The sequence below is a fragment of the Neolamprologus multifasciatus genome, unplaced genomic scaffold (genome assembly GCF_963576455.1).
Source record: "Neolamprologus multifasciatus unplaced genomic scaffold, fNeoMul1.2 chr03_unloc_1, whole genome shotgun sequence".
NCBI classification, from domain to species: domain Eukaryota; kingdom Metazoa; phylum Chordata; class Actinopteri; order Cichliformes; family Cichlidae; genus Neolamprologus; species Neolamprologus multifasciatus.
In genome coordinates this window covers 1-52,500 of record NW_028181971.1, presented here as the reverse complement: position 1 = coordinate 52,500, position 52,500 = coordinate 1, and the positions used below count along the sequence as shown (strand labels likewise).

The 52,500-nt window shown below is 41.8% G+C and overlaps 2 protein-coding genes and 1 long non-coding RNA gene across 8 annotated transcripts in view; all 3 read left to right on the top strand.

Annotated features, from left to right (window-relative positions):
• Positions 1 to 4,626, top strand: part of LOC146490498 (protein NLRC3-like) — a 50,608-nt gene extending 45,982 nt beyond the window's left edge. For all 6 annotated transcript variants that reach the window (XM_085153139.1, XM_085153145.1, XM_085153142.1 and 3 more), the window contains one exon: positions 1 to 4,626. This exon is cut by the window's left edge and continues 3,475 nt beyond it. The gene's annotated coding sequence lies outside the window, so the exon portion shown is untranslated.
• Positions 4,627 to 27,676: 23,050 nt separating this feature from the next.
• On the top strand, positions 27,677 to 30,134 carry LOC146490497 (uncharacterized). The gene is made up of 3 exons (XR_014872722.1): positions 27,677 to 27,702; positions 27,787 to 28,181; positions 29,593 to 30,134. It is a non-coding gene; the product is annotated as an uncharacterized LOC146490497 (long non-coding RNA).
• Positions 30,135 to 30,400: 266 nt separating this feature from the next.
• Positions 30,401 to 49,861, top strand: LOC146490496 (protein NLRC3-like). Its single transcript, XM_085153138.1, has 6 exons — positions 30,401 to 30,563; positions 30,692 to 32,492; positions 35,120 to 35,293; positions 36,064 to 36,231; positions 45,732 to 45,778; positions 45,927 to 49,861. The coding sequence occupies exons 1-6, from the start codon at positions 30,527 to 30,529 to the stop codon at positions 46,460 to 46,462; spliced, it is 2,763 nt and encodes a 920-aa protein (XP_085009264.1). The 5' UTR covers positions 30,401 to 30,526; the 3' UTR covers positions 46,463 to 49,861.
• The last annotated feature ends 2,639 nt before the right edge of the window (positions 49,862 to 52,500 follow it).

The following is a 52,500-nucleotide window of genomic DNA, read 5'->3' as shown; positions in this document are numbered from 1 at the left end:
GCAGACATGGAATGAAACACGGGAGCAGAAAAGGAAGATGAGACATGGACATAACTTAAGCAGCATACACAGAGGACATGACAGACTCACACAAGAAATGGGAAAGATGCATCAACATGGATTATAGGTCTAACTAAACTTAGAACTTAACCAAGATAAACTCCATACTAAATGTAAAAACTAGACCTTAAACATTTCTCAAACATAGCAAAAGGAATCAAAAATACAAACGGAACTCAAAATGCTGGGTCAACAACCCAGTCTGTTGGAGGGCTAACACATTACTCTGAGACAGGATATTTTTCATTTTAGAGATATTTTTAGATATTTTAGAGATATTGTCCTACATATTTTCTTAGTATGCACATTGGAATGAGAAACTTGGATCCTTTAGATCACAAGTCCAGACGTCTGTTTAAAGGGTAATCAACCAATACAACAGGTGGTTCCTGTTTTATTACAGCGACCCAGAGTCTCAATTTTAACTTGGTTAGAAAGTGGGGAGTTCAAACTATATACTTTTTAAATTGTGTTGATAGGTCACATAAAACCAGAACAGGGGGAAGTTTTAGGAGTGATGCTGGTGAGAGAGAGAGAGCGAGCTAAAGAAAGACGCAAGTTTTGAGATAGCAGAGATTTTTTGACGTTTACTAAGTTTGGATTGTGTAGTTAGTGTGTTGTCTTGTGTAGTTACGGTGTGTTCACACCGAACGCAATAGACGTGACCAGAGCGTCAGGTTTACATGTAAAGTCAATGGAGACGCACGATGATGCGCGATTGCGAGTCCCGCGAAAATTGAGAAGCAGATTTGCGTCGCGAAAACGTGAAAACGCGTCAAACGTGTCAAACCAGCGCGTCTGACACGTTTGACACGCGAATAAAAATATGCGCCTCACTTTTTGTGTTGCATTTTGTGCACGCGCGCGTATCGCGTCTACCACTCGAGTTGGAAAAATCTGAACTCCAGCGTCAATTCGTGCCGCGACAACCAATCAGGAGCCTGGTGACATGGCTGTGACCTAGGTCAAAGGGGCAGATCCAGCCAAAGCCCTTCATACTTTAATATGGAGGAAAGGCTAATCAACGCTGTAGCAAACCACACGGAGCTGTACGACAGCAGCTGCTTTCTGTACCGAGACAGGAATATAAAGGACGAGCTTGGAGGAAGATATGTGAAGAGATCGGGCAACCGGGTAAGTTCATTCATTTCTCTTTTCAAAGTTTTCACTGACCTGGGGAAGTCGCACAAAAGCTAGCAAGCCTCCCTACTGTCCTGCTTTTTTCCCACTGATTTGCAAATACCTTTCTGCTTTTTATTGTTTATTAATAAACAGCACACAGTGGTCCCGCTGTTCATCTGTCACTGCTTCGCTTTTTCGCTGATTTTTTATTGCACAGTACAGCATTGCATTCTGCAGCCTGATTGACAAATCTCCTCCGTGTCGTGTCTCCTGCGCTTGCCAAATTTATCATGTTTGGTTTTGATAACCATCACGTCCAATTGAAAAAACAGCACAAAAACACCCATAACTATGACGAGGGGTCGGCAACCCTAGGCACGCGAAGGGTTAATATTAATTTCTAGTATCAGCTGATGTTTGCTGGAGCCACAGCTGTAAAGCTGCTGGTCATGATGTGGGTTTGGATGTGTGGCGAGAGGGAAACATGAAGATGAAACCAGGAGATGTCCTTACTGAATCATCAGAGCTGTGATGGAGAAACAGGTTTACCTTTTAGGTAACATAAATGAGTTAAAGGGAAGTTATAAGGGAAGAAAGAAATACACGCAGATTCGAGACAGACACACACAATGTGTTTTTGGGACTTTCAGGTGTTTGGACCAATGTTTTACTTTCTGATCAAACCAGAAATCTTTAATGAGCAGCTGGATTTGTCTCACATTAACTGGCTGAGTTAATCCCAGTTAATGCAACATCGAAGCAGCTGGAATCCACAGCTGTGCGTGTTCATGGAGCTGCATGTTCACCTGCTGGACGTCACTACCTGACAGGTTTAACTGTCTTCAGAACATTGCAGAGGCCTTATTGACAGTATTTGGCTCTAATATCTGTGTGAGCAGATTTTCTCTCACATGAGTCCTCAGGTAGCCTCTGAATGCTGGACACTGGGAGACCAGTGTCTCTGAGTGTATATATATATATATATATATATTGTGAGGATTAGAGAAATATTTTGCTGTTATTGTTAATCATCATCCTCATTACCATTGCATTAATAATACAGTTTACAGTATTGATGTTGTATTCAGATGTTTAAACATATTGGCACCCGATTAGCCTTTATTACAGGTGCAGTTATAACCACGTTAAACTGTTGAGTTGAATCTATAATCTTAAATGCTTTTGAATGCTTGTTATAATCTGAAATGTGTATGTGCTGAAACTGAGTGCATTTCATGCTGACACCCACACACTCTCACACAGTAGATAGACTCATTTATAGGCAGTGTTGGGACTAACGCGTTATTAAGTAAGGCGTTACAGTAACTACGTTATTATTGTGGTAACGAGCACGGTAACTAGTTATTATGCCAAAATCAGGAACGCGTTAGTCGTTACTGGGATTTAGATAGGGTCGTTACTCGTTACTTCGTGTGGTGGGTATCGCGGAGCTTCCACAGATTCAGTAACATTAGCAAGTGGTGGAGGCAGCAGGTGGATGAGAGAAAGGGGACGCAGAAGGAAAAGAGACCCGAGGCGGCCGCCGGTCCAAGTGTGAACTGAACTTCAGGTAAGAAGTTATGACCTGCAGTCTATCTGGGTCAGATATAAACCAAGTTTAGGTGGAGTTTATTTTCGTTATTCTGACTTTTTCCGTACTGCGTACTAGCTAGCATGACGGAGTTTCTATACAGCTGGGTGGGTGCTGATGTTGAAATTTATTTTGTTCATAAGTTATTAGAGTTGCCAACCGTCCCGTCTGGTATTCAGAGAAAATATTACGCGTTTCTTATTGAGGTGAAAAGGAACAGTTTGTCCCGTAATTCAGCTACAATGAAAAAGACACAAAGCTGGAGTTATTCTGTGTTTGCTGCACAGCTGCCTCTTCTTCTCTCATCCTCTCACCCTCCCTCTCCTGTTTCTACTTCAATCATGAAAACTGATCAATGATCAGCTGATTGGCTCTCTTGTTTGTTTATCGCCCACTTTGCGCCAGAAAGAGAAAACCAGCCGATGTTGCGTTAAACAACAGCAGCACGTTTAAGCTTGATCAGCTGTTGTTAGTATTTAATATTACTTTCTAGTATCAGCTGATGTTTGCTGGAGCCACAGCTGCAAAAAAGCTGCTGGTCATGATATCGGTTTGGATATGTGGTGAGAGGGAAACATGAAGATGAAACCAGGAGATGTCCTTACTGAATCATCAGAGCTGAACAGGTGATGGAGAAACAGGTTTACCTTTTAGGTGACATGAATGAGTTGAAGGGAAGTTATGAACTGTTTCTGAGAGACAAATAACACCAGGATCCTTTTCTAAGTAGCTGACAGCTGGTAACTGTGCAGGTGCGGATCTAGCAAAGTTTTGCCAGGGGGGCCAGGTAGGGCATTAACAGGGAGAGGTGGGCACAAGGAAATACTTTTCTTTCTTATTCTCATTTAAAATGTCTAGCTTTTAAAAAATAATTATCTGAATCTTACAACAAACGATTGATAGTTTGATACATATATACCATCAAGACAGTGAACATCACTGTCAGAACAGCGTTTGTTTTCATTCAAAGGCTTTATGATTTTTCCTATAATGGCGGCCGGTCTCTAGTCAAAATGCCCGGGCCAATTTTTTGTCCCAGTCCAGCCCTGTATGTAGCTCATCTGCAGTCTGGTGTTACCTACATCTTCCTATTCAGAAGGCAGAATTTCAGAGTTCTGAGTACAATCAAAGCACCACGACTGCAGTTTTTGTGTTGGATGTAAAAAGCGCACATGACGCTGTGACGTAGGCTAGAATCATGGCAGCAGTCAATGACGGTCCAGGCGTGGGATTTCTCTCGTGGAAATATGCACATTATATTTTCCTTTCTATTGGTAGGTGGCACAGTGCACTGAGGCAAGTAAGCAAGCTAGAAGACTGGCAAAGTTATGGAAGCAACACATTAACAAGAGAATTCTGAGTAAAACCAAAGTTACTTTCCCTAGTAACTAGTTACTTTGAAAGTAACGAGTAACTTGAAGTAACTGAGTTACTTTTGGTAGAAGTAACTAGTAATGTAACTAAGTTACTAATTTAAAGTAACTTACCCAACACTGTTTATAGGTGAGAGGTTAGTCATGTTTGCTTGCAACTGCAAAATTGTCTCTGCAAAAAGAGGAACAGTTTCTTGCAGGGTGTGGGTCTGGTGTTCCAGACGAGAAGTGAAAGTCAGAAGGCTGACAGGAAGCATCTGCTGTGGAGACGGAGACAATGTTATTTTAAACTGTGTTAAAAGTCTTTGTGGTTTTGAAACCTATGTATGACCTGTATCTGATTGACGTTGAAGGGGCGTATTAAATTTAAGCCCTGATGGTATATAAAGCATCTGCTTATGCTCTGTAAGTCGGGGATCGGCGCTGTCTGCGTACGGCGGTGGTCCCCCCACGCGTGCATTAAATCATCGTTTGACTCCACCTGGCCGGATCAGTGTTGTTATTTTGAAAGTTGATTACCTCCTCTAACCCGCCTCAATATTGAACCCTTAACAATATATATATATATATATATATATATATATATATGTATATGTATATATATATATGTATATGTATATGTATATATATGTATATGTATATGTATATATATATATATATGTATATGTATATATATATATGTATATGTATATGTATATATATATATGTATATGTATATGTATATATATGTATATGTATATATATATATATATATATATATATATATATATATATATATATATATATATATATATGTTTTTGTTTTTTGTTTTTTTTATTTTTTTATACTTTCTTTTCATTGTTTTTCTTTAAACATTATACAGGGGGTTAACAACAAAACAACAACAACACCAACAAAAAGATAAATACAACAGGCTTTTTATGGTATTGATCTTCCTGAGTCCTTATTCTGTAGGTCAATTGTTCCATAGTTTGTATTTCATTTATAATTTTGATCCATTCGTCCTGTGATGGTGGGTCTTGTCAGGGTTCCTGGGTCGTTGACCCAGTATTTTCAGTTCATGGTCACTGTTTATCCTCTGGACGTTCCACTTCCTGTTTTGTGTTAGCGTTACTCTGTGTGCATTATGTTCTAGTTCTTATTCCATGCATCGTTAGTTCAATTGTGTTCAGCTGCTCACTCACCTGTCACCTATCAGTCATTGTTCAGCCAGTGTATTTAAGTCCTCAGTTCTCTCCTGGTCGGCGTCGCGTCATTGACGTTGTCACTGCTGTCTATGCCCCATGTTTGCCTTCCAAGTTCAGATCAGTCAGCCATTCATTCAGTTATTCAGTCAGTCAGCCATCTCCTGTTTTCGTCATTCGTCCCTCACAATAAACACCCTGAATCTTCACCGTGAGTCCTGCGTTTGAGTCCTCTTCTCCATATCCGCTCAGCAACCCCTGACAGGTCTATCTTGGTCCATTTTCTTGTAATTGCCTTTTTACAGGCAGCAAGCATAATTTTCAATATGTAGCTATCTTCTTTCATTACATTTCCCGTAATGACACCAAAGTATAGTAATGTACAAGACTTAGATACAGCATAACCCAGAATTTTACCTATAACTAAATGAACATCTTCCCAAAATTTTGTAATCTTGGGACAGAACCAGAACACATGGGAATGATTCACATTTACCTCTCCACAGCCCCTTGTTATACCCCGATTCTTTTGTCCCCATGATAGAACAGAGAAAACCAACTTATAGTGTGTTAAAACATTTATATTTCTTTTTATTCAATCATCTTCCGGAAGAGAGAGACCCCTGCACAGCTCAAACGCCAGTTGCAAGAGCTCTAACATTTTTAGCTCCACATATGTCTTATATGGTGTTATTTCTGCACTTCAGACGTCACACACGTCACACACAGTTTCAAACATTGCTTATATGGAAAGTTCCTCTTTTCTGTGTCTTTATCTATTAATATGCCTATGCACTAAAACTTCCTGTTTTTTAGTCTGGCTGAGCACTTTGTGAGTCAAAAGTGGCCTTGCTCTACAAGCCTTCATTATTAAAGTACATAAAACAATCTAATAGGAAAATAAGGATACTAAGGATATTGATTTCATGATTTCCATGATCTCATATCCTATCATCCTGATAAACATCTATATCACAACAATTTTACATTTTCTGTGAATTTTCTGAATCTTGGACAAATGAACTTCCCTGAAGTGTTTCCAGCTGGGCGTCGAGTGTTTGTCTGATGCATGAAACGACACGTTTATGAGTATTTGTGAGTATTTATTAAAAGGCGTGCTGCGGGGAAAAACCTGTTGTAACATTCATGTTTTAGCCCCTAAAGGCTCTTTTTGGCTTTTCATCCCTAAACTCTCTGCATGCTCTTTCATGTGATTCGTTTTATTTTGAAAAGTCTCAATAGGATCTTGAGCTTTATTGTGAAAGGTTTATGTGGAAAATAAAGAAGCGGACGGCGGAGCCACACAATGGTTTTACCGTCGTTGTTGCTAACGAGCGTCCGTAGTGTGGTTATATTAAATATAAGAGAAAGAGAGAACTTTAATACAGACACTACAGTGAGCATCACAACCATGTAACATATTTTTACACCATGAAACAAACCATTTTTCATATCATCATCTGATATATATGTTTTATGGAACAGGCCCAGCTCAGGTTGCCTGTTATGCCTTTAAAGCACAGCGCCACCCTGTGGTCATCACTGCACTGGTGAAACTACAAATAACAAGTCTACAGGATGGACGGTGGCCCTGAGAGCTCACACACACTGCTGCTTCTAAAACACCATGAAACAGGAAAATGCTCTGAAAGCACAAAATAATCAAAGTTCAAAGAGACAATAGTGACAGAAACAGAGGCTTCACTGGTGCTGTGAGGGAGAAATCCTAGAGAAACTTCCTGTCTCTTGAGTCTCTGATGGGCGCAGCTCTTGTGGCGACCTGCAGCAGGTGCTTACTGGCGTTTTCTTTTTCTTTTTGTTTTTAACTTTGTTTTAACTCTGTTCTTAACCGTGGTTTTAACTTTTTGCCGAGATGGAGATCTTCTCCACCTTAGTTTTATTGTTGTTGGCGATATTCACCTGGAGTCATTCACTCTCACTGACAATCACTTATACACGCGAGGAACAAAACGGATGAATTACAAGGAAATGTGCTTCATCTTCGGGAGGCTTGTCTGATGGCGCTTACCGAGACGTGGCTGACCGATATGGACAGTGACACTTCACAGCGACTCAGCGGCTTTGGGAACCCTGTCAGATCGGAACTGTGGAGTAACACGCAAATCTCACGGAGAAGGGGTTTGTTTGTATATCAACCAGGGCTGGTGTAATAACTTTACTGTGCGGGAGCAGTTGTGTCTTCCTGACATCGAGCTCCTTTCAGTATCTGTCAGGCCTTTTTACTTACCGAGGGAGATCCCTCAAATTTTTGTCACTGTTGTTTACATTCATCCTAAAGCTGACGTTAAAGTTGCTGCCGACGCCATTTTTAAAGTGGTACACAATCTGCAGACTCTCTCACCGGATGCTCCTAATTTTATTCTTGGTGATTTTAACAATTGTAATCCTAAGAAATCACTGAACAATTCTTTCTTCCTTCTTTCTTTCTTTCTTTCTTTCTTTCTTTCTTTCTTTCTTTCTTTCTTTCAATATGTCACTTGTCCTACAAGGAATAACAAAACACTGGATTTGTGTTATGGACCAATTAAGGGGGCACATAAGTCTGTGGCCGGACCTGCGCTAGGTTCTTCAGATCACAATGTTGTTCACCTCCTCCCTGCTTACAGGTCTGTGATTAGGAGGGAGAAGGCCTGTGTGAAGCAGACTAACGTCTGGACAAAAGACAGTTGTGTTGCCCTTCAGGGGTGTTTTGATTGCACTGATTGGTCCTTGTTTCAAGAGAGCACATCACTGATGTGGCGTGTAGCTACATCTCTTTTTGCAAAGACTCTGTGGTTCCAGTCAGAGAATTTAACACTTTCCCTAATAACAAACCGTGGCTGTCTATAGATATTAAGGATCTGATTCTTAAAAGGAAAATTGCTTTTAACGAGGGAGACGTTCTTGACGTTGCTGAGGGCAGTTCTCCTAAGGCACTGAATGATTTTAGGCCTGTGGCTCTGACTTCTTTAGTGATTAAGACATTTGAGAAGATAATTAAGAAGGAGATTTTAATGTATGTTGAACACCATCTTGACCCCTTCCAGTTTGCCTATAGAGCAGGGAGAGGTGTGGAGGATGCTGTTGTCACACTCCTGCATCTCTTGTATAAGCATCTTGAGGCCCCCCACACCCACGCAAGATTATTATTTGCTGACTTTTCATCTGCATTCAACACAATTCAACCCCTCTTACTCGCTGACAGGCTTTACAATCATTTCAAGCTTGACACTAGTCTGGTCGGCTGGGTGACAGACTTTCTGATCAATAGGTCACAATGTGTGAGGGTGAATCATGTATTTTCTGATGTGCTCTCCTCCTCTACTGGATCACCCCAGGGTTGCTGCCTCTCTCCCCTTCTGTTCATTCTGTACACAAATGAGTGTCGCAGCAATTTCAGAAACAGACACATCCTGAAGTTTGCTGACGACACAGTGATCGTCAGTCTTCTAGTGGGGGATGAGTCAGGCCATGGACAGGTTGTAGATGATTTTGTGAATTGGTGTAATGAGTCCTTCCTTTCACTTAATGTGTCAAAAACTAAAGACATGATTGTAGATTTTAGGAAGTCCTCTTATAGCTCATCACCTACTATCATTAAAACTGCAGATATTGGGATAGTTGAGAGTTATAAATATCTAGGTGTGGTACTTGACCATAAACTGTGTTTTGAATCTCATGCTGATGCCACTACTAAAAAGGTTCAACAAAGACTGTTCTTTTTAAGGAAAATGAGATCTTTTAATGTCTCATCTGAGATGTTGTCTTTGTTTTATAGAAGTTTTATCGACTCTGTGATGTCTTTTTGTATCTCTGCCTGGTTTGGTAACCTGACGGTGAAGAATAAGAATCGGTAGGGACTTCTGGTAAAAACTGCTAGCAAAATTTCAGGGCGCTGGCAAGATGGACTTTTGGCCATTTACAATAGAAATGTGCTTAGAAAGGCTCATTCTATTATTAATTGTGTGAACCATCCACTTCACAGTGAGTTTGAGTTGTTGCCTTCCGGCCGCCGTTTTAGAGTACCTCCTAGGAGGACTAAAAGACTCCAGGTCTCTTTTATCCCTACTGCGTCTTGTCTCCTTAATGGCAAATAATTGTCCTTGAACTTTCTATCATTATTATTGTTATTATTATTTTATAGTATTGTTCTGTTTATTTTTATCCCCCTGCTGCTAAACTAATTTCCCCTTGTGGGACAATAAAGAAATTGAAATTGAAATTGAAATTGAAATTCCTGCCAGTATACGAGCCCACCAACAGAGACAGAACCAGTTCATCCTCCATCACTTACTGTGGCTCCCGTTGCTCTTCTGTTGCTTTTCATCATAGACGTGTCTTTACTTGCTTCTTGTTTTAATTGCACTTAGAAACATGTTGTGTCTTTAGCCTGTCACAGCTGCCCAGATGTTGCTGCTGCAACTGGAGCTGATTCATGTAGTCATGTGTCTGTGAACAGCCAATCACAGGAAGGCATTCAGAAGCAACAGAAACTCAGAGAAACAGCTGAGATGTGCTGAGTGAAACAAGAACTGACAACAAATGTTAAAGTTTCAGTTCAAATGGTGGTTTTGTTTGCAGGGACTGTGAGTGGATGGAGATCCTGGTCTTCCTCAGCTTTGAGTTCTTCCTCTGTTATGAGAACCTCAGGGGGAGAACATGTGCTCACTCTCAGCTGGTTTAACAGGAAAGAAGCTCTTTTAGATCAAAGCTGAGAAACTGTTTGTGACAGCGTGTTTGAACTCTGTCACCTTTCTCTCCTCAGTCTGCTGCTGGATGCTGTCAGGCCCATCAAGCTCTGCTGTAAAGGCTTCCATGTCCCAGGCTTCACCTTTACCTGCTGACCAATGGGAGGTGTGGCCAAAACAGCGATGGGGAGTGGAGCAGCCGGTAGGAGAGGTGAGGCTCTTGTATGCAGCCTGTTATCTGTGGGACCAGGGAGGACGTGACACAGATGTTGCTGATTCAACATCTGTGTGACAGCTGGAGCAGCACAGTCTGTAGGACACAACTGCATGTAGGAGACACCAAGGTTTACATGGTCTAAGCAGACGACTGACTCAAGCAGCCTCATTACAGGCTGCTGGCTACAAGCACATGACCACAGTGACTGGTTTCACTGGTGTCTGTCCCAGTCTGTGACAGAGGGCAGAGATCAGCATGTGGCAGAGATACAGGAAGTGGCAGACAGCCTGCACACAGCGTTTCCTCTGGGAGTGTGTTTCACAACACACCCTGTTTGTGTTTCTCACTAACATGTTGCAGTTTTTCTTGCACACAGCAGCACTTTGATCATTTCTCCTGCTTTTCTTCCTTTTCTAGCTTTTATACACTGACAGTAAAACAAAACTCCAAAGTCATCATTTGAGGAGCTTCTTAAGAGTTTCTGTGAGTTTAGTGAAGTCAGCCTCTCACAAATAAGTGTGTGTGTGTTAATCTATGTATGTAATGTTCAGAGAGGACTGCACTGATTTAGCATCCAGGTGAGCAGCTTATGAGCCAACAGGGGAAATTTAGCTGTATTATTTTGGTTTAAATGTAATAATTTATGATTTCATGTTCCAATATTTCACTTTTCCCAATGTTTTGTTATCATTTGGTCTAAAAACCATGACAAACAGCAGTGTTACAGTTGTTAGCATTAGCTCCTATAGAGCACTCAGTCACTGTATTGGTGTTAGAGACATGAACATATCTGAGCTGATTGTGTGTTTCAGATGTGCAGCAAACTCAACTGTCCCTGTGATTTTCCTGCTGTAGACATTATCCCCATGATACTGACGTCCTCTGGTGGGACGAGGTCACACGTTTATGGATTCAGATGCTAACTGGACCAGACTGGTGTCAAACTTTGTGCTATAGAAGCAAATCAAAGAAGAACTAGTTGAACCTGAGCTGTCTTTAGTGGTGACACCAACACCATGGCAGCCTGCACATGCTGACCCAGGGTCAGTGTTGAACCTATAAGCTGTGTCCTCATAGTTCAATATGTCCTCACTGCACAGATCAATGACATCAGAGCTGTAATGTTGTTCCCCGTCTCACTAAAACTTCTGACATAAGGTGACTTTTCTGGGTGATTCCTACTCCAGGGTGACCAGTTTGAATCCCTCTGTTACTGCTGGGAACATGCTGCTAAAGTGCCCTTGAGCAAGGCCACATTCAGCTTATGAAGCCAACCCTGGGCTCTGCTTGCTGGCAGTGACAGAGTAGATGAAACAGCTCAGTGGATCCTAACTCAAAGCTAACAGCGCTCTGTCATCGATAAGTGAAATATAGCTGACTCACCCACAGCTGCACACAAACACCTCCAACACCTACAGGTCAGTAGATCCACTGCTGTCTCTGAACAAACTTTGCTTGTTCAGCGTTTGCTGCTGCTGACTTTGAAAATCACACCAAACATGGACTCAAATATATCGACTCACCTTGGACTAAAGAGAAGCTCGGCACTGCTCACAAAACTCAAACACAAAAGGCTTTTTAAAGACAACAATCACTTTAACTGACACACAAACATGACTGAGTACAGAGGAGCTGCTGGTTTGAAGCCACAGAAATGTTCAAATGTTTAAACACACTGGAGCGTTGCAGCCATGATGCATTTGTTCTGCCAAGGCCACACACGAGCATTTTAGTATCAGTTCATCTCTGACCATGGCAGCACAGTCTTTCCAGTACAGTGATGTTGGTGGGGACAATGGGTACTGATTGTTCATTGGCTGTAAGCCGGTCACATGGACGTTTAACTGGTGCTTTGATTGCTCTGTAGTCTTTTGTGCCTGTGAGCTGGTCCTAAAATGAGACAGATTATAATTGTCACCATTCTGTTAATGACTCTTATTATGTGCACTCTCCTCCACTGCAACACTAAACACATTAAACCTTTATTTTTGTATAAAGTCAGGATTTATTTATTGGCTTGGAGCCTGGATCTTGGAGCCTCCCTGAAGGACTCGTCCATCAATAATTGTCAGGAGGACGATTAAACCTTCTGCACACGTCCTGTAGTTACACACTCGGGAAGAAAGATGGCGTCCTCGCTCTCCAACATGATCTGTGTCTCATCCAGGACGCTCAAACACAGATTAGTTCCCAAATATTAGACGCACTGGTTCTTCATGCGTTTCTACCTGAGCACTCAAAGTCATTTATACAACAGGCCTCATTCACCTGTTGGTGCATCTGTTTCTGTGTTTGGGTGTTTCCATCAGTGCCTGATGTTTGTGATCTTTGATCTATTCTGAATTCTCTCTTTGCAACAAAAATATTGTTTGGCTTCTTTTGCAAACAAGGCAAAAGAATTTGAATGGATTCATTTACTGATCTTACTTTTCTAATGCAAAGCCGTCCTTTCAATGCTTTATGAATAAAACCAAACAATATTTTTAAAACTTTCCCAAAATATAAAAGCTATTAAAACCATAAACTTCTGCTCCTTGTTCATGTGATTCTTCTTCTAGACTGTCTGTAATTGTTATTGCTAATTGTCAATAAAGTTGTTTTTTTTATAAGTTATGTTCTAAAGGAAGCTTGTGGCGAGGGAGGAGGGGCGACTAAAAGCCAGGTTCATATAGTGGGAAAGTACTCAGGTCATGTGAGGATATTTACTGATGCGTCAACACTGTCAGATAAAAGAATGGCTGTTGCATTTTTTCTCCCAGAAATAAGTTTTGTGATGAGTAAAAGAATTACAGATGATGCGGCAGTTTATACTGGGGAGCTGGTAGCGATTTTACTGGCTTTGAACTGGGTGGAGGACGCACCAATAGGGAAGTATTTGGTTTGCTGGGACTCTAGCAGCGCGCTAGTGAGTACAGGTAATATGTCTTCAGACTCTAGGCAAGATATTGTTTTTGATATACTTCATTTATTGTATAGAATCAAACACAGAGGGATAGAAGTGGTATTCTTATGGCTTCCTGTGAATATCGGTGTTGATGCAATGAACAGGACGATAAGTTTGCAAAAGGTGCAGCAAGAAGAAGTCATGTAGGTTTGACTATAAAACACAGTAAACGTGAGGTGAAGAGTATAATCAAGGTAAAGATGAAGGACGAGTGGCAGGCACAATGGGACAGAGACGGGAAAGGCAGATATTATTATACAGAAAACAGTCGTGTAGAAGAAGCTGCAGGAGAGACGAGGATGTAATCTGGAGAGTCAGATTTGGTCACACAGGCTTGAATAGCACACTTAAAAAGATAAACATGACACAGGGAAGTGTGACTTCTGTGGACAAGAGGAGACGTTTGACGGGTTGTTAGCGTAGTCAGGATGCTGGATGGAAATGCTGTGCCTGACAGGATGCCAGTGATTACAGGCTGGACTTTGTCTTCCTGTTACAGATGGATCCAGGCCCTGGATGACTCCTGGACACGCATGACCAACACTAGGCTGCCTTCATCCATCCTTTCCTCCTTCATTGAGACTCAGAATCAGCATGTATGTTACAGGGTGAGTACCTACAACTACCTGGATGGTGTCAGTAACAAAAGCAGTAACAGCTACAGTATTAATCAAAGAAGTGAAGTTGTTCATTTTTTAAATCACATTTTAATGAAGATTTGACAAAACAAGGATGAAGTTTGTGTTTTATTAGTTTTATCACTGATTTGAATCCTTTCCTTTCATTCAAGTTAAAGTAGACGTGTGAACACAAACATAAAGGGACACAACTACTTCTCCATGATGTAAACCTGAAGTATTACACAACTTTATGAACCACCTGTTATCCTGGTAGATGAGTACAGCAATAAATCTTTTACTTGAACATCTTCTGGCTCCAACAAGCTTTGAAATGTGACCATGAAGTTAGCTACACACTGACTGAAACCCACAGCTGTGACTGTGGATCGCATCCACAGTCACAGTGTACCTGCTGTCTCTGTGTGAGCCTTTGCACTGCTGCTCGCAGCACCGTCACTCAGTGCTCGCTGCTGTTATTGAATCCACTTTTTACTGTCTGTTAAAAGATTTTGAATTTTATTAATATTCAACAGTGATAAATGTTTATGTTTAGCTTATTTGAATTGCACAGTAATGCCTGTACATAGCGTGTCAGCAAATTCTTTAGCTGGAACAAAGTGACCACATGAGGAAGTTGCTCAAGTTTAGACAACACCCACATGTATTGTTTTAACCCACTACAAGATCGTTAATCAACTTGTTCCTCTTCGTCTTGCAAGGCTGCATCCTGTGCAGCCTCGTATGCAATCAGCAGATAAGAAGTTCTTTTTTTCCTAACTTGTACTCCACCCATGAGTGTTACGTGAGTAGGGCAGTATATAATAAACTCTGAGTGAATGCCTGGGGCGCTTTGCATGCACGTTTCTGTAGTCGACAGAACGTGGTCAGGCAATCGTCCATGTACATGAATTAACTCTGGGCCCGTGATTCTTTGCTTTCCTGAGATTTTTCTCCTTACACTGTCCGTGCAATCAAGCTCCTCTGCAGAGCTTCATAGAAGATGCAGAAACAAAGAAGTTCAGCTGCTAAAAAAATATCTTAGAACCAGTTTATGTGTTAAGGGATCCTTTGCAGTTGTGATTGTTGCCTCTGTTTTTGTCCTTTGGTTCCTGGGAGCCTTTTAACATTTCCATCAGCAACAAATATCTGAACAGGGTTTATTGTAGACTGTAGGCTGAGTAGGAAATACAGGATTAAATAGTTGTGATTATTTATTAGATGTTGTTAAAGATGATCAGATGTTTGTTTACTTTAATGCTGTGGCTTCAGTCAGCATCACTGCGCTGTATAGTTTTATTTTTCTGATCATTAATGTTGCTGAATAAAAGTCTGGTTGGTCTGCACCTCAACTCTGCCTCTAGCCTCCTTCTTTAAACCAGCAGAGTTAGTCAGTTATTACAGCTCGAGTTGTTCTGCAGGAGACCGAGAGTACTGTCCTTGGTCCATAATGACATTAATCCTCAAAAATAGTTCTGGCATAATAATTGTGCACACAGTGTAAAACTGAAGAAGCTTCTCAGATGATGTCTTCAAGAAACTTAAAAAATCCAGACACTTTTGTTTCTGAGCTCCTTAATTCAATTCAGTTTTATTTATATAAATCACAACAACAGTCGCCTCAGTGTGCTTTATATTGTACAGAAGATACAGAGAAAACTCCAGCAATCATATGACCCCTATGAGCAGCACTTTGGCGACAGTGGGAAGGAAAAACTCCCTTTTAACAGGAAGAAACCTCCAGCAGAACCAGGCTCAGGGAGGGGCGGGGCCATCTGCTGTGATTGGTTGGGGTGAGAGAAGGAAGACAAGATAAAGACATGCTGTGGAAGAGAGACAGAGGTTAATAACAGATATGATTCAATGTAGAGAAGTCTGTTAACACATAGTGAGTGAGAAAGGTGACTGGAAAGGAAACACCCAGTGCATCATGGGAATCCCCGGCAGCCTACATCTATTGCAGCATAACTAAGGGAGAATTCAGGATCACCTGGTCCAGCCCTAACTATATGCTTTAGCAAAAAGGAAAGTTTGAAGCCTAATCTTGAAAGTAGAGATAGTGTCTGTCTCCTGAATCCAAACTGGAAGCTGGTTCCACAGAAGAGGGGCCTGAAAACTGAAGGCTCTGCCTCCCATTCTACTTTTAAATACTATAGGAACAACAAGTAGGCCTGCAGTGCGAGAGCGAAGTGCTCTAATAGGGTGATATGGTACTACAAGGTCATTAAGATAAGATGGGGCCTGATTATTTAAGACCTTGTATGTGAGGAGCAGGATTTTGAATTCAATTCTGGATTTAACAGGAAGCCAAAACAGGAGAAATCTGCTCTCTCTTTCTAGTCCCTGTCAGGACTCTTGCTGCAGCATTTTGGATTAACTGAAGGCTTTTCAGTGAGTTTTTTGGACATCCTGATAATAATGAATTACAGTCGTCCAGCCTGGAAGTAATAAATGCATGAACTAGTTTTTCAGCGTCACTCTGAGACAGGATATTTCTAACTTTAGAGATGTTGCACAAATGGAAGAACGCAGTCTTACATATTTGTTTAATATGTGCGTTGAAGGACATGTCCTGGTCAAAAATGACTCCAAGGTTCCTCACAGTGTTACTGGAGGCCAAGGTAATGCCATCCAGAGGAAGAATCTGGTTAGATACCATATTTCTAAGATTTTCAGGGCCGAGTACAATGACCTCAGTTTGATCTGAATGAAGAAGCAGAAAGTTAGCGGCCATCCAGGTCTTTATGTCTTTATGTCTGTGTCTGATAGAGTTGTTGAAACTTGGTTAAGAAAGGAGGTGAGGATCAGTGAGCAGCAGTGTGGCTTCATGCTGAGAAAAAGCTCTACACATGTGATGTTTGCTTTAAAAGTGTTGATGCAGAAGTTAAGAGAAGGTCAGAAGAAGGTGCAGAGTGACTTGTGAACAGATTGACAGATGAGGTAAGACAGACTGTGTAGAGTGTGATTTATGATCTGCAAAGAGAATACTGTGCACACAGAGTCTGAGTTTGCTTTGAAGGGAAGAGGAATAAAAAGTCAACCAAAGCAAGACAGAATATATGTGTGAATGAGACATGAAGAGAGAAAGATGAAAATAGATGAGTTTAATGCAGCTGTAGTATTGAAGGGTCTTTACAATATAAAGCACCTTGGGGCAGTTGTTGTTGTTAGTCTATAAAAAGAAAACAAAAGAAGAAAACAAGGACAAAGACAACAACACAGCAGGGAAACCACAGCAACAACCTACATAAGCATAAGTGACAGTAAATAATAAATACTGAATGTTACTGAGCAGCACACAAGACAACACACGATGTGATTAGAGGCAGCAGCCAAGGAATATAGTGTTTGTCTGTGAACACCAGTGTGCAAACCTGTGTGCTGTCACACAGCAATGCCTACATAAATCACACCACTCTGCTTAAATAATAATAATAATGTTTAGTAAGTAGTAAGTAAACTTAATTTATATAGCACCTTTCACAGACATATGTCACAAAGTGCTTTACAAGGTAAAAACATAATACAGTCATAAAATACACCATGAAAACCCTGGTCTAATTAAAAGCTTTTTGAAATAAAAATGTCTTTAGCTGCTTTTTGAAGGTCTCCACTGAGTCCAAACCCCGTAGAAATAGGGGAAGTGCATTCCACAATCTGGGTGCAACAGCTTGGAAAGATCGGTCCCCTCGGGTTTTAAAACGAGTGTGGGGGACCACTAAAAGATTTTGGTTTGCTGATCTCAGGTTACGAGTGGAGGTGTGTGTATGAATCAGATCAGCAATGTAGGGGGGTGCCTGTCTCTTTAATGCTCTAAAAGTTAAAACTAGAATTTTAAAATGGAACCTGAATCTGATTGGTAGCCAGTGCAGCGACTTTAACACAGGGGTCATATGAGCACCCTTGTTCGAGCGGGTCAGTAGCCTCGCTGCAGAGTTTTGAACAACCTGTAGGCGGGATAGCCCTTTCATGTTTAGACAAGTAAACAGGCTGTTACAGTAGTCGAGTCTTGTAGAGATAAAAGCATGTATTATCATCTCGAGTTCACTTGTTGACACGATGGATCTAAGTTTAGAAATGTTCCTCAGGTGAAAAAAGCAGGTTCTTACTGTCTGATTTAGATGTCCCTCCAAAGAAAAAGCTTCATCAAAAATGACACCCAAGTTTCTAAGGTTATGTTTCTGTGAGGAACCTAAGTCACCCAGTCGCCATTTAATATCAGGTATTGCACTGCCTGGTGCAATAATCAAAGTTTCTGTTTTGTCTGGGTTTAGCTGTAAGCAGTTATTGTTCAACCATTGTTTAATGTTGGTTAAACAGTCAATCAGATTGGAGAGCTTATGAGCTTCAGCTTAAACGAATAATATAGCTGAATATCGTCAGCAAAAAGATGGTAAGATACTTCAGGTAACTGCTGTATTATCTGACTTAAAGGAAGAATGTATATTAAAAACAGAATAGGTCCCAGCACAGAGCCCTGAGGAACTCCACACAACAACTCTGTAGATTCCGACATGATCTGGTTTGCAGACACACTAAAACTCCTTTCAGATATATAAGATGAAAACCAGTCTAAAACAGAGCCAGACATCCCAACCAGGTCTCTCAGTCTGTTTATCAGGATGGTATGGTTGACTGTATCAAAGGCTGAGGTAAGGTCTAACAAGACTAGGACTGTGTATTCTCCGGAGTCTGCTGACATCATAATATCATTAGTTACTTTCAGTAGTGCTGTCTCAGTGGAATGCAATTTACGGAACCCAGATTGAAAACGGTCATGGATGTTATATTTCTCCAAGTATGCCGTAAGGTGGACAGCTACTGCCTTCTCAAGGAGTTTTGACATAAATGGGAGTTTGGAGATAGGTCTTAAATTTTGAAGTAGTGTTGGGTCCAGGTTGGGTTTTTTGAGCCTTGGTTCCACAATGGCATGTTTAAAAATGCTGGGGAACACCCCAGTCTGAAGAGAAACATTAAAAAGGTTCACAACCCAAGGACCAATGGTGTCAAAGGCATTAATAAAAAGCTTAGTGGGGATAATGTCTGAGGGGCTTGAGGATGGCTTCATTTTGTCAACCAGGGCTGCTATTTCCTCATATGTTACAGTTGTAAAAGTTGACCAGGAGTACAAAGGGAGTGCCTGACTCGGAGAACAAGAAAGCTTTGGGGAAATTTTAGCATTGACGTCGTTAATCTTATCAACAAAAAATCGGAGGAGTTTATTACTATCTACTTTAGAGTGTACATCTAAAGGTACCACATCTGGGGAGACAATAGCACTAACTTTGTCAAAAAGAAACTTGGGATTTCTCTTGTTTTTTGTTATGAGCCTAGAAAAATATTCAGATCTAACAGTTTTCACTGTGTCATTTAAGGAGAGCATGAGATCTCGAAGATGGAGCCTGTGTACGTCAAGTTTGGTTTTCTTCCATAGTCGTTCTATTTTGCGGCATATTCTCCTTAAGTTTAAGATAGTCTCATTTATCCAAGGGCATGTCTTCTTTTGTAAAACATAATGGAGAACCTCTCAGCAGTAGTCTCAGTTATTATGCGTCTATGAGTTTTTAACTTCACAGGCATCTGTTTAGAGCTAAAATTAAGTTCAACAAAGATACAGTTATGGTCACTCAAATGTACATCCTCAGCAAACACATTGCCAATGTTGAGGCCCAAGGAAAAAACAAGGTCCAAGGTATGGCCTTTTAAATGGGTTGGACCGGAGACATGTTGGACAAAGTTAAAAGACTCAGATATAGATAGAAGTTCAGCTGCAGAGTTAGATGAGGCATCATCAATATGAATGTTAAAATCCCCAAGAATTAAAACTTTCTCCAGCTTGATAATAGAAGATAAGAAGTCCATAAAATCCTTTAAGAACTCAGTAGCAGGGCCAGGAGGGCGATAGACTAAAACACAATAAAAGATGTTCGTAGAGCCCACCTTAATTGTTTGCGACTCAAAGGAAGAATAGTTTTCAGTTTGCATACCTCTGCAGATGAAACTGTCCTTAAAGACAACGGCAAGACCTCCACCACGGCGACCTAAACGGGGGGCGCCCAAGTAAGAGCAGTCTGCAGGACGCAGTTCGTTTAGGTGAACAAATTCGCCATCCCTCTGCCATGTTTCGGTGAGAAACAGAAAGTCCAGGCTTTTCCTTGTGAAGAGCTCATTCAGAGAGAAGGATTTGTTTGCGATGGAGCGGGCGTTCAAGAGCGCAATCCGATTAAAAGCTGGTAGCGCAGGTTTCCCATCAGCTTGTCGGAGTGGAATTGACAACAAACACCGTGTCCGCACGCGAGGTCTCCAGCAGCGCCACGGAACCGGCGGGGCCAACCACCGGTTGTGCGATGCGGGCTGTGAGGGCGCAGTGGTGGGGGGATAATCGGCAAAATCCAGAGCATCAGATGGGCAGGATCCACGCTGTAGTGGCTGCAAGTACGTGTTTCCAATCAAATCCGGAAGGGTAACTGGTAGCAGAAACCGGGGACGCCTCCAGACGAGTCGGGAGATCTCCGATCTGTAGGCTCGTCTGATGTGTACCTGGATGCCGGCCCTACAGCCTCTTTTCCTCGATTTCTTCTTGGAATTCTTTAGGGCACGTTTCGCCGGTAGCAAGAAGTAATCCGGTGAGGTGGAAGATTGCACAAATGGTGGGGGGAAAGTTTTTCTATAACTGTCCCAGTCATCATAAAGGCGTTCCATAGACTCTTTGATGTGGAGCAAGGAAGAACGGTCGTAAATCACAGCAGCATAGCTCCATATATTAAACGTCAGGGCTGATATAAAAACATAACATACAATACAGCGTAGGCAGGTAGACGTCGAGCCGAGCAAAGGCGCCATCTTCCTGTCACAGTCAGCTGTCACAGTCAGCTGATTCCCAGTTTAGTGAAGCAGGTGAAGCAAAGGGCTGCTTTTAATAGGCTGGGAGACCCAGGTGTGCTGCTTTAGCTGGTGAGCCTCTTATGCTAGCCTCCATCTATAAGCTGGGATCATAGGAGCACTGCAGTCCTTACTAGATCAAGTATTGTTATTTATGCAGGTGACAAAAGTTTACATTCACAGAGTCATAGAATTGAGCCTCGTTTGAAAAGCAGGTGTTTAATGCAGCTGCTTAGAGTTCACACACAGTAGAAGAATCAGACTTGAGTCACATTTCAAACCACTGGAAAAATACTTAGCAAGTAATAATGAAAACACCACAGACTTAGTATATCCTGTTTAGTCCTGTGTTTGATATTAATGTGCTGTTCAGAGAGGATCTTATGTCCTCTTTTACAAAGCCGCCCCTTTGTTTCATGATGTTTGTGTATAAATGAATGTAGGTGTATTTATAAGTGTGAAGGAGCCCTGGGAGAAAAGACTGAAGCTTGTGCCAAAGAACAAACAGGAAAGAAAGATCAGCATTAATAAAGACGAGCACAGAAGGAGCCCAAGCACGTGTTTCTTTTTCAGATTTCTCTAAAAGTGTGTGTTCATTTGTTCCATCTGTCTTCTTCACAATAAACAACAGCTGACAGACACACATGCACTCTGTGTCACTTTACAGGGGCTGATGAAAGTGGACACAGTAAAGGGAGAGCTGGACCTGCTCTACACATCCTGGACTCTGTTAACAGACTTTATTCTGCAGCATCAACAGATGACGTATAAAAATATATGAAAATATAGAAATGTTTAACATTGTGACTGTTCACATTAGTGAAGCTGTTACTTTGCTGCCAGGTGAAAAAAGATCCCTAAAGCTGAGTCTTATTAAACATCTGCTGCACGAGAGAGTTTCATGGCCCTGCTTTATCCTTTGCTTGCTGACCACCTCGTCCTGAAACCTCTTCATCATCCTCACAGTTGTGTGAAGAAAGAGGGAAGCAGGTGGAGATGGAAACCATCTGTGCTCCTGTGTTCACTTGTGTGTGTGCGTCTATGGTCATATCTAATGTGTACCTACAGACAAATACAAACACAAACACCTGGCATTGCACAAGAGTCTCTACTGGAGCAACCTGCAGATGTCAGAGATGTGATTAGAGGGTAAAGTGGACTAGTGAGTGCATCTATGTTGTTGTTGTCTGCTGGGGGACAGCATCAGCTCCAGAGATGCATCAGGATCAGCAAACTAATCTGCAAGGCTGGAAGTGTCACTGAAGGAGTTTGAGTCAGTGAGGGACTCAAACTCTTGACTCTGTGAGCTGAACACAGCTGTCAGGCAAAACATCTGTGATGGGACATTTCTTTATTTCATGATCACTTTGTCACTTAGTTCTATGCATGTAGGACAGCATCACATGTGAGTCTTATGCTGCTTCACATCTTTGTTCGACACACACACAGTGGGGCATTGTAAGTTCATGTGGGTAAAACCTTTTATTGAGTCTGTTTGTCATTGACCTGATCGACCTGTAGCACCTACCAGAGGGAAGGGGTGGGGGGTGGAGTGAGTGTCCAGGGGGTCCTTGAGGACGACATTGCCAGTATATAAATGTCTCTGAGGGAGGTTAGTGTCGGGCCCAGGGCCGCTCTGCTGCCCTCACCACCCGCTGCAGTTTCCTCTTGTCCTCCACAGCAGCTGAACCACAGTGTGCAGCAGAAGGATCTCCATGGTAGAAGTTCATTAGCAGTTTGTGATTAGCATTCTTACGTAGATCTCAAATTAAAAACCAATGATTGATGCAAAACTCATTTGTTGCTTTGGGTTTGTTACTTTCAGTTTATTTAATATAAACTTTGATGTCATTTCTTCTTCCATTGACCTGAATCCTCACAGTTTATAGAAGGGGCCCTGTTGATGTGGAGAAACTTCTGAGCACATGTGATGTGCAAGTTAAGAGCATTTGAGCATCTCATGGTGGTTACCTCGGAGACTATCTGTCACTTTGTGTAGAGCCACGCCCACAGCGCACAGAATACATGCGTACGACTAATTTGTCCACACAGGAGGCATCTTGATGCTGTCATCATACACAAAGGCTTTTGTACAAAGTGTTAAACAAACTGCAGCAAGTGTGTTCAAGACTTTTTCCCTGTCTTATTTCTCTTTATTACACATAATCTATGGAAACGTGTGGTTTGATTACTTTGCATGTGTGGATTTGATGGGTTGTTGCCACATCTGGTGAGATTTTCATGTCAACAGAACCTTCTGAAATATATTTCTTTAGAAAATTGGTGACACTGGTGAAATACATCCAATAGCCGCTCTATTTAAACCCCATAACCACACTGGGTAGCAACCTCACCACTACATGGCCACAGAGATTTCCACAGTATGCACCTGTGTGGAACAGGAACATGACACAGAAATGTATTACAAAGATCTAGTCTGGTTAAATATTACAGTTTATCTTTCAGGTTCATTTCTTGGATGATTTTGTAAGAAACAAACTGCTTGAATGGCGACTAAATGAGTTGGAGGAACGATTTGAAGTTAAATTATTATTACTTGGTGGCTTTTTTGTATCAACTGTGACACTTAGTAGTAGAACTGACACACAAAACAACAACTACACTAACTATATAGTCTGCAACACACCCAGTGAGCTTGATTTGAAAACCTTTTCTGTCTTACTGACATCACTGAGTTAATCCCTGAAGTTGGTCCAAAGATTCAGACGCAGTCTTGGGCAGTTAAAGGTGAGTCTGTCACGGGTCTTTGTAACCCAGCATTTTAACTTGTTGTATTTTATGTTGTGCTTCTGAGTCCTTGGTTGTGCTGTTTTGTGGGAAAACTGCCCTTCACTACTACCTCTCCCACCTGGAAAACAAAGACTCATACATCAGGGTACTTTTGGTTGATTACAGCTCGGCTTTCAATCCTGTGATCCCACAAAAACTCACTCACAAGCTGGCAACACTCGACCTGCACCCTCCACCCTCTGTGACTGGCTACACTCGACCTGCACCCTCCACCCTCTGTGACTGGCTACACTCGACCTGCACCCTCCACCTTCTGTGACTGGCTACACTCGACCTGCACCCTCCACCCTCTGTGACTGGCTACACTCGACCTGCACCCTCCACCCTCTGTGACTGGCTACACTCGACCTGCACCCTCCACCTTCTGTGACTGGCTACACTCGACCTGCACCCTCCACCCTCTGTGACTGGCTACACTCGACCTGCACCCTCCACCCTCTGTGACTGGCTACACTCGACCTGCACCCTCCACCCTCTGTGACTGGCTACACTCGACCTGCACCGTCCACCCTCTGTGACTGGCTACACTTGACCTGCACCCTCCACCCTCTGTGACTGGCTACACTCGACCTGCACCCTCCACCCTCTGTGACTGGCTACACTCGGCCTGCACCCTCCACCCTCTGTGACTGGCTACACTCGGCCTGCACTCTCCACCCTCTGTGACTGGCTACACTCGACCTGCACCCTCCACCCTCTGTGACTGGCTACACTCGGCCTGCACCCTCCACCCTCTGTGACTGGCTACAGGACTTTTTGACTGGCAGACAAACACTGGCGTCCCACAGGGTTGCGTCCTCAGTCCCATCCTCTACACCCTGGTCACCCATGACTGTATCACCTCCAATAAAGACAACATCATTTTGAAGTTCACGGATAACACTGCAGTGATTGGTTGCATCACTGGAGAGGACGACGTGGCTTATAGGAGAGAGGAGGCTGGTCTGGTGTCACGGTGTGAGGACAAAAAACTCACCCTCAACACTGATAAGACAAAGGAGATGATAGTGGACATGAGGAAGAAGAAGAGGCCTCACCAGCCGCTGTTTACCCGGGAGCGTGAAGTGGAGAGGGTGAGCAGCAGCCCATGGGCGTCCACATCAGTGAGGACCTCACCTGGACACTGAACACCACACAGCTGGTCAAGAAGGCTCAGCAGCTGCTGTATTTCCTGAGGAGGCTGAGGAAATTTGGTATGTTGGCCAAGATCCTCAGCAGGTTCTACAGCTGCACTGTGGAGAGCACCCTGACCAGCTGCATCACTGCATGGTACGGCAGCACTACTGCAAACCGCAAACGCCTGCAGAGAGTGATAACAACTGTGGAGAAGATCATCAGGACCCCACTGCCCACTCTGCAGAGCAGCTACCATCACAGAGTCCAGAGGAGAGACACACCTCTGCCCTCGAGACGAAGGTTCAGAAGTGTGAAATCTAGAACATCCAGACTCAACAACTCCATCTTCCCCACTGCTATCAGACTCCTGAACAGCTGACCGACCTCAAACTGCAGTTTGCACATCAGCTCACTTTGCACACTAAGTTTATTTTGCACATTAAACTCCTTTGTACATCCATGTACATCGACATCCGCAGACCACACGTGTCTTCAGTTATTTATTTGTACTTATTTGCAGTTATTTATCTTTTTATTTTATTTTTTTAAGTTATTTTTTATCCTTATTTTATCTTTTTATTCATTCTTATCTTGTTCTTTTAACCCTTAACTAACTTGGCATTGTGCACGGTGTGTTTAGATTCAGTTTAAATTCAGGGACATGGAGCCCCTGTTGATCCTCTACCTGATCACACGAGCCAAGGTGTGAAAACGGGTGTGGGTCACAATCAGCAAAGGTTTTGGGTGAACCCATTGTGAGATCTAGCCCCACGCTATCATGTGATTTCCTGTGATCAAATGTCCCAGGATGTGAGTGGTCGTTAAGACGTCCGAGTCCCTCTTCAAGCAACTTAAAGAAGTCCAGACGCTTTTCTTTCAGGCTCCTTCGACAACATCATTCATAGAACAACTTCCAGCTTATTTTGCTCGGCCACAGTTTGGATGGATTTGCATTTAAAGATGCAACAAGACTAAAATGGTTAGGGTCAGGAGGTCAAAGGTCAGAGCTCCTGTGGGTCTGAGGGTGGCCTCACGTTGGAGAAGGATGAAGGAGTCTGACCTGAGCCAGTGTTTGACATGAACACATCAGAACTGCTGTCAGTGAGCCTAACGACAGCCGTTAGCATCATTTCAGTGTTTCAGTCATTTAAAAACACTTCCTGTCACTGTGGTGGTTACAGTGACATCATGCAGTTTGTGCTTTGACCTCCAGAGGGCGACAAATCAGCACAGACAGAGAGATCCATTCAAACTTTGCTGCAATCAGTAATAATTCTTCAAATATAATCATCAGTGTTTGAGCAGTTATGATATCAGGGACAATCTAGACATGTGTGACAATACTGAACATGTCACATGACACACCTTAAACATCATGTGATCCACTCTCAGTCTGCACTTTCATTCATGACTTCAACAGGTTGAAATGAGCTTTGAAGAAACATTCAGTGAAATAAATCTTTCATGGATTCATGTGAGCAGCAGATGAACTTTGTACCAACAACATCTTCAATGATAACATAACAGAGTCTGAATGAAGCTCAGGTGTTGATGCTGCTCACTGATTGGACAGTTGGTTTCAGCTCTGCGCTGTGCTTCCTGCACAGGTGAAGGTAGAAAGTGTGACTGGATCTATAGACTGGAAACAGAGAAACATGCTGAACATTTGAAGCTTTGCAGCAGAAATGTTCATGTTACAAATACAGCAGAGCTGATCTGGGATCAGTGTGTTCACACCTGCAGCTACAACAAGGTTTCATGTCTCCACACGTCAGCATGTGAACTTTACTCTGACTCAGTCTGAGCAGTCAGACGCAGATTTTTAAAGTTAACACATCAGCACACACAGAGCTGAGCCCCTCCCACCTGTGCTGAGTTTCAGGTGGAGCCCCGCCTCCTTCCAGGAAGCAGCTCACCTGTGTGTCCGTGTTTAGTGTCCAGGTGTGGAGTGGAGCTTGTTGTTGGTGTGTTAAGAAACTGTAAGTTTGCTTTGTTTCCTCCTTCAACAGTTTGTCTTTAGGAACTTTACTGTTTGTTCAGCTCATGTTTGATTTCTTCACACAACAAACTGTGTGTGTTTGTATTTCCGGTCTCTCCATTAAAGTCAGTGTGTAATGTTTTCCTGGCTAACATCAGCTGTGTGCAGCTTAGTTCCAGCACAAATCTGCCGCTCCATAGTTCACGGTAACGGACTCACAGCTGGACCAACGACGCCGAGTGTGTCCGCCACTCTGAGCTACGTTCGTGTTTGTGTACTTGTAGTTTGTACTTTGTGAATTCACTCAGAGTCCACAGAGGACGCAGCGTACGTGATGACGTCACAGCACTTTACCTCCTTTACTGTCACTGTGATTAATATTTACACACAAGACACCTGCAGAGCTCTGACGCTAAGCTAGCCACACAGCATGCTAATGCTAATCTAACACTAAGCTAACACTAAGCTAACGCTAAGCTAACACTAAGAGTTCTCACAGACACGAGTTAAAAAGCTGCTTTTAGTTTGTGATCAGAATCCAGGACTGAGAGCAGCAGCAGAGCTGATGGATGATGAATTACTGGATGGAAGAAGCTTCTCATTAGCAGTGAATCAGTGTGTGTGCAGTTCTCTGCAAACTCAGCAGGAAGAATTAGTGTGAAGCTTTAACTCTGCTGATCCTCTTTGAATCATGGATCAGCTGAAATGTTTAAAATGTTGTTCACACGTGTTGGACTGACTGAAGCTTCCAGTCACAGTGAATCAGTGTGTGTCAGTGAATGCATCGTGTGTGCTTCAGGCTCCATCTAGTGGACTGATAGTAGAGCAGCTGATGGCAGCTTCCTCTGCCTCACACTGCTGTCTGACTGCATTCAGCTGACACTGAGATGAAGCAGGAAAGAAGCAGCTGATATTTGGACAGCACACATGATGGAAAGGAGGATTTCAGTTGATGTGCACATGAATGATTTGTGTTTCCTCTGCAGGTGAAGGTAGAAAGTGTGTGTGAGCTGATGTGAATTGAGCAGCATGGATCAGTGTGAGGACAGAGAGGAGGGAGTCCCTCCCTCTAAAAGCACTCTGTGTGGGGAACATGAGAGCCAGACCAAAGCTCAGAGGTGAGATGACCATCTCTAACTGTCCATGACTCTTCTCCATGTCACAGCTCAGCACTCACATCACTGCTCCATCATTATTCACAGGAACCAGCCTGGACCTCCACCCAGCTCTGTGTCCTTACAGAGTGACCGGTCTGAAGATCGTCCCATTGATTTTAAAGTGCAGCCTGTGTCTGCTGCAGAGAGGTGAGCTGTTAGTAACATGAACTCTTTGATTAAACTGCTTGATGTTGTTGGATATAAACTGCAGTGCAAACACGTCATTCCCTCAGTCCCATTTAAACTGTCTTTTAAAACAAGCCTTTGGTTTCTAAACAACTGAAAACCAACTTCAGCAAACAGGAAGTGATCAGAGCGTCCGTCCACTTCCTGTCAGGCCCTGCAAACATTTCATATTGAAGAAAAGTAGTTGATATCTCACATTTTTACTCCACCACATTCAACCATTTTGACATTTTAGGCCACAGCATGAAACTCTTGTCACATGACTCCTGTTATGTTATAGAGTCATGTGACCACCAGGGAGGGATTTGTATGGATGTTTGTGAAACACATTCAAATCAATTTGATTCATCAATGGAAACATTTTTGGTGTAAAATGCACCAACACTGAAACGCTGAAGATAAAAACACAACAAATGAAATATGAACAAATCGAGGCTTTGAATACACGTGTGTGTGTGTTTGAGACAAAGAGATAAATGATTGTGTGTCTGTCCTATTGCTGCATGAGGATTTTATTGTAGATTTTGTGCGTGTACACTTTTGACCACGAAGGTGTTGAAAGGGCGTAAAACAGTTGGAGGCACAAGAGTAAACACTAGTGCTGTCAGTAGATTAAAAAATGACTAATTAATGACACAATTTTCTGTCATTAATCGTGATTAATCACAATTACTTGATCAATAGCTGCAGTTACATTTTTCAACTTTATATTTAAGCTTGTAACAGACGTTTACACCATATAATGAAGTAAATGCAGAATAAACACAAAGAATGTTAAACGCTTCAATTCAAAGAGACTTTGAATAGTTTTCTTCAGTCTTTAACTCGGCTTCTCTCCTGTAAATACAACTTTGTAACAAACATATATACTAAAAGGTAAGTTTGCACTAATATATAATAATATATAATCTATATTACTGCTGTTAATGAAAATGTTTAATCAGATTCATCACAGGGTTACTGTGGATTAATTTGGATTAATCACGATTAAATATCATTTAATTAATTAAAAATTAATTAAATTAATATCAGACTCGAGAGAAAAGGGCAAATTTACACACTTAACATGTTTATTGAACGACTCTGTAAACATTGATTAACCTCCTGAATGAGCCGACCCCCCCAGGGACAGTCCTGCATGCTAATGATGGGCTCTGCTCTGTACGTGCATGATTCTGTCAGCCACAAACTCCTCAGCTGATCCTGAATCAGAGCCCATCTGTAAAACAATCATTTTCTTCACAAGTCTGTGGAGGTGGCACTGATCATGCAGCAGTCTAACACACTCTGTCACTCTTCTTCAAGTCTTTGACACGAGGAACCAAAACTATGTTATTAACAATATTAACAGGTCTGCAGTTTGTCCACTTGGCAGTTGTGTCATCAGTGCTTTGCATTACTGTGATATTTTAAGCTGGAAGTGCTTCGGTGAAAAGAAAATTCCTTCTGTCACAATGTGCAGAAGACTTCATGTTGGTCAGCTGGTCCGTCTTGTTATTTTTTTAATACTCAAACTTTCCATCGAGAGGTCAGTGTGCGTTTATCATCTTCCATATTGAGCTGATTGGTTCAGCTGCCCGTCACTAACAGCTGCACATCTGCACGTGTGCAAAGGTAACTCTACTTGGACAAACTGCCCGAAGTGCGTTGATAGAAACATTTCAGGGATTTTGAGTCGTTCTGCACTCCAGATGTGTCGTGTTAAAGATTTTTATCATGTTAATCATGATAACAGATGAACCCCCTAACCCTTAATTTTGACAGCACTGGTAAATCCTTTTTAATGTTCTTCTGTCAGATCATTGATTAGACTCGACTCCAAATACGAGACTCAGAAAACTCAAATGAAAACTCAAATCAAACCAATGAGAAAAGGACTTCTTGTGTTAGAATGAAAACATATGGAAGTCGTCAGGTTTCAAACACTCGATGAATCTACTGCACAGTTACATTCAGGGACCTTTGGCCTCCTGAGAGCATTAGTTGATAGTTCATCACAGTTTTACCTTCCAGTGAATGAATTTATCAGTTTGATGAAGTCTCAAAGTTTCCTCTGAGCTTCTGCAACATCATCACTTCCATCACTGATGAAAGAAAGTTCATAGAAAACAGAAAATATATCTTCACAATCTGAGAGTCTAAAACTTGACAGACTTGATTCAGATGAAGTTATTTGAGCAGAAACTCCTCGATCTTTATCCTGTGTTGATCTAATCCTTCATGGTTCCTCCACAGAGTGGAGCAGCAGAGCTCAGAAGTTCCCAGTGGTCAGTCTGCCCAGCAGCATCAAACACAGCTGGACTCCATATTTATGGTCTGTACATGTACAACAACTACTGTTACATCTATTCTGTTCACAGTCATCTCCATGCTGCTCTTTGGAGACCAGTGGATTGTCTGTAGGGCTGAGAACAAAGTGGTGGGTCATTCATAAAGTATTCTGTTCCAGCTGCTGGAGGACAACATCGTCACTTTTGTGAAGAACGAGCTGAAGAAGATCCAGAAGGTTCTGAGTCAAGGTTACTCAGAATGCTTAGAGAGTCAGAGAAGCAGCAGCAGAGAGGCATTTGTGAAGATCACAGTGGACTTCCTGAGGAGAATGAAGCAGGAGGAGCTGGCTGACCGTCTGCAGAGCAGTAAGAGGATTTCTGTAAAGATTTAAGTTGCTGGATAAATGAACATTTTCCAGAGATGGAAGATGGAGCAACATGTTTTAAAGATTAGTTCTTTTTGGAATTGAGTGTTTATTTTTCTTCTCATTCAGAACTTCAAGCTGCAGTTTGTCATCGTAACCTTAAATCTGCACTGAAGAAGAAGTTCCAGTGTGTGTTTGAGGGGATCGCTAAAGCAGGAAACCCAACCCTTCTGAATCAGATCTACACAGAGCTCTACATCACAGAGGGAGGGACTGCAGAGGTCAATGATGAACATGAGGTCAGACAGATTGAAACAGCATCCAGGAAACCACACAGACCAGAAACAACAATCAGACAAGAAGACATCTTTAAAGCCTCACCTGGAAGAGACGAACCAATCAGAACAGTGCTGACAAAGGGAGTGGCTGGCATTGGGAAAACAGTCTTAACACAGAAATACACCCTGGACTGGGCTGAAGACAAAGCCAACCAGGACATCCAGTTCATATTTCCATTCACTTTCAGAGAGCTGAATGTGCTGAAAGAGGAAAAGTTCAGCTTGGTGGGACTTGTTCATCACTTCTTTACTGAAACCAAAGAAGCAGGAATCTGCAGCTTTGAAGACTTCCAGGTTGTGTTCATCTTTGATGGTCTGGATGAGTGTCGACTTCCTCTGGACTTCCACAAAACTACAATCCTAACTGACCCTAGAAAGTCCACCTCAGTGGATGTGCTGCTGATAAACCTCATCAGGGGGAAACTGCTTCCCTCTGCTCGCCTCTGGATAACCACACGACCTGCAGCAGCCAATCAGATCCCTCCTGACTGTGTTGGCATGATGACAGAGGTCAGAGGGTTCACTGACCCACAGAAGGAGGAGTACTTCAGGAAGAGATTCAGACATGAGGAGCAGGCCAGCAGGATCATCTCCCACATCAAGAAAGCTCGAAGCCTCCACATCATGTGCCACATCCCAGTCTTCTGCTGGATCACTGCTACAGTTCTGGAGGATGTGCTGGAAACCAGAGAGAGAGGACAGCTGCCCAAGACCCTGACTGAGATGTACATCCACTTCCTGGTGGTTCAGGCCAAAGTGAAGAAGGTCAAGTATGATGGAGGAGCTGAGACAGATCCACACTGGAGTCCAGAGAGCAGGAAGATGATGGAGTCTCTGGGAAAACTGGCTTTTGATCAGCTGCAGAAAGGAAACCTGATCTTCAATGAATCAGACCTGACAGAGTGTGGCATCGATATCAGAGCAGCCTCAGTGTACTCAGGAGTGTTCACACAGATCTTTAAAGAGGAGAGCGGACTGTACCAGGACAAGGTGTTCTGCTTCATCCATCTGAGTGTTCAGGAGTTTCTGGCTGCTCTCCATGTCCATCTGACCTTCATCAACTCTGGACTCAATCTGCTGGAAGAACAAAAAACAACCTCTACATGGTCTAAACTATTTAACAAACTAAAACTTCAATCTCTCCACCAGAGTACTGTGAACAAGGCCTTAGAGAGTCCAAATGGACACCTGGACTTGTTCCTCCGCTTCCTCCTGGGTCTTTCACTGCAGACCACTCAGACTCTCCTACGAGGTCTGCTGACACAGACAGGAAGTACCTCACAGACCAATAAGAAAACAATCCAGTACATCAAGAAGAAGCTCAGTGAGAATCTGTCTGCAGAGAAAAGCATCAATCTGTTCCACTGTCTGAATGAACTGAATGATCGTTCTCTAGTGGAGGAGATCCAACAGTCCCTGAGATCAGGAAGTCTCTCCACAGATGAACTGTCTCCTGCTCAGTGGTCAGCTCTGGTCTTCATCTTACTGTCATCAGAAAAAGATCTGGATGTGTTTGACCTGCAGAAATACTCTGCTTCAGAGGAGGCTCTTCTGAGGCTGCTGCCAGTGGTCAAAGCCTCCAACAAAGCTCTGTGAGTACATTTGTACTCATGTCTTTACTTTTAACATCCAACTGTGTCAGTAATTTATTTCCCCAGGCTTAATGTCTTTGTATGAATTTGTATCCTAAAGTTTTGGGATTTCTCCAATACAAATGTAACCTCTTTGATGCCTCCAGAACTCGGTGTACTCGAGACGCTGAATTCACCATAAACTCTGATCATCACTGCTGCTGTTATGTTATCAGTCTTTGTTTAAAAACTTAGGCTGCATGTGCCTAATGTTGTGATACTTTATATTCACATGCATGCTCCTAGATACATTTCTACTGCAGGTCTATTTTTAGTCACAAATGTTGGTGAAACACTTGCTTTTACATGCATGGTGGGTCCTGCATTAAAGAAAGCATTTGAATTACTCAGTGAATCATGGCAGCCAGAGAAACATCCTTAGTTCCACTTTAAATTAAACTCTGCTTCGGTCTTCCACAGTGTGTTTGTTGTTTCTTTGTTGTTGTTGGCCTGCTCTCTCCTCTCACTCCAATCTGGTTGCAGCAGATGTTTGTCCCTCCCTGAACCTGCAGACTTGGGTGCAGCACCTCAGTTCATCTTCAGTCTGAAACCAGCTGTTTTAGCTATATCCCCTCAAGCACACCTTCCCTGGTTATCTCTGCTGTGGTTGCTATAAAATGTAATCTTGATTTAAAAAACAAAGAACAAAAAAAAGTAAACTAAAGTCAGAGTTGATGCCATTTATTGGCAGCATGGTGCCTGTTTGTCAGTCTTTGATGATAAACTGCTGCACAGTCTAAAGCAAACCTTCTGACTTTATTGACTTTATGCATGTATATATTCTTCCTGTTCACCTTGGACACACAACAGCTCTCTGTTTGTTGTGACTGGATCTAGAAGACAATTCAGATCAGCCAACATATCCTAATCTAGGTGATTTTAAGGTGGTATCTGGGAGGAAAAGTTAAAAATCAGCTTGGATGGCCTGTACTGTATGATGGCCTTCGTTGCACCACATTGATACCCATGCAGGGTGGTTCACTCCTTTGGCAAGAAGACTGAGGAGTGAGCCACCCTTGGTCAAAGCTTGGTCATTCAAGCTCACTGTTTTCCCCTTGTTGGTTGATGACAGTATTTTTTTTTTTACCTGACTTACAGTCATCATTGTCTTCAAATTAACTCACACAACGCTGACTGCTGTAGCTTACCTGGCTGAGCAGGTGACCCATGTACTGAAAGTTAAAGTCGTGACTCCAGGGCCTGGTTTGAGTCTGCCCAAGACCATTTCCTGTGTGTTATTCTCCTCACTTCTCCCTCCTTTCCTGTCTTCTCTGTCCTATACAGTGAAGACAAAAGGCCTCAAGTTCTGAAAACTCTTCCCCCTTCATCACCTTCCAAATCATTTCTCTCATCTAAAATCACCAGTATTCTCTGAGTAGAGAATCTTTTCACAATCTTGAATGATAAGGATCCAAGTGGGTGAAGTTATTTATTTGATGTGTTCCTATTTGCAGCTGGGATAGATTGTGAAAAACTCTCGGCTGCCAAAATTACATCCAGTGTAGAAGAAAAACATTGAGTGAAGTGTTTGTTTCATCATCCTTCACAACTCATCAACCAGGTGTCACAAACTGCAGCAGAACAGTACAAAGCATGTCATACTGGATGGCTGCAACAACCAGAGTTTTACCTACCTTTGGTATTTCTTGAGCGTAATATTTACTGAACAGAGTCGTCTGCTGTAATCTTTTCAGATTCAGATTCAGAACACTGTATTCATTTTCAAGGGGCAATTAGGATACTGACCTTGCCAACCGTACATACAATACACAAACATCACATTGGGGAGACAGGTCAGGCTAGGTAGCTGGCCGGTCAGCCGCTAGAGCAGCGACCCAGAACCGAACAGCGGTTGATGAGGTTCTCCTCATCAGGAAAGATGAGGAGACAAAAGAACTCCCTCCAGACTGAGCTCCAACAGGGAGATCAGTTTGAGTACAGAAAAAAATGACCTCAGCGCAGAACACATAAAAACTCTTAATGCGCCATAGAAACACATGACAAGCAACAGGGATGGGTAAAAGGTGAGAGACAGCCGGTGTAGACAGCGCATCCGGGCCTGCAGCATTTGCGCTGGTCTCCTCGACCAACCATCTGCACCGGGAGGGGATAAGCATGCTTAGGATGGGAAGGAACAGTCTAAACACCGTCTGTTATCAGGGTGAGATTTGTTATGTTCAGCTCCAGCCTTGAAACCACAGCTGGCGCCGGTATGTTAGCCGCATGAAATGATGGTGGTTTTCTTTGGTGCGAACAACTGCATGTCAATTTCACAGCTGATCTAACAGTCCATCACTCGTCTCTCAATCTCCTGTTGGAGAGCCACGAGCTTCTCCGAGAGGTTATCAGTTTTGCTCTCAAAGAGCAAAGTCTGAGAACTCACAACCGCCATGAGCTTCTTCAAGATCTTATCCGTGCTGCGTTCAATGAGCCCATTTTGAGAAGTCATGACCCGTCCCATTGTTTCAGTCACAGCGGGCAGCCTTGTGGGGTTTTGAACAGCTGATTCCGCTTTCTTTAATATTCAATAAGCATAAAAATGTTTCATTTGACTGATTTAATTAATTTGTTTGTTTGTTTTCTTCCAGACTGAGTGGCTGTAACCTCTCAGAGAGAAGCTGTGATGCTCTGTCCTCAGTTCTCAACTCCCAGTCCTCTAGTCTGAAAGAGCTGGACCTGAGTAACAACGACCTGTGGGATTCAGGTGTGAAGCTTCTGTCTGCTGCACTGCAGAGTCCACATTGTACACTGGAAACTCTCAGGTCAGGATAAAAACTTATCATTAAATGATATTATTGTATAAACAACCAAGCTTTATAGAATTGGCAGGTGAACTTTTCTTAATCTTTGGATTGCTTAGGAGATTCTTAATTACTGTCTGATGTGTCTGATGCACAAATGCGCACTGCTGGCACGGTCTCTGCACAAAGAAAATCTGTGTTGCACACACACAAAAAAAATCAATATTCAGAGTCAGTGAGCACTGTCACAATAATCATGATTTTAAAAACTGTGATTAAAATTATTGCTGATGTTAATCAATTAATGAATTCAGCAGGTTCATGATTGCCTGCAGCATTAATCTCATATTTCCATTAAAAGTGTTGAATTTGACTGTTTGATTTCTTTATGATCTCTGGCGCCAGTTCATCTGTAGGCTGTGCTCAGTCCATCCATTTAGTGAAATGATGTTTAAAGGTCTTCTTGTTCTGTGAGCGTGCACAGATCCTGAAGCAGAAAGCCTGGGTTACAGAGAAATGATCATCACTGTGATGATGCTCATCATCTCTGACCGGGATTTCAGGTTTTGTCAAGGCAGCAAAGAAAGCCTGGCTATGTTGGACTGGGTGTGGAAGCAACTCCCAGTTTGAGTTTAGGAGACAGACACCCTCTCTACTTTGAAGATCAGCTTCAAACTTTCCTTTTTGATAAAGCTTATAGTTAGAGCTGGATCAGGTGACCCTGAACCATCCCTTAGTTATGCTGCCATAGAGATGGATAACAGACGGATTGTTGTTTTGTGGTTCTGCAGTCTGTCAGGCTGTCTGATCACAGAGGAAGGCTGTACTTCTCTGGCCTCAGCTCTGAGCTCCAACCCCTCCCATCTGAGAGAGCTGGAACTGAGTTACAATCATCCAGGGCGAATGAAGCTGCTGTCGGCTGGACTGAAGGAACCAGGCTGGAGGCTGGACACTCTCAGGTATGAAGAATGTCTGATAGAGGAGGAAGAGCTGGAAATATGTCCTGTGTCTTTCACTCACTTCCTGTTTGTTTCCTGCAGATGTGACATGAACAATCACACATGCAGGAATATTTTCAGGGACAGACACACTAGTCTAGCTGGATAGTACATGGATATTTATGTAGGGGTCTCCAAGGAGTCTGTTTGCAGGAACATCTAGGTCACAGGTGTACCTGAGATAGATGCCAGTGTACCTAATAAAGTGTCAGCTAACATTTGGAAATTGAAGCTTAAATAATGACAAACTCTACATTCACAGCTGAATTCACAAAAATCTGTTCTCAAGTGCACATTTTTTCTGTTATTGTTCTCAAACAACAGAATGAGAATAAAATATTGATTCTAACAGAGTTTTCACCATTGTCACACAAATACTTAGCAGAGCAAAGTGGCCTACTTAGCAATAGCTGCTCAAGTTCTATAAAGCAAGGGAAAACAGTATTAGCATTAGCTGCTAATGGCAGCTTACTTAGCTATAAACCCTTCACATCTTTATAATGCAAGGGAAAGGAGTCACTCCTGGAAGCCTATTTAGCATTAACGTCTCACATCATTATAACACAAGAGAAAAGGGTATTAGCGTTAGCTACTAATGCTTATTCACCTCAAATTAGCTTTAGCTGCTAATAATAGCCTACTTAGCATTAACTCCTCACTAATATAATGCTAATTCACATCAAATTAGCATTAGCTGCTCATATTGTTATAAGGAAAGAGAAAACGGTATTAGAATTAGCTGCTAATAATTATTCACCCCTAATTAGAATAAGCCGCTAAAAGCAGCCTACTTAGCTTTAACTCCTCACATCGTTGTTACCCAACGGAAAACAGTATTAGCATTAGCTGCTAATGGCAGCTTACTTAGCTATAAACCCTTCACATCTTTATAATGCAAGGGAAAGGAGTCACTCCTGGAAGCCTATTTAGCATTAACGTCTCACATCATTATAACACAAGAGAAAAGGGTATTAGCGTTAGCTACTAATGCTTATTCACCTCAAATTAGCTTTAGCTGCTAATAATAGCCTACTTAGCATTAACTCCTCACTAATATAATGCTAATTCACATCAAATTAGCATTAGCTGCTCATATTGTTATAAGGAAAGAGAAAACGGTATTAGAATTAGCTGCTAATAATTATTCACCCCTAATTAGAATAAGCCGCTAAAAGCAGCCTACTTAGCTTTAACTCCTCACATCGTTGTTACCCAACGGAAAAGAGTATTAGTATTAGTTACTATCATTTTTAATAGGTACGAGAAAACAGTGTTAGCATTATTGAATAATGCTAATTCACACTAAATTAGCATTAGCTATTTACAACAGTGTACTTAGAATTAGCCGCTCACATTGTTAAAAAGTAAGGGAAAACAGTATTAACATTAGCACATAATGCTAATTCACGTCAAAGTAGCATTAGTTAATAATGGCAGCCTATTTAGCATTAACTGCTCACTAATATAATGCTAATTCACATCAAATTAGCATTAGCTGCTCAAATTGTTAAAAGGGAAGGGAAAACAATATTAGCATTAGCTGCTAATAATTATTCACCTAATTAGAGTTAGCCCCTAATGGCAGCCTACTTAGCATTAACTCCTGACATCGTTATAATGCAGGGGAAAGGGGTTACCATTATCGGATAATGCTAATTCACATCAAATTAGTAATAGTTAATCATGGTAGACTTCGTATCATTAGCTTCTGTCATTCTTACAAAGCAAAGGAAAACAATATGAGCATTAGCTGCTAATGCTTTTTCATCTAAAATTAGAATTAGCCACTCATGGTGTCCTATTTAGCATTAACTCTTCACATCGCAGGGGAAAAGTTAAAATTGAATGAAAAAAAGTGTTCACATTACCTACTCATATTGTTAAAAAGTAAGAAAAAATATTGTTGGCATTAACGGATAATGCTAATTCACCTCAAATTAGTATTAGCCAATAACGGTAACCTACTTAGTGTGGCAGCACGAGGTGAGAATAAAGTAAATACTCTTCACAGTTTTGAAAGACAACGCCACTCTGGGAATTTCACCCAGAGAATACTGGAAGTAACACTAATCACCAAGAAGGCAGTTAGGTTTGTTATACTCAGTACAGAGAGGAGGTTCAATGATAAGACAAATTGACAATTTATTAATAATTATTTAAAACACCGTATAAAAGCACAGTCATAAAAATCCATGTACAAATATGCTTAAAAATGTATTCAGAGCTGAGGCTTACCAGTGGAGGGGCAGGGATGCCACGCACAAACTCAAAAAAAAAGAAAACACACCAAGACACTAGTGCAACACAAAATCACACACTCACACTAATAAGCTAAACAAGGCAGGTGTGTACACTCAAAGGATCCCACCACCAAGGCACCCTAGTCTCCTCCACGTTGGCACTCCGCATCTGAATAAAAGAAACAAAGAAAATTTTAATATATTACAACAAAACTAATGTAGCGCTGGGGGATAACCCAACTGCAGGACCACACTGGTGATCTGCAGCTATAAAAAGGGCCTCCCACCAGTGGCGTAACAAAAATCCAAACTACAAATCAAAACAGAAAAACATAGAATCTGGATAAAACTTTAAAATCTGGAGCAAACGGAATCGCCGTATTGCTCCAACGAACCGTCTGCCCGACTATAAATTAATCATACGGTCAGTCAATATGTACGCCAGCTGACTCCCATAACCGGCATGCATATGGCCGCTGTCCACGCCGACGTCCACTTTAAAAAGCTGGCAGCAGCAGGAAAAGAAACTTCGCAACGGGAACAGACGGTAAAAGCCAAGCAAAGCAAAGCAGCAGCTCCTCAGTTAGCGTGGCGTTGCGTAAAACTAAGGCCCACACTTCCGAGTAAACCCGCATCATGAAACATGGGCAGGGGCTCATAGGAGGCTTCCACAGCTATGACCAGCCTTCAAAATGATCTCTGCAACACCAAGGGGAAGTCAGGTGACCAAAAAGGAGATCACAGGTAAGCGATCCAGGAATGCTCAAATGGCCACTATTTATACTAGCGCCCCCTAATGCGCCAGGCTGAAAGTGGGTTGAACCAAGGAATAACATTCCTCCTGCCACATTAGCTGGTCACATTAGCATTAGATGCCAATTCCTATTCACCTAAAATTAGCATTATCCACTAATAGCCAAGAGCGTCTGGCTGCAGCCACTGGAGAGCGCCATATTGCAACCTCCACACTCACCGGAAACATGTGACCTCCACACTAACCGGAAACATGTAACTTCAGTTAAATTGACTTTGACAGCTAAAACGAAATTATGTTTTTTTTTATTATTCATGCTTCTGATAAATAAAATTGGTTCCAAGTGTTTTTTTAACACTCTGGTTTTATTAAAAAAAAATCACCATCCCTTCAGCTTGTTCGTGGCACAAGTGTCCAGGTGTTATGTTTTTGTTTCTTTGCTACTTTTTCTGCATAAAGGTTTTTTCAGAAATATAAACTAGTCATTACTTTTTACAGTTTTAATCCTTCAAACACCTTTTTCTAGTACAATGTACGTGTTTGAAGACAACCTCAAAACTCACCATTTCATATATCAGCAGTGCTACTGGAAATTATTGTACAGTGGTCCCTCACTATATATGCGGTTCACCTTTTGCGGACTGTTTCGCTGATTTTTTTTTTTTAAATTTTTATTTTTAATTGTACATTGTGTTGTGCGTTCTGATTGCTGTAGACCAACCTAGTACAGTGTCTCCTGTACAGCAGCGGTCCGTTGAGTCGGTTTCCCTGGGTCTTTTCCCGTGTTGTGGTCGTGTGTCTTATTTTGAAAGAACTATTTACGCGTTACGATAGCGACCAGAGAGCATCAAGAAGCAGAGAGGAGGACATTACTCGCAATGTTGTTGGCGTATTTCAGGAGGACGCTGCTCATAAAGTTACACAATTACACAACCGAATTCGCATTTATTATTATATTTTCAAAATACCACCGTTTTTGTCTTTGTTTGTATCATTTTATTTTGTCGTATTTATCTGCAACACCTTAAAGGCCGGTCCATGAAAACATATTGTCTGACATTAAACTGGTACGTGGTGCAAAAAAGGTTGCGGACCACTGCTGTACACTACAGAATGCGTTTAGCTTGTCGAATTTATAAATCTGCCCACGAAACGTTTTGCACGGTTTCGTTTTATAATACTGGACTTATGTTTCTATGATGGGTTGAACTTTTCTCTTTTGTTTAAACACTCGTAAAGTGTGAAAATGTTCATGCATATCTGAGGAAAGTGTATAAAGCATGTAGTGAGAGGTTTTACAGTCTTAAAACATTTTTAATAATTGTAAAAAAATAAAGTTGCGTACTTTGCATAGTGAATGTAACTCCCGCGATAAACGAGGGACTGCTGTATTATTAATAGTAGAGTCTGGGACATCTAATTGATTAACACCCACATTGATTATCATGCACTATTTTTGTTCAAGGAAAGCAAAAACTATAAAACTCTCTCTCAGCTTGTTCGTTGCCAAAAATGGCCACTTTTGTGTATGTTCAAAAAATGCTGTAAAATGTGTATTTATTAAAACATTTATCTACTTTTACCAACTTGACTCTTTAAATTAGCTTCAGTCCTTTTAATCAAAACCAAAATCTTATCTATATTCTTTTTTTACTCTTTAAATGCCAGTTAGGTTATATATAGTACCAGTAACGTTTCAGATTAAAAGGTGATAAAGTCCTAATGGTTTCATAAATCTTCCTATTTATTTTTTTTCATATAAGCATCGGGGACAAGGCTGTCTTGCAATTGTCGAGGTTCACTAGTGTGCACCCTATTTCTTCCAGAATCACTCTTCATTTGTAGGTTTTAGTGGACTCCTACTACTGTGAAGTGATTTTCATCGGACAAAGGCTTGTATTCCAAGATCTGTGAGATTGTAGAAATGAGCAGTAATTCCCTTCTTGCCATCTTTACAGAAAAACAAGTGATGTGGAAGCTGTTAGTCTTACTTACAGTCGCAGCACTTTCTGTACTAACAGTATGTGTTGCTGCAGCTTTGAATCTTTTATTAATATATGTTTTGTTAGTATTTTGGCTATGGTGTCTTGTTATGAAATGTACAAGAGTAAAAGTGTTAGCATGCTGTCAAAGCTAAGTTTGACTGGGAAACTCAAAGCTCAATAGTCTGTATCAACAAGAATTCACTGCAGCCTGTGTAATATTTGATGCGTCATAATTTATTCCAGTCTAATTTGCAAATACATGTTTGCGTTGCAATGTCATGCACAAACACACGCAACTATTAGATCCTTAAGATCAAACCTGTGTCATTCTTTTGATCCACTGCAGTGTAGTAGTCACAAAAAAAGAAGTGCAGATCAGAGGGTTAATTTGTAAAATGTCTAAAATATTATTAATTACAGGATAATACATAAATGTTAATATCAACAATAAGCTTTTTACTCTGAAGTTACAGGTATAAACAATGCTGTTACATTCACACTAAAAATTTTTACTATAAGTATGGACATAAAACAAGCTTATTATAAAATGTTGTTCACTTAATTGGAATTCTGTACACTGAAGAAAAAAAAACCCCAACAACACATAAAAAACACAAACAAACAGCCAGTGCCTTCATCTGTCCATTAAGTGTCAGACATCACATTGACCTGTAGTCTCTGCTCGTCAGCACATTTAAAAAGAGCTCCATGTCCTCTGCAAACTGAAAAAGAAAGAAGAAGAAGTCCCTCTACACAAAAACACTGCAGATGACAGGCCAGGCAAACATCTATTAACCTGTTTGAATGCCTCCTCATCATGTGAGCCTTTAAGTTTTTTTGTAAGAAGAGTAAGACCACGGTGAGGGCGTTTCATTTTCATGGACTTTCCACAAGCCGCAGTTTCATTTAGCACAGAGGGTAGAGCACATGAATGTTCTACCCAAGATTCAGAAAATGGTTTATATGCTGGAGACAAGACATCGAGAGGGAGGCGGGGCTCCACAGAGTGTTCAGTGGGGGGCAGTCCTGAATGCTGACATGACAATAATTGCTGTGCCATATCCCCATGCTGTATGACTGTCATGTTGCAGACAGGACAGTGAAAGTGTACTGGGATATCATTTTGTCTATAAGAGAGAAAAAAAAGAAAAACAACAACATGTAGTTCAAATGCAGTTGTATAGAATGCAATCAGTTTATCTAACAATCAGATTGTACATATTAACAAAAATATCCAAGCCGTCCTCAATAATGAAAGCAAAATGGTGTGGATCACAAGAGCTGTCAGGAAATGTGGTAAACTGTTAATGAAAACATTTTTTTCTCTTGCTGATGAATGAACTGAACTGTACAATGTGAAAAGTCAACAGAGAGACTGCAGAGGTGCTGAAAAGAAGGGCAAATTTATAACTTTAACTATGAGGTATATTTAATACTAACATACCTTTGAAAGGCAAAGCATTTTTAATGTGTCCATTTATTTGCTCCTCAGTCTTTGCCCTGACAGTAGGGCTGATAGTGGGGCACAGAGGGCAGTGAAACAGCCAACACGTGGTGCATTCCTGCCATTCTGGCTTGGAGGCAGAATTCCAATTTGATATTTGCATCTAAAACAAAGAGAAAAACGGATAAACACCATATACACATTTAAGTTCAGGTTTTAGCAGAAATAACACGTTACAGTTAGCATGTAGGAAATTTGGGGAGAAAATTCTTTACAAAAACATAATTTACAAGACACTTTTATTTGTGACATGTGTATCTATTGACATATAAAAGGCAATTGAACAAAGGCTAACTAAAATCTGGGCAATAAAAAAGCAGAACAGAATGGAATAGGGAATATTAGTATTTATAAATGTATAAATCTCTTTGTGACAAACTTTACAATGTTGATGCAGGTGGAATGAGAGACATGAATAAAGCACAATATGCAGCAGTAAATGGAACAATGTGCATTGATATCAGACAGTGAAAAGCAGTGAAGTGAATTTGTTCAATAACAAGCAAAAATCAAATACGTTTGAAAGGGACCACTAAATGCTAGTCAGAGGTGTTAAAAGTGCACACATTCCTTACTTAAGTTTAGATACCTCGGGGGTATGACGTTTGTTGTAACGCTAACAAAGTGCCAACATCAGTGTAAGCAAAGTAGATGATTCCTAGAATTATATAATTATTAACAGCAAATTTATACATGAAAGACTCTGTACCAACCTTTACGACCGATTTTTTCTTATTTTATTTTTTTTTTTAATAATTTGCACACAATTACAATCGCTCATTGGGAGACGACATTGGTGCAACAACATCTTGAAATGTTAAGTAAGAAAACCAAAGAAATAGGAGAAGTCTGACAGAAAAACAAAAAACATAAATCTGCGTGAAGGCCATTCTTATGACATTTAACAATAACCTTTCCGTGGACACTTTAACATACATCTGGCTTACTTGGTACACCAAACGAAACACATTCATTAAAAGGATAGAAACTGGGTCCCATTTTCACATATCAAAGCAGCATCTTTACATGAATCCTTCAGTAATTCTAAAGATGACAAAAAAGACTTTAATTCAATCTTCAAAGCACTAAGGGAAGGTCTTTTGTTTTGCCATTTACACTTATGAATGTGGTATTTGCCCATAATTATTACCATATTGTGGAGCATGGCAAGTTCCTTAGACGGATCGCCATTATTGTATAAAACCTGTGTTAGAGTCAGTGGGGTCATCCCATCTATTCTTACACTCAACCAGTCTACCAAATCCTGCCAGAAGTCAGTCGTTACTGAGCAGGAAAAAAACAAATGATCAATACTTTCTTCATTTTGCAAAAACAATCCACATGGCTCCACCTCGAACCCAAACCTTTTTTCCTTTACGATCGATTTGCTAGCTTAATGATCCATGCAGGAACGAGACAACAAAAAAATATATATATACATGCGGGAATGTATTTCCGCCTACTGTGGAGGTCACGTGTTTCCGGGTAGTGTGGAGGTCCCAATATTGCGCTCCCCAGTGGCTGCAGCCAGACCCTTCTCCTAATGGCAGTCTACTTAGCATTAACTCCTCACTTATATAATGCTAATTCACGTCAAATTAGTATTAGCTAATAACGGTAACCTACTTAGCATTAGCTGGTTACATTGTTATAAAGCAAGAAAATATGGTATTAGCATTAGATGCCAATTCCTATTCACCTAAAATTAGCATTAGCCACTAATGGCAGTCTACTTAGCATTAACTGCTCTCTAATATAATGCAATTATAATTAGCATTATCTAATAATGTTGACCTTGGCCCACTGGAAAAGTTCAGAACTCTGTTTGCTAAAGATTTAGGAGTGTTTCTCGATAGCTCTTTCTCATTTGAGAAACAAATAAATTCTGCTTTTAAAACCAGCTGTAAGGTTTGCTTGGAAATTTTTACTCATATGAGTTTTATAGTCGATTGCATAATGATAGAGGTTCGATCCTTAGTAGTCTGTGAAGACTCTGTGTGCCTTCCAGAGTGCTCTGGAAGGCACACACACCTAAAGGTGATGAGAGAGGTCGTACCATCTCTTACTGATTTATGGTGTAGGAGGACACCTACTCTGTGTCTGGTTAAGTATAAGAGCCCTTTGTTAGGGGGACCACTGGACTCTTAGCACCAGCTTTGGGGTCACAGGGTCACATCTGGAACACACACACACACACACACACACACACACACACACACACACACCTACACCTACACTATGCACAGACTGGTACTCTTTGTTCATACCTGTGTAAGACGTCATATGTTAATGAACTTATGCATATTCATGTAACCTCAATAAAGAGCAGTGTTACGAGGGAGCAGACGAGAGCGACTGAGGTCAAGTGAAGGAACGGCGCTGTCACAGTTCTCTCCCTCATGAATTGTCTGGTTCCAGCGGTGGGTCTGTGCTAGACGACCCATCACCAGCTTTTTCCACTGGTTACCAGTACGTGGTAGAATCCACTTCCAGATCTGGTTGTTTGTCTTTAAATCTCTGAATGGATTGGCTCCATCTTATCTCTCTTTAACAAAATAATCCAAGTCGAGCCCTCAGGTCTGCAGATAAGTAGCTTCTGACCAGAACTAGACGTAAAAACAGAGGTGAGCTTTATCGATCGCTGCAGCCAAACTCTGGAACAGTCGCCCTTCACATCAGGTCGTCACCAACACTCGACATTTTTAAAACCCGGTTGGAAACACATTTGTACTCTGTAGCTTTCAATTCTGACGAGTCTTTATAGTAATTACTGTGTATGTTTCCTATTTTATCTCTACTCTGTGCAGCACTTTGGCTCAAGCTGTTTTTAAATGTGCTGATAAATAAATGTAGATTTCTTTGAATAAAACAGTGGAGCTGGGCTTTGAGCTCAGTGTGTAACAGTGTGTGTATGAGAGCCATGTAATGTCCATGTGTGCATGCTGACTGTGCTGCTCTGACCCCCCTCCTCCTTTCAGGGTGGAGCCTGCTGGAGTCCGATGGTTGACACCAGGTCTGAGGAAGTGTAAGTGTGTTTTTAATGGGATTCATGAAAACAAAGCAGCACACATTCAACCATCTTCATCATGTCAGGAGTCATCATCAAAGTGTCAATCAATGAACAGATGATGGATCAATAACTGCAGCTGGATTGTGTTTGTTCTCTCCATCAGATTCCTGTCAACTCACAATCGACACAAACACAGTGAACACAAAGCTCCAACTGTCTGACAACAGGAAGGTGACACATGTGGAGGAGGTTCAGTCATATCCTGATCATCCAGACAGATTTGATGTTCGTCCTCAGCTGCTGTGTAGAAATGGTCTGACTGGTCGCTGTTACTGGGAGGTCGAGTGGAGAGGAAACGTTTATATATCAGTGAGTTACAGAAGCATCAGAAGGAAAGGAGGCAGTTATGAGTGTATGTTTGGATGGAATGATCAGTCCTGGAGTCTGAGCTGCTCTGATGATGGTCCTCGTTATGTCTGTCACAATAACAGATCAACATCCATCTCCTCCTCCTCTTCCTCCTCCTCTGTCTCTAACAGAGCAGCAGTGTATGTGGACTGTCCTGCTGGCACTCTGTCCTTCTACAGAGTCTCCTCTGACACTCTGATCCACCTCCACACCTTCAACACCACATTCACTCAAACTCTTTATCCTGGGTTTGGAGTCTGGTCTCCTGGTTCCTCAGTGTCCCTGTGCTGAGTGGGGTGTAAAGAGTGTCTCCTGTTACAGAAACACTCTGACTGTTGAACAGATAGTTCAGTCTGTACATGTCTGTCTCTTTCACTCACAAACATGTTTTCAGATTCATGGATTCAATCAGTTGATGTTTGAAACTCTTCTAAATGATTCCTTGTAAACTTCTTCCTGTTCAGTCACAAACAAACAGGAAGTGATGTCACATGTGTTCCTGTCCACACAGCAGAATTAGTCTATTGCTGACAGTGATGTACAAACAGAGTGAGCATTTCTGAGGCCCAAAATAAACTGAGTAGTTCACTGAATGAACAATGGACTGTGAGCTCAGTTCCTTCATCATTAGTATGGATTATATATGTATATGTATTATATTAGTATCATATATATCAGGTGCTGCTGCTGCTGGTTTCAGTCATTGTGCAAATGTGCTGTTTGTAAGGTTGTAAAGCTGCAGTCAGCTGAGACTGAAGAAGTCACCTGATCAGTGAGCAAACGTTTGTGAAAACGTCCAGATGAACAGAATCAACCTTTTGGGATCAGCCAGCAATGCAGCATCATTGTTGTTCAGGTTCAGAGGTTTGCAGGAATGAACTGATGACCAGAAACAGCTGCAAAGTCCAATAAAATACCAGCTGGAGTTCAGCTGCATTTGAAGAAGTCAAAGAAAAGTAAGGATGGCAAAGGGCGATGTTTTCTTCCAAAGAACTGAAAACATGGTCGACGCCTCATTAGAAGAATAATCTGGACATTTGTGAGGAACTCTAACCAAGAAAGCAACACAAGAAAGCAACGTCAAACAGATCCAACAGACAGTTTCCATGACTGGAAGTGTTGAGTGTAAAAATGCTACATTGCATTATTGCATCCTCTCACCACAGGAGGTGCTGTTGGCACCACTGATTGCTGATCAGCTGTTCTCTGATGATCTGATTGATACTGTGAATAACGGGACTCACTGAACTCTGTGACACAGTGAAGATTACAGAGTTAACTTCAACATCTGACTGACGTCACACAGACAGAAGGATGAACCAGTGAGGCACAGAACACAGTTACTGGAGATACTGGATCAGCTCCATGTGAACCTCTGATGAGAAGCTGCTGAGCCAGAGAAACATCAGGACATGACAGGCAGCTGCACTTATCTAACAACATGTAGCAGAGCTGATCTATGTTAGAGGATCTATCACAGCAGCTGAAGCCAAAGTCCAACACTGGATAGCAGCTGAGCCTGTGCTGAGTGTAGTGTTACAGGAAAAGGGCAGAAACACTGACACTGGTAGCTCACAGTGATGCTGACTGGGGCACAGAGCTGAATGATGCAGCATCAGGACACTGTTTCAGTCTGACTGACAGAGAAACCTGTAGCTGTATCTACATGTGAGGCAGAGGCTACACAAGCAGCTTTCTATGTTCACAGTGACTGAGATCTTCAGTGGGGGTGGACATGCTCCTGTACAGACCTCTGAGGAGAACCAAGGTGCAGTCAAAGAGTCCAGTCTGTCCTCACAGATGTGAACATGTGGTTTCATCAGGTCTGCTGTCAGCTAGCAGGCTCACATCAGAATCACTGTTCCTGAAAAACACAGTCTGTGTGACATCATCAGTCAGCTGATCGTCCCAGATCTGAATGGTTTCTGTCTCTACTGAGGAAGTCAGAGAATATCACTGAGGTGTGGATCAGGTCTGAGTGAGCTGTGGAGGGACAGCTTTAAACAGTCCACAGGTCTCACGTCCTGCTCAGTCTGGTAGCAGATACTCGTATTGTTCCAGATGTGCTGACATCACCAGCAGCAGCAGCACAGCTGTGTGATACGATGAATCTCAGTTATTGATCCAACACACAGTAAATACAAAGATCAGGATTTCTGAGAGTAATCATTATGAGTCTGAACACATGATCACTGAATGTTAGTCTCCACAATAATAAGCTAACACAAGCAAACACAGCTTTCAGCTCTTATTTTGAAACTGGCTTATTTAGAGAGCTGTGATGTGAGCGTGCCTGGCTCTGAGGCACTTGGGTCAGCCTCTGTTGTTTAGAAGTGTTACAGACTGTGAATGACACAGACCTGTCAGTTTTCATGTTTGTCTGTAACACAGCTCAGGGGCTCCATGCTGAACGCATCCATCCAGTGTTATTGATCCAGTACTAATACCAGCATTGGGATCAATACTACAATACACAATCACATGTGTCCACGTGATGCAGTTTGAAGAGCAATAAGATGTCTCTGTATGAGGAGGCGGGGTCACAGGAGGTTCACAGAAACTCTGCAGCAGCATCATCAGCTCACATGGAAACTTTGATGATTCACTTCTGTGGTGTTTTTACAGAAACACGTCACAAAATTAGCTCCACCTGTTTTGTGTGTGAGCTTTGAGTTTCTTGTCTTCATTCTGGATTCTTGTGTTGCTGTTTTTACACACAGCAGATATTTCCTGGTTGCTTCCTTGATGATGTGGGGATTAGGGAAACTATTTTACTGCTATTGTTAATAATCATCATCATTACCATTGCAGTACTAACATTAATAACATAATCTACAGCATTGATATTGCATTCAGATGTTAAAACATATTGGTACCCAATTAGCCTTTATTACAGGTGCAGTTATAACCACGTTAAACTGTTGAGTTAAATCAATGATCTTAAATGCTTTTGAATGCTTGTTATAATCTTAAATGTGTATGTGCTGATTCTGAAAGGCCTAACTCTGAGTACACTCTGTGCCAAAGTAGACAGGAAGTGCAGGCTTTTGCAGAGCGTGCTTGTGAAAGGTACTTTGAGGAGCTGTTGGGAGGATGCTATTTGAATAACCAGGTTATTCATTGTTATCTTTTAGTCATTTATATCTTTTTATTAAGCTTTGAAGTAGGGGCACTCATTTGATTAAAACATTTATTCAACATATTACAGATATAGTTTCAGTTAGGTTATTATGCACATGAGAATTGGCCTCTCTTCTCATAACACAAAGTTCGTGTGAGGTCGAGGCACACACACACACACACACACACACACACACACCGTAGATAGACTCATTTATAGGTGAGAGGTTAGTCATGTTTGCTTGCAACTGCAAAATTGTCTCTGCAAAAAGAGGAACAGTTTCTTGCAGGGTGTGGGTCTGGTGTTCCAGACGAGAAGTGAAAGTCAGAAGGCTGACAGGAAGCATCTGCTGTGGAGACGGAGACAATGTTATTTTAAACTGTGTTAAAAGTCGTTGTGGTTTTGAAACCTATGTATGACCTGTATCTGATTGACGTTGAAGGGGCGTATTAAATTTAAGCCCTGATGGTATATAAAGCATCTGCTTATGCTCTGTAAGTCGGGGATCGGCGCTGTCTGCGTACGGCGGTGGTCCCCCCACGCGTGCATTAAATCATCGTTTGACTCCACCTGGCCGGATCAGTGTTGTTATTTTGAAAGTTGATTACCTCCTCTAACCCTCCTCAATATTGAACCCAACAATGACCACATGAAGCTTTCTGAAGCTTGGATTGAAAACGCTTCATTACTCAAAGCTTTCCAACACAGGCCTCTGTGCTGCCATCTGGTGGACAAACATATGAAGTGCAGCGTGAAGCTACAAATTAAACTGCTTCAGCTACGTTTATATATAACATACTATAACCTATATAACTATATGTATAGTGTATTATGTAGGTTTTAGAGCTGGGGGTAGAATTGCTGATGGCCTGGTTGTTATTTATGTTCCCCATGGTTCACCAGCTCTCACACAACATCAGCACCAATGATCCACGTCCTTATAAACCTCTGAATCAGGTCCTGAAGCTGTGACGTCCTGAGTGAAGACCTCACTGATCACAGTCTGTTCATCTTTGCGTAGATACAATATATAGCACAATATTGAATGACAGAGACACGCTGTGTGAGCTTCCACAGATACACTGACGTCAGTATCCAGAGTCCTCCTGCTGCTCCCCCCTCAGAGCCCCGTGATCAGCACCAACACATTCAGTTAGATGACAGAGTCCAGCTGCAGCTAGAATCAGCTCCCCTCTGTGAACAACAGCACAGCGTCAGTGTTTCTCACTCAGTGAAAGGAGAAAACAGCAGAAGAACACCATGTGTGCTACGTTTCCCAGGACACACTACAAACTGCACAAATACAGAGCAGCACGTGGAAGGACCTGGAGCTGCATTTAAAGAGAAAAGACAGCGTGATGTCCTGTATGGACAGGTGGAAGGAACCAAGTCCTCAGCTGAAACACTCGTGTTTGTCCACAGACAGGAAACACAGCAGGAAACTTTCTCACAGAAGTGCAGCTCATGGATAACACACTTCCTGTCAGTCAGAATGAGGCTGGAGCCAAACACAGAAAGGTGTTTTTGTCCAGATGAGCCCAGAGAAGAAACACGAGTGTTCACAGACATCAGAAGCTCAGAGAGGTGAAACATGAGGTTGGAGTCCTCGTCAGCATTCAGAAGAGCTGCTGTGAAACCCTGAGTACTCATGACAGACTCTGATGGCACAAACACATCATGATTCAAACAGAAAGACAAACATGGAGCTCCTGATCCTCCTGCATGAGAAACAAGCTGACATGAGCGCTGTGTCTGAGAGTGTCTCCCTGTCACAGTGACAATAACACAGCTGCTGCTCACAGTCATTAAACTGACCTGAGGTCAGCTGCTAGGACGTCTCTGTGCTCCTTACATATGAACCATGTGACCTCACATCAGTGCTGTGGATGACTGTAGTCATAGAAGAGTAGAGCTGTAGCAGGTGGTGTGAGGAGGAGGAGGAGGTGGTGTATTCTAGTTAACACAGTACTGAAAGACTCCAGCAGAGGGCGCTGTTAAGTCCTTATTGTAATACAGTTACTGTGTGCAGTTATACTTCATACATAATCTGCACTTATTTCCATCAGACATGCTGTCAGTAAATGATTGGTTTCTATTGATTCTACTTCCTGTTGACTAGTTTGATGACAGTGAAACAATCACAGCTGATTGTGTGATGATGTAAACTGTCACTGTTACATTCAGTGTGTGTGACATAATGTTAGTGCAGGGCTGATAACAGCCTGGTTCTGTTAGAAACACATGAACGTGTCCATAGATCAGTGTGTGTTTAACATGAGAGCTTCAGCCCTGCTGATGTGTTCAATAAAGACATGTAGGAAAACTGATGAGACTCTGAAATAACTCTTTATATTATAATGTAAACTCTGCATCAAAAGAACAACAAAGGATCCCAGACAGGTTTATGTGAACAAAGACGATTCTGATGTTTCTGTGTTTCTAACAGTTTGACATTATTAGTAAACAGACTGCAGTGAACAGGATTTATAAAGAGCTTATATATAAAGATATGACAGCTGTTTGACAAGTTTATCACTGTGTGTTTGGACCTGATCAGTCCAGCTGTTTACTTGAATTATGTTCATTTACCTGTTCTGTTATATTTATGTTCTTGTCTCTGTTGAAAAACACATTTAATGTCCCTCAGATTTTCTCCCAGATGAATAAATATAAAAAATGACACAACTGACTGCAGCTACTTTTTGTCCTTCTCTGTCAAAAACCTTCATGTGACTCATGAGAGACACGTTTCAGCTGTTTTGTGACAGATCAGAGGCCAACAAGTCATTTATAACACTTTCATCATTGTTTAGCACAAACACATTGTGACACAGCAGCGGTGGCCGCATGTGAGAGTCAGAGCGAGGAGATCAAAACTCTGTTTGACCACAGCCTCAGTTTGTTCTGCACTTCAAACACTTCCTGTGTGACTGGGTGGAGTCAGGAAGCCAGCGAGGCCTGCAAGGACTGAGACTGCAGACTGGGACGTGCTCTGTGATGGAGATCAACAGCATCACTGACTGTTTCTGTGAGGACACCATCATCCCAGCAGGGCTGTTTCCCAACAACAAGCCCTGGACCATCAGAGACCTGAAGCTGCTGCTGAATGAAAGAAGAGGATCTTCAGGTCTGGAACAAGGACGAGCTGAGAGTGTTAATAACGTTACTAATGTTCAGCTACACTTTACTAGGTCACATCTGTGACACA

What these genes read in the sequence shown, in the direction of transcription:
- LOC146490496 (XM_085153138.1), top strand. Translation starts at nt 30,527, where the DNA reads ATGAAGCAGGAGGAGCTGGCTGACCGTCTGCAGAGCA. An exon ending in AAAGCCTCCAACAAAGCTCT is followed by an intron (nt 32,493 to 35,119) that starts GTGAGTACATTT and finishes GTTTTCTTCCAG; the next exon opens with ACTGAGTGGCTGTAACCTCT. An exon ending in TGTACACTGGAAACTCTCAG is followed by an intron (nt 35,294 to 36,063) that starts GTCAGGATAAAA and finishes GTGGTTCTGCAG; the next exon opens with TCTGTCAGGCTGTCTGATCA.